Genomic DNA, 72,089 nt, shown 5'->3' with positions numbered 1-72,089 from the left:
TGTGTGGCTTCTCTAGTATCTTTAGAGAACTCTATGGTCGATCTTAATTTCGTTATTCACAATCTTATTTCTCTGGCTATTGAAGATGATTCTAGCTTGATAACATGTTGTGACTTTGTAGACTCAGATGAATGGTTCTCGCATATCATAAGATATTTGACCGATGGTACCTTTCCTGATTCCGCTAATAGGAACACTAGGGCTAGAATCCGCAAGCTGTCTGCTAGATATATCATCCTTTCTAATGTCCTTTATCGAAGGGGTTATGATGGTCTTCTCCTTTGTTGTCTTAACAAGTCGGAAATCCCTGTTGCTCTTGAAGAGGCACATTCAGGTGCCTGTGGGGGGCATTTTGGGGGCAAATCCCTGGTTCATAGGTTGCTTCGTATGGGATACTATTGGCAAACTATGCAGAAGGATTCCTTTTCATTTGTTAAGAAATGTCATCAGTGTCAACAACACAATAATCTGATTCATGCTCCTGCCCAAGAACTTCGTTCTCAAGTAGCTTCTTGGCCTTTCTCCGCATGGGGTTTGGATCTTATTGGAAAAATCTCTCCTCCTTCATCTCAAGGACACACCTTCATTATAACCGCAACAGATTACTTTACGAAGTGGGTAGAAGCTATTCCCCTTTGCTCTACCACTGCTGAAGTGATTTGTCAATTTCTTCTAGAAAACATCATTTCTCGATTCGGGATACCTTCTACTATTATTTCAGATAATGGGACATCGTTTAAGAACAAGGACGTGAAGAAATTCCTCGAGAAGTATCATATCAAACATCGATTTTCTACACCTTACTATCCTCAATCAAATGGCCAAGCCGAATCATCCAATAAGATAATTGAACAAATTCTTCGCAAAACCGTGAATAAGCATGGTAAGGATTGGAGTAACCAGCTAATCTATGCTCTTTGGGCCTACCGAACGAGTGTACGAATTGCTATGGGAACTACTCCTTCTAATCTTGTTTATGGTGCTGACCCTATTATGCCCTTAGAATTGGAGATTCCATCACTTAGGGTTTCTCTCAAAGGTATAGTAGATGATGACTCTTATAGGGAACAACGACTTCAATAGCTTGAGATGCTTGATGAACAGCACATAAATGCTCTTGAGCATATTCAAGTGTATCACAAAACTCTACAATGAAGCTATAATGATAAGGTTATTCAACGTTCCTTCTCAGTAGGCGACTTAGTCCTTTATGAGAATCAACGCAATGTGAATGCCTTACCTGCAGAAAAGGGAAAATTTAGTCCTAATTGGCTTGGACCATATATCGTTATTGAGGATTATGGATCAGGTGCTTACAAAATAGCGGATGTAGATGGTACACCTCTTAAAGAACCTATCAATGCTATGCACTTGCGTAGATATTATGCTTAATTCTTCATTCTTCATCTATCTTCCTTTTCAATTCTTCAACATTGGATAATATGTTAGTATCTCTTAATTAAAGCAAAATAGAATTAAATGTTATGTTGTTTAATCTATATTGCTTCGTTCCTGACAAGCGTGTCTTCTTACTTTATAGTTTGTCTTGAATTCATTAATGTAAATTGTAAAAGGTTTACATTTCTCATTATGCTAGCATATTATACAATGTCTTTATGTATTAAGTAGAATTGTATCATGTTGTGTTTAAGTTCAAAATTAAATCACATTAGTTATATGATTCTTAGACTTAATGCATCTTTCTTCCTTATCATCAATGTAGCACTTGATTAAATATTTTAATTAAGTCACACATGTATCAATTTAATCATGGAGCATTGAGAAATCAATCACATGGCAATTAAATTCTGAACATACATGTACATTTACCAAATGTATTAGATTTAATCAAAACAAAACATACATTGTTTTAAGCATTAAAGATAACACATTTGAGACAAAAGATAAGCATGTATATATACATATATATGTGTGGATCGTATACAAATCTAGGTCACTGTACATCATAAAATCATCTCCTATCCCTAGGGCTAGTGGCTGGAGAGTGTCGACTGGATGCTCCCTCCTGGTCTGGCCGTGAAGGTGGACCCATGGGTGTGTAGCACGATACAGATCGTGAGTGACTCCGAGAGGAACTCCTACGATCCCTATCCATAAGGATCGCACGATAGGTGGTAGCCTCGGTCTGAGCCGCTGCTAGATCTCACCGCGCCTGCTGGAGGTCCTCTGATAGGACTCTCTCTCTCTGCCACGCCTGCTGGAGGTCCTCTGATAGGACTCTCTCTCTCTCCCTCCATATATCTACCTGTACTCAGAATGGGAAAAACAAATCCTCATGCCAACCCGCGTTCCCCTGAGGCCTATAGGAAATCTGTGAGGAACTGGGGATCTGTGCTATCATGGAAATGTTTGTCATTGCCTGCTGAATCAAGGAACGCCATTCCTGCACATTAGCTGTGGCAGTAGAACATATTTTTGTTAGTACCATTCTATATCATCAAAACATTAATCAATCAATATAAACCTACTATACCTGGATCTCCCTCGCGCCAGTAGGGATCATGATATGGTAGTATCTGTGACTGAGAACCGCTAGGCTCCCCTCGCTCGTATACTCTATCCATGATGGGTGTAGGTTGGATGGTACTGGTGACAGGTCTCCGTATCGCCTCCTGTTCCCCCTGTTGGAGAATAGGAGGTGGATCCAGAGCTATGGTATCGTCTCCTGAATGGTGGGGAGCTGCATCCGACTCCTCCTCATCATCTCTATCCTCCTCCTCGTTGTCCTCCTCGTCATCATCATCCTCATCCTCATCCGCATCATCACCTGCATCCTCCTCGTCCTCCTCTCTATCTACATCCTCATCCTCCTCCTCCTCGTCACTGGGCTGATCGCCTGTAGGTGGATCAGGGTCTCCCACCTCCTCATGACCCTCTCCCTCCTCTGGCTCCTCTGACTTGGATCCCTCGTCCTCGTCTTGGTCTCCATGTCTCCATGGGCCTGGATAGCCTGTCGGATGATCTGGTGGAAAGATAGGACCTGGATATGATCTCATGAATCATGAAACATATCTACGCTGTGCTCCAGGCTCTGTAGAATAGTCAGTGACTACATCCTGATCAGATCCCTCTAAGTCTGTCATCTCAATATCATCTACCGTCGGTCTCGCTACTGCTCCAGGTCTGGGAAGGACCTGTGAGTGTCGAGTATAGATGGGCACATCGGCTGGAACACACTGCTCTAGTCTGAACTGCCTCCGTACTCGGTCAAAGTAGAAAGGGACTATGATGTGTGCATATCGTCCTCGCAGTAGGCGGTTCCTCTGTAGACATGCTAACTGTCTCTCCATACCATCCCATCTGTGCATCAATAGGTAAGGTCTCCACACTATCACCTCGGCTGTCAGTCTATCAATAATCACTCTCCAATATAATAAATCTCCAAATCTCCACTCGCTGGTAAGTGGATAAGCGAACACCCTAGGTCGCTCGCTCGCTGTACTCAGTGGGAAGCCGACGGGCCTAGTGCATGTGAAATGCTCTAAAATCCACACCTGTAGAAGTGTGCATGTCATCAAACTACAACCCTGTCCGAATACATACTCCTCAAGGTCGTGATAGAGATGTGCTAGCATACTCCGACCCCACGCATACACTCTCCTGTGTCTCTCCATCACTCTGATACACCATGTGAGGCCCCCATGCATGTGTGTCCCTCGCCCATTAGGGCAGACGGCTAGTGCTATGATGGCTATCATAAGGCGTCTCAGAATGGGTACCTCCCCTGTAGGATGTAAGAGCCAGCTGACCATGATGCGACCTCTCGTCTCACTCGGCATGACTCTCCCTATGCAATACACCTGCTCTCTCTGATGATCCTCCACTGATCGATCGGTCGCGTATGTAACTATTGCTCCTCTGATAGGAAGACGAAGTATATGGTATACATCCTCGAGTGTGACCGTCAGCTCTCCTACTGGAAGGTGAAAAGTGCATGTGTCAGGATCCCATCGCTCCATCAAGGCCATCAGCATCGCAGGATGAAATCGAATGGCCGGCATGAGAATCACGTACCACAATCCTACAATCGATAGTGTGTCTCTCTTTGACTGAGTCAACCGCAGAATCTGATCTCGCAAAGTGCGAAGAATATGTCCCGCTGTATGCTCTCTCATGTACGGGAGACCCTGCAACACGAAAACATGACCGTAATCAGTACTCGATCATCGAAATCGCAAATGCAAACCGTCGCACATTGTATGCCCTGATTGGGGACCATGGCACCCTGTCAAGGACCATGGCGCCCTGACAGGGACCATGGCGCCCTGAGGGGACCATGGCGCCCTGTCAGGGACCATGGCGCCCCTGTCAGGGACCATGGCACCCTGGGGGGACCAGGGCGCCCCTCAGGGACCATGGCGTCCTGGGTGGGCCCCGGTCAGCCTTCAAGGCCTGCATACGATCACGGAAAAGTCAAACATGTGACAAATCAAAAGTCAAACGTTCAGTCAACTCACCTCGTCCAGTGGCTCGTCGTCGATCACGGCCTGGCGCAGGCTCTCAATCCTCATGGGACGCTCCGGTTGTCGTGAAGGCATGATGATGGCTATGTGGGCTCCGCTGCACTGAATAGTTTTCTGAAATCAACAAAGTGACGAATACAAGTGTCACTTTCGAGGTATATACTCTCGTTTGCTTGTTCTTACTTTTTGAAACCCTAATTCTCCTCTGTCATTCATTTTATCATAACTTGAGTTTGGGAGATGCGATTTTTGAACCGTTTGTTGCGTTGGAATCGTATTTTCCTTCCCCTACGCTCGGGATGTTCCAAAAAGTGCTCTGATGAAGCCTATTTAGTGAACACCCCTCATCAATACTCTATTACACAATTTTTTTGCAAGTAAACATGCTACCCTGTTTCACCTCCCTAATAAGCAAGTCGAAACAGGGGGGGGCATATAGCTACTCATAGATTTCATCACTTTCCCTAGTAAGCATTAGGTGATTTTGTGATCTAACGTGTGTTTTGTAGGGTGCGGTTCCTAACTGTGTACTGCAGATACCGCTGGGGGCTTCGTCCGACAACTTATGGATATATCCTTTTTCAAATAATGTTTACTTTTCTGTACCTTAGCTTGCATATGCACGTAGTACTCATATGACCGCTAAAGTGGGGGCTAAATGTAGCATCATAAATTGTACACACTCGCTAGGGTGGTACAATTTCACACCTAGTTTAGCACCCGCCTTAGTGCATTTTACATTCTGCATTGCATTTCTCCTTAAGCACTTAATTAATCAAATTAATTAGGTCTAAGGTCCTATTTCATCATCATAAAATTGGGCCCTTTTCACTAAAGCGTGCCCTTCGCATTTTATTCCTCCAATACATCGCTCAATCAAAAACCCTAATTAAGTCCTATTTCGAACTTGGGGGCTTGGTTTCGGGGTCAAAACATCTCGAAATCACCTGTAACTTCGGGATTCTCTCTAAAATCATCATATCCGATGGCCCTGAAAATTTGGTGAAAAGTTGTCGGGACCATGGCGCTCGGAGTGCAACATGGTCCCGGACATTTTTCCTGAAATTTTAGGAGCGCAATCCAATCATAAAATAAAGCTTAACCCCAAGAAATTGGCGGGATATTCAATCTCTAGGTCGGCCAAAATACGAATTTACGACCTAGGGTTTCATACATAAAAGCTCTCTTTCCTCATTTGAAGGGATGGGATTTTTGTTTCCAGGAACTTCATATGCAACGAAAGAGCAGATCTTTGAGGACTTCAACAACATTCAACATCTTTCTATCAAGCATCTATCAAATTCATTCATCCACTTAGGGCTTGGAAGACATTGAAGAACAATAAGAGATTACCGACTGAAGATTGGCTTGTACTCTTCCCTTGAGGGTTGGGTATGATTTCGTATTGTTTTCATGTCTTTGCATAAGCTTTGATAAATCATTTATTCATGCTTTAGATCACATTGCATCTTGATTTAGAGCATTTACACTATCATTTGCAAGCAATTAGGGTTTACTTTCTAGGTTGCTCTAGTTTGCTTTCTTGCATTTTGGACCTTGCACACACACTAGGTCTGCACACACAATACATTTTACAAAACAACTTGGCTATTCGTGGAGGTGGAAATCACTGAAGTGGGGGTTTGACTAAGGCAAAACCCTATATAGCTGCCCCTCCCCCTTTTCAAATATTATTGCAGGTTTCGGGATTCGGACGACGCTGCGGGATACAGATCCGGAGAGAGAAGGTTGGAACCGCACTCTGTGTGAAATTGTAGAGCAGGAGGCTGGGACAGGGGCACTGGGTGCCTTGGTCCTACCAGGACAGGGGCGCTGGGCGTCCTGGTCCCTGGGACAGAGGCGCTGGGTGCCCTGGTCCTCCGGACAGACAGTTTGCAGACAGTTTCCAGACAGTGTTTCAGAGTGTAGAACAGTGGTTTCCGGTGCAGTTTTCAGGACAGTGGCGCCCGCGCTCCCGTCCCGAACATTTTCAGTCCGATTTTGACTCTGGGTACATATCTGCATTCTTATTTCACCCTTGTACTTACAGTTGTTCATTGTTTAATCTCAATTCTGCAATCTTGTTATTGGTTCATACTTGCATTTTGGGATTAGGGTTTGAACTTGCATTACTTGATCTTACAATTTCAACAAGGGAATAGAAATCCTAATAGATATCCCATGGCTCTCTCTTTCACCAAAAGAAGTAGCCAATTGTACGATATCTCTAGGATCTTTCGTATTCCGTAATGTGTGTCAAAAGGTAGGATTAGGGCATGATTAACCTAGTCTCGCTTTTTCCCCTACACACTTACAAGGACCAAACTTTCTCATATGTAACTTGTTGTAGGGTCCAACTGGAAATATTTCTTTCTCAATTACACAATCACTTCATCACCAATGTCAAATTCCTTATGTCTTCTCTTCTCTTCTACTGTCTCCTTATACTTGTTGTTCATGTCCTTTAATTGTTGTTTAACCTGAACATGTAAGGCTTTCATTTGGTCTGCAAATTCTTCTGCTTCTGCACTCCTCTTATCTTCATTACTGATATCTCTTTATTCTGAATAACCTCTAGGCTGTACTCTGGTAACAATCTCAAAAGGTGTCCTTTCGGTGCTCCATTTCATTGAATTATTGTAGGCAAACTTGGTTTGTGCAAGAATCAAATCCCAAATTCCGGTCTTCGCTCCAACTAAGCATCTCAACAAATTTCCCAAGCTCTAGTTTACTACCTCTATCTATCCATCAGTCTATGGGTGAAAAGTAGAACTCGATTTTAAATCAGTCTTCATCTTCTTCCAAAGTGTCCTCCAAAAATAACCAACAAACTTAGTGTCTCTATCTTAAACTATGCTCTGAGATAATCCATGTAATCTCACTACCTCCTTGAAAAATAAGTTAGGTATGTGCACTCCATTTGATGTCTTCTTACAAGGTATGAAATGAGCCATCTTCGAGAAGTTATCCACTACCACAAATATAGAATCATTCCCTCTTCGTGTCTTAGGCAACCCAAGTATGAAATCCATTCTTATGTCCTACCAAGGTCTCTCTGGAACTGTCAAAGGCTTATACAATCCCACATTCTGGCTACTACCTTTTGCAATCTAACAAAATCTATAGCTCTGCACAAATTTCCTGACATCCTTATGAATCTGAGGCCAAAAGTAATGTTCACTGACCAATGCCACTATTTTGTCAACACCAAAGTGTCCGACAAATCCTCCACTATGCTTCTCCTTTGTCAAATTATCCCTCATAGAACTCTTAGATACACATAACTAAACTCCTCTAAATAGAATCCCATCCTGAATGAAATAATCCAACCACTTACTTCTATCCACCATAACTAGTCTACATGCTTTCCAAGGTTCTGCAAAACCCAAGTCATCATCATACAAGGGCTTCAACTCCTCAAATCCTAACACTGTCACTCTCATGTTTGTTAGCAAATTCCTCCTTCTACTAAAGGCATCAACAACTTTAATTGACTTTCCACTTCTATGCTTCAACACAAAGGTGTAACTCTACAAGAACTCTACCCATATCATGTGTCTCTGATTCAACTTACTCTGACTATTCAAATACTACAAATATTGATGATCGGTATACAATGCAAACTCCTTAGGAAACAATCTCCACTTCTTTGAGGCTTGAATTATGGCAGAAAATTCCCGATCATACATTGAATATGTCCTTCTTGCATCATTCAACTTTTCACTAAAATAAGTTATTGCTCTTCCTTCTTGACTTAACACTACTCCAATTGCACTTCCACTTGCATCACAGTCCACTTGAAATACTTTTCTAAAATTTGGTACAGATTTCACAAGCTTCTCAGACACCTTCAGCTTCAACAATTTAAAACTCCTATTTTCTCTGGTTGTCCACTTGAATTTCTTACTATCTCCTCTCATTGTCGCAGTCATAGGGCTACAAACTGAACTGAAATTTCCAATAAACTTTTGGTAGAAACTAGCAAATCCATGAAATGATCTGACCTCTCCAATGCTTTTTGGTGTAGGCCATTCAACAATGGCTTTTACCTTCTTAGGATCCATCTTCAATCCATCCACAGATATCACAAATCCCAAGTAAACTAACTCTTCCTTCATGAAACTTCACTTCTTAATGTTTATCAACAATTTTTCTTCTCTCAATCTTTGCAAAAATTGTCTCAAATGCAACATATGTTCCTCCTTTGTCTTACTGAAAATCAAGATGTCATCCAAATACACAATGATGAACTTACCCAATAATTTCTTCAATACCTTGTTCATCAATCTCATGAAAGTACTTGGTGCATTAGTTAACCCAAAAGTCATAATCAACCATTCATACAATCCTTCATTTGTCTTGAGCATTGTCTTCCACTCATCTCCTCTGATTTTGATATGATGATATTCACTCTCCAAATCTATCTTTGTGTAGTATTTGGCACCACTCAAACAATCCATTATGTCATCCATCCTAGGAAAAGGAAACCGATACTTCATTGTGATCTTATTTATTGCTCTAGAATCAGTACACATCCTCCATTCTTCTTATGTGCTAACACAGTCAATACTGCACAAGGACTCAAACTTTCTCTTATTAAAACTTTCTTCAACAAGTCCTGCACTTGTCTATTCAACTCTTCATTTTTTGCTGATGTCATCCGATGTGCTACTTTTTTAGGCAAACTAGCTTCGGGAATTAGGTCCATGCAATGACAGATACTCCTCACAAGTGGTAAGCCAATAGGCACATTATCTAAAATGATGTCTTCATATTCTATCAACAATTCCTTTATCTCATCCAGTTGTTCTTCATGCTCTGAGTTCTCAATCTTCTTAGGAACTAAGGGAAAACACACATTCTCATGCCTCATTCCATCTAGGAATTTCCTTCCATCCACTAAGAAGATTCTAGCATTCATACAAACTTCACTTTTCAGGTGCTCCACCAAGGGTAACAAGGTTTGCTTCATCCCATTTGCAACAATAGTGTATGTTCTTTCTCCCATCATGCATCACTTGTCTGTCAAACTGCCAAGGTCTTACCAACAAAATGTGACAAATATCCATAGGCATAATATCACACACAACTTCATCATGATAATTCTCAATTTTCAATTTCACCAAGCATTTCTCACTTACTAATAGGTTATGATCATCCTGGATTCATGCTATCTGGTAAGGCTTAGGGTTTTTCAATCTTTCCAACTTCAACTTATTCACCATCTCTTTTGAAACAAGATTATTTGAACTACCACTATCAATAATGACTTTACAACACTTACTAGATACTTTACATTTGGTCTTGAATAAATTTATCCTCTGCAAGGGTTCTTCATCCTCTCTGATATGACACAAATCTCTCCTCATTATCAACATTTCTCCATCTTCCGGTTTGTTAGCCGATCTGATAGGGTCTTCTTCTATCAATTCCATTCTTCCAAATGTTCTTCACCTTCTGACATTCAAATGCATGATGTCCTTCTCCTCCACAATTAAAAAAATTTCCTTTAAATACTCTCTTATCTTGTCTTATGTCATCTTTTCCATAACCCTCATTCCGATAACCATCGGCTTCTCTTCTCCAATAGAATTTTTTTTCATCCTTTCGGTTTGAACTACCATCCTTTCTTATTTCCTTGTCCTTGTTCTGATCTACAAAAGTTCCTCTTCCCTTGGAATATCCTCTTCCTCCTTGAAATCTTCCTCCGGAAAACCTTTCGCCTCTACCTCTTTTTCTCTACTCATGTCTTTTGTTCAACTTCTCTTTTGCTTTGAGGGCATATTGGTAAACTTCTTCAACACTCTACAGCTTCATCAAACTGAGTTCATCTTGTATAGACATTTGTATCCCATTCAAATATCTCACAACTTGTTCAACCTCATCATTACTATGTTTGGATTTGATATTCAACTTGTAGAACACTTCGATATACTCCTTCACACTTGATTTCCTCTGCTTAAAGTTCTATAATTTTTGAAAAAAGATTCACTTGATAATCAACTGGCATAAACTTAGATTTCAATGTGGTAACCATCAACTCCCATGGTTAGATTTTCTCTTTACCTCTCCTATGTCTATCAACTTGCAAATGTTTGCATCAAAGAGATTGATGACCCTTCAACCTAGTACATGCATATTTCACTTTTCATTCTTCTGTGGTATTCTCAAAATATAAATGCTTCTCCTTCTCCAAGATCCAATCATCAATACATCCGAAAGCAATTTGCCATCATAATCTGATGGGGTAAAATTTGGTTTGGTGTTTGCCCTACTCAAAACCCTCAAGAACCTCTCTTCATTTGGATCAACCGCTGGTGGATTTTCTACTTGTTCTACTAGTGCTTCTTCTTCACCTTCACTCACATCTTCAATATGTCAACCTCTTCTCTGGTTCATTTCAATAACTTCTAATCGAGTTGCAATTCATCTCAACATTTCCATCTCATCAAGGTCTACATTCCCACGTGATCCACCATTCCTATTTCCTCTTCTCACCATCTTCACACCAATCCTCTATAGCTGCAGGTGGGATCCACAAGCTGCCACCCTACTGTTGGGAAAAATGGTGTCTCAACCTTGCATTTATGTGAGGTTACTATTTATAGTAAGTTTTCATTTGAGCACGAAATGGTACGAAACTCTCCCTGAAGCTTCTGGTTGGCTAGATAAGCATTCCAGTAAAGTTGCGTCCCAAGGTCACAGCTAGTTTTGAAGATATTAAAGTTTTTGTCTTGGAGAGGCGCAATAAAATGTTTAAAACTTAAATTTGGGGACTTTAGAGGCTCCGAAACGCCCTGAAAAGTGGCCGTAACTGGCGAAGCGGTTACAAGGTGATAGAGCGCTTCACGAGCTTTCCGGCGCTTCAAACGGTTCGTCAATCGGACACCCGGTTCTCAAGTTATGGCCTCCGGAAGTTTGTACTCCTGAAATAGGAAAAACAATTTGTATCAGATACATAAATGAGCTGTAAAAGGGAGCGACATGTGTTGATGTGTGCTTTAACATGTCATAGAAGGGAGATAAGGTCGGCTACACCTTATTGGGTGGTTTTAGCCCATGGTTTTGTAATACCGTTTGACGGTTTCTTGTATTGTATCTCCTATTTATGAGGTGTGTGAGATAGAGGTTGTGTGTAAGAGTCTCATGGCTATTGAGTTGCCTCTGAATCTCTGATTAGTGCTACTCCTGCGAAGAGCTTGCTCTGCAAGTATGTTGTAATCTATTTTTGATTGCTGAATAAAATATTGAGCTACTTTTGGAGGGTGGGGTTTTTCTCCCGAAAGGGTTTTCCCCACGTAAATCACTGTGTTGTGGTATGAATGCTATTATGTCTATTTCTATTTTCTGTAACTGTTGTAACAATCTGAAAAAGTTTTGCATTACCCTCCTCTCAAGGTTAGTGTAGGAAGTTGTTTCCGCTACTTTACTTCCTTACACCTACAACAAAATCTTTAGGACAATGTAATCTCTGGAATGAAATCTTGCTCTAATACCACTAGGTGCAGTCACAATTAGGAGGGACCTCAATGAGATCTATTTGGACCTTGCATTAGGAGTAAAAAAATAAAGGAAACAAGACAAGATGATGGAAGAAATGCATAATTGATTGAATTATATCAAGAAAGGCAATTATAATCTTCTAGCAGCATGTGGGCTACAAGATTCGGCTCACTAGTCAGAATACATACATGCTCAATTACAGTATCGGTCAAATTTGAACCTCTTATTCTAAAGATAGATCTTCTATGCTCTCAAAACTGATCACTACAAGCTAAATTATACTACATTATATAATCTAGAGGGATCCGTGTTGGCCCAAGAAGAATCAAATACTGATGAACAAAATGGATCGTGTAAACCACCAGGTCAGCCTCTACCAATGAGAATCCTCCAGAAAATCCAAAGGATGAAGTGTAGACCAAAGGGAAGGTCAACCACATGCCAAGGAACATTGGAACAATGAAGTGAAGCTCCACAAGCTACGAAAAGGATCTAAAAGATTTGCCAATAGCAGAATAGGTCCAAGCGATTCTGGTGTTCTAAGTCAAAAACTATTTCGGATTCTGGAATCGATAACTTGTTGGGAAAAGATCCAAACATCCTGTGGACCAAGAATAAGGTAGATGATTATGTCCTTGATAAAAATCCAACTTCACAAGTTTTAATGAAAAAATGTAAGAAAAAGTAGAAAGAAATGTTGAAACTATAAAACAGAAAAACAAATTGAAAAGAAATGTTTTTGGTTGACACATGATTGCCAAGAATCAGGGATGCTCCTACATCAGGATCAAAATTCATTCCACAAATAACTCGCACTATTGTAAGTTATGAAGTGTGTCAAGTAGAGACCCATTGGTAGCCATAGTGTCAGTTGCTAAATTCTATACTTTATAAATTTGCTCAAATATAATGGATGTGAAATATTATTTGAAAATTTTGACTATTCTCTTGTATGACATGAACTTTTCATCTTTTGTTATGTACTCATCATTGATTTGCCTAATGTTTACATTGGATTTAATCTCTCTATCTCTCTATCTTTCTTGTTGAATATTTTGTATTAGAAAATTCTCTCTCGCTCTCTCTCTCTATATTTCTTGTTGAATGTTTTGTATTAGAAAATTCTCTCTCTCTCTCTCTCTCTCCCAAAAAGGATAACACATGAAGCATAAGTCACATTTCAATATGTCTTTATCCTTTCTTATAGTTTGTTATATTTAATGCATATATTGGCAAAATATTTGAGAGTGGTTTCAGATCTCTGGGAATTATAATATCAATTCTAGGTTTTAAAGGATTATTCAAATTTTTAAACAAATAAAATTTTAGTAATCAGTATGCTCTTATTAGCATTCTTTCACTCTCTCTATCTCACTCTTTTTATCTACCCCAAAATCTATACCTATAGATCTCTCTCTATCACTCTTCCTTTTCTACCTCTCTCTATCTCACTGTCTCCTCTCTCCTTCGAGATCTAGCACTACCTCTTTACCTCTCTCTCTTATCTAGATCTTTATCCCTTCCTCCCTACCTATCTCTTCTTCTCTCTCCCTCTCTTATTTTTTATATCCCCCCTCTCTCCATTCTATCATTCACTACCTATGCCTACCACCCTCTCTCTCCACATCCCTAGGTCTCTTTTTCTCTCCATATTTACCTCTCTCTCCATGTCTCATTAGCCACCTTTCTCCCCCTCTATCTCTATCACCTCTATCTTTCTCCTAGGTACCTCACCACTCTCTCCCTAGGATCTAGGTCTCTCATGTCTATATCTCTTCCCTCTCTATTTCTTTACCTCCCTCTCCACCTCTCTCCTTATCTCCTTACCCCTCGTTCTCTCTTCATGAACTTCCCTCTCTCTTATCTTTCTACCTCTCCCCTATCTACATCTGTTAGCCACTCCCTATCTACCTCTCCCTCCCTTGTAGAAGGTTTAGGGAGTAGAGTGTAGGATATATAGTTTAGGGTATAGGGTCGAGGGCATAGTGTTTACAATTGAGGGTATTGGTATATGGATTAGTGTACAATATTTATGGAATATGGTTAAGGTAAAATAGGGTTGAGGGTATTTCCCATATTGATACTTCCCTCTATCTCTCCCTCTTCCTCTCACCTCTCTCTCACCTCTCTAGGTCTCTCCCTCCCTTTCTTCCTCTCTCCCTCTCTATCTCCCCTTCCATCCTTACCTCCCAATATATATCTCTCCCCCACTCTCTCTTATTATCTCTTCCTCTCTTATTTTATCTCTCTATAGTTTAGGTAATCGTCTCTCCCTCCCACCCTCTCTCTCCCCATTCTCTAGGTTTCTCCCTTCTTCCCTCTCTATCTCTCTACATCCATCAATGTCTCATTACCCACCTCTCTATATACCCCTATATCTATCTCATATCTCTCTCTCCCTATCTAGTTATCTCACCTCTCTCTCATCTTCTAGGTATCTCATCTCTCTATTTTCCCCTCTCTAGTTCTCTCCCTCTTTCTCCACCTCTCTCTCCATCACCCCTTACCCCTCTCCCTTTATGAACTTTATCCTTCTATTCTCTCTCTCCCCTCACCCATTGATGTACCCCAAACTATAGACCTATCTAGATCACATGTCTATCCCTTATCTAGGTCTCTCCCACCCGCAACAACAATGACTAGCAATATCCAACATCTTTCTCCCAGATCTTTTGGGAAACCTTAGACTACTTTGATAAAACAAGATAAAGGAAAAGAGATAGTCAAATACTCAGATTCATGCTCATTCATTATATGGGGAGACTTATAGGAAGAATCCTTAGATGAATATGTTAATCAATTATTATACAAAGAAGAAGATGACATGACAATACCCAGGTTACCCTTAGATCAGTATGGCAATGGTTTCAAAATGCTACAGAAACATGGATATAATGGTACCATAGGCTTGGGACTACAGAAAAAAGGAAGAAGAGAACCTGTTCTACCTTAGGAGAACCCAAAGAATCAAGGGTTAGGATATAAACACATCATAAAGGTAGCAGAGGCAAGACAACGAACACTTGACATATTGAATAAGCCTAAACTAACATTAGAGTATATACCTCAAAATCAGTTAGCAATGTGGGTATTTCCTCTGTCATCTCATAGAAGCAAGAAAGTAGCAACCTCTCTCAATTTCTTCTCTCTCTCCCTCACCTCTCTATCCCTTCCCTCTCTAGGTCTCCCAGTCATTCCATATCTACCTCTTTCTCCCTCCCTCCCTAGTCCTGTCTTTATCTTCGTTCATCTATCTCTCATTTTCTCCTCCCCCTCTCTACATCATCATCTCTCTCCTCTTCTATCCCCTTCTATCTATCTCACCCCTCTCTCTCCCCATTGAGGTCTCTCACATATCTCTCCCCCTCTAGGTATCTCATGTATCTATTTGTCCCCTATTTATTTTATCCCTACATACAAATATATAGATGAGAGACCTAGATGTGGACAAAGAGGTGATAGAAATAGAGGGGTGAGAGAGGTGATAGACCTATATTGGGAGAGATAGGTGATAGAACTAGATGGGGAGAGAGAGGGGTGAGATAGATATAGGGGGATAAAAGAGGATCTAGAGGTAGTGACCTAGAGAGAGGAGAGTAGAGGAGATAGAAGAACAAAGATAAATATAGGGCTAAGGAGGGAGGGAGGGAGAGGTGGATAGGGAGTAAGTGTGAGACATAAACACAAAAGAGGTAGAGAGGTGAGAGAAAAAGAGAAGAAAATAAGAAAGATAAATTCATAAAGAGAGACGGGGGTAAGGAGATAGGGAGAGAGGTGCAGAGGGAGGAAAAGAACTATAGAGGTGAGATATATATACCTTGGGTAGAGAGGGGGGAGGAGTAAGAGATACATCTCCCTTTATGAACTCTTTCCTCTTCTCTCTCTCTCACCCTAGGTCTCTCACCTCTATATCTCTCCCTCTCTTATTGTCTTTCTCCATTCTCCAAGCCATCACCCCTCCCTCCCACTTGCTCTCTCCCATCTCTAGGTTTCTACTTTCCTTTCCTCCTCTCTACCTCTCCATTCACCTCTCTTATCAAAACTATCTATCTCACCCCTCTCTCTATGTCAAACTAAATCTCTCACCTCTCTCCCACCTTATAGGTATATCAATCATCCCTCCTTACTCCTCTCCCTTTATGAACTCTCTCCTCTTATTTCTCTCCCCTCACTTATCTATCTTCTCCTTCCCTAGGTCCCTCCCTCACTCCATGTATACCTCTCCCTTCATACCTTCTTACTCCTCTCTCTCCTCTTCTTCCTCCTCTTCTAGGTCATTACCTCTCCCTCTAATTTATATGATATAGGGTTTAGGGTATATAAACTATTTAGGCTATAGGTTTTAGGGAATATCATGGAAGGACCAAAAAACCTATGGAAGGAGGATATGGAGAGGTGAGGGGAGAAATAAGATAATGAGATACTTCATAAAGGGAGACTAGTAAGTGGGAGGGAGATAACTAGAGAGGGGATAATGAGAGAGGTAAGAGACACATAGGGGCTAGAGAGTAAGAGACCTAGATGGGGATAGAGGAGTGAGATAGATTTATGGGGATAGAAGAGGAGAGAGGTGATGACCTAAAGAGAGGAGGGAGAGAGAAGAGGGGAGAGAGAATAACAAAGAGAAAGAGAGGGCTAAGGAGGGAGTGAGGGAAATGTATAAAAGGAGTGAGTGAGAGAGAGAGAGAGAGAGAGAGAGAGAGAGAGAGAGAGAGAGAGAGAGAGAGAGAGAGAGAGAGAGAGAGAGAGAGAGAGAGAGAGAGAGAGAGAGAGAGAGAGAGAGAGAGAGAGGAGATACATAAAGGTGAGAGACCCAAAGCCTTCAAATTGAGCAATGAAGAACAATGGAGATCAAAGATCAAAGATTGAGATGAACTTGAAATGAATTTTTATGAATTGATATGATACAATGTACAAATGAGTTCTCTTGTGTAGGAAAAAGGATAGAAAATTGAGAGCACTTGTAATGCCATGTGGCTCAATGAGATGAGAGAGTAGGTAAGAGTAGGTACAACTACCCTATAACAAAATTAAAAAGCATAAAACTAACTCATCTCTATCTAGAATGACACCAAAGATAACTAACATGAATGCTATTAAATGATGGTGTCACATGACAACTAACTATCCTAAGTAAAATTGATTAGATTAAATAAAATAAATCTAATTTACTCTAACATATTCCATGAGATAATACTCCCTTGAGGTATTTTATCAAAAAAATTGTATCCCTTTCTTAAGAATATAGATTTTTCTTATTTGTATTGTGACATAGATATGAGTATATCAACAAAGGTTGGAGAGCCAATTTTTACACCTACCACTTGTATTTATTTGAAAATTTTATAATCCTTTCTATAAAACCCAATCATGTCTACAATTTTTCATAGTTGCATGTCATAAGAGCATTTTTATTTTCAAAAGGTTCCTATTCCTTTTTCATGCTTGTCCATAAGTTAATGCCTAGTAACTTGTACATCTTAAAAATTCATTAGAAATATATATATTTGTATATATTTAAAGTATATTATCTTAATATTATGTATTTTACTATGTTAATATATATTGTTTAAGTATGGTAATTTTGGACTTAGTATTAGAGTCAACTTGATTATTTTATTGGTTACGTGGTATTCTTAGATTCCTCAAGATTTGGTTGATCTTGTTGTGTAACTATATTATGACTAAACATCATTAATGTGTATAAGCTCAATATATTGAAACTTTTATTGTGTAGGATGTTTGATTTCAAATTATTTCAAATTATTTCAAATTACAAAGACTACTTGATTTCCATGTGTTTCATAAAGATTATAAAGTTATATTGAAATAAATCTTATTAATGTCAAAAATTGTTCAAACTTTATATGCTCTTTAAGTGGGTGGAACTAGTATTTTTCCTTACATATCCCAAGAATACAATATGTTATGGTATAGTTAGTGACTAAATGGCAAGGGTAGACCTACACTAATATCACCTTTCTTTCCATTTTAATATCATTAAAGATACTATGACATAATTATAGAAATAAATATAGAACCCTTAATGTTAAATTATTTTATTTTGGTTTTAAAACTATAGAGGTTTGGTGGAAAGATGATAAAGGAACTAAAGATTCTTTAAAGAGCTTTGGTTATTGGTAAGGTCAATGAGGTTTTGGAGGGATATTAGATGTAGCTGCACATGGAAGACCAATCAAAAACATATGAGGGAAAATATACCATTGACATGAAAATGGTGTAAAATTTCTCCAAAGCACAAAGACACAAAACCCTACACCACTATGACAAATCATAAGCTCTATTTGGTGTTAATCTTAGAGGATCGGGTTAATACTGAGAGGGGGGGTGAATCAATATTAACAATAATTTAAAACCAGAAACTTAGACTCATAAAACTTTGACCAAATCAAATATAGATCAAAACTAGAGTCATTTACCAGTACCGGTATCTGCTGATAAACATCTAGTAAATTGATATATCAATGTTGCATTTAAATTTCATTAACCATGCATAAAATGAAAGTAAATCATACCATCATATAAAAAAAATTCACAATATGAACACCATGATTTTCACATGGAAACCCAAATAGGAAAAAAAAACGGTGGGAATTAGCACCCACAAATATTTTGCACTCTTTCAGAATGTGCCCTGTTAGGAGTAGACCCTATTAGGAGTCACTTGGTTAAGGGATTTACCTCAGCCCTATTAGGAGCTTTGATCTATTAGGATCAACCTCAGAAGAGGATTTAGAACTCATATATTGAGTCACCTTGTTAGGGGATTTTGCAATGTGAGGCCTGTTAGGACCTACCTAGTTAAGTGATTTTAGCTGTTGTAATTGTTAGATAACAACAATGAACGATCTATGTATAGCACTTAACTACTTTCTTGATCAGATCCAATTAAGTTCTAATTCTGCACCACTCTGGCAGATCTCTCACACCTTGGTTTCACTTCACACGCTTCTCAAAATCACCGACACTTCAAAACATCAACCTTATCGACATAAATAACCTTTACAACTAGGTCAGCATCAAAATCTTAATACTTACTACATAGATCATCACAAATATTTACAACTCATTACAGATCATCATATAGATCATTAAAATCAATTACAAATCAATATCAGTCATTGAATGATCATAAGTCGTCACAATAAGTTGATTTGGTACAAAGTCAAACCCTCAGCTCATTCTGCTAAGCACTTTGCACATTCCCAAGAAATTCATTCTTCAAACATGCCAAATCATTTTTTAAACACATCACGCAGTTTGTGTCGCATTATCATTAACATGTGAACTTGATGTAGATCACCACCAAACCAAAAATCATTATCGGTCAAGAGAATTCTTTACCAGTCCTTAAACCCTTCTTAAACCCTGGCAAAAACTCAACATAAATTATAAACATAACTTTTGATTGTCACAACATGATGCAGTTGTGGTCAGATACATTTTATAATGATAAAAACTTATATTCAAAACCACAAATCCTCAATCATCACCACTTGCCAGATACAATCAAAACATTTCCTCATTTATCGATTAAGGTCCTATAACTCAGTTTCTTGATTCTTTACCAGTAAGCTCTCTCTGGTAACAGTAAGCTCTCTCTGGTAAACCAGAATATTTAGATTACACAATAAAACATAAGTAAACATCAATAGACATGAATAAATATTAGTTTCCAGCAATGACAACACAAATAATTGATCAGAGTCATCCATCATGCAATCTCACTCTCTTGATCATAATTTTATCTCAAACAGTCTTGTACTGGTTCAGTGATCATTCTCTATCTGTATCAGTAATGCCAAACATGCCAACATTTGGGTCGTCCATTTGAGCCCAAAGTTAAATCAAAATAATAATTCATATATTAAATCAAAATTTATTATAACAATGATTGATTCTAAAAAAAAAAATTAACTATGAAATTTTGAGTTGTTCATGTATTAAAAGTTATGAATATTAAAACAATTAAAAAAAATTAGAACAATAGAGAGCAAATAAAAAACTTACAAATTATTATTTATCAAGATTAAAAAATTAACTTGAATACTTTTCTTACAAACTAACACTTATCATCAAAACTAAAATTTAAATCTAATTAACAATAAATGTAAAAAATTCAAAAGAGGAGGAATAAGACAAAGGGAAAAACAAAACAAAAACCCAAACTTGAGTTCTCTCCTACCTACACACCATTGAGAAAATAGATGAGCTCAACAGTGACCAATCTTCACTGGACTTGTTGCTATAATGTCAATATGAGATGGTGAGATATCCATTATGAAAAATGTATAGATGATATCAATTTTCAATACAAATGTGTTAAAAAGTCAACTATATAAAATGCTCCACCATCAACTAAGCATTAGTGGTATAAACATGTAGTCATGGATTCATCAAAATCTATTAAAGTATATGTATAATTTTAAACCCAAAAATTTCAAATTTGGATCTTAGAAAACAAACCTTCCCTCCAAGTGTAGTGCTCTCCTTGATTCATCTTGTCTTTTGTGCATCAATAGCCCATATTGATATAGCTTCATCTACTTTATGATGATTTGTTGGTATCTTGCTATGTACTAACCCTAAATTATAATTATATTAGATATGATGGTTATTGTGATAGAGATTGGTTGTCATGATTGTCTTCTACTACGTTTGTCTTTGGGATGATGTCATACCATTCATTCATGAACACGATATGACATTTAGATTCCCCTTCACTTGTTTGTTTATTTCATGATATATGTTATGGTATATGTTGTTGTACATGTATTAGTGGTGACACGTTTGCAAGTACTAGACATCACATCCACTTAGCTTCAGAGGTTTGAGCGTGTCTTCATCCCAACGGCAAGTTGATCAGAGATTACATGAAATCCCATTCTACACTCTAGGTTTAAGTTGGTACCCTATCAGTCTTAGTTTTGTGGGTAGAGTTGCCTTGTGGTATTTTATGTTAGCCTATGATGGGTTGTCTTGAGGAGTTGTGATTATTGGTTAATTAAATTATTAATTAAGTAATTAGCTTATATAGTTTATTAGAAACAAATTTATTTATAATTATGTATGAAAGATTATTTATTTATTTATTATATTTTATATGTATGTGGGAAATAGTAATGGTATTGAGTTTAAATTGTATTGGTTGGAGTATTTTTATATCTATCCATATATTTAATTATTTATTTATTGTGTATATATTTATTTATTATTGGCTTATCTATTTATTGGTTATTTATTTGTTGTTGATTAAAAGAGCAGTGATAACCAAGGCACTGACCCTTTACATAGTAAGAACTATTAACAACACCTTAACAACACTATAACAACACAAAAATGGTTAACAACCAAGTCTTTCAGAACCAAAAAATACCAAAAGTTCAAACCAACAAAACATGGGACATTAGCCCTAACCAAAACCAGCAGAGAAAAAAACCTAAGGGGTCGACTTGCGAACCCCAGTCATCTCCACAACCCTATTCCATTAATTAAATAGGAACTTATACAGCTCCCTGGCCTCCTCCTTATCAACATCACTATCAACAGTACACTCTCTTAGGAGGGAGAGAGTCAGAGTCGAGCTATGTAGAACCTGTAGGTAGAATTTGTTAACACTTATGATTTGGGTATCGCAAACATCCATCGTTCTTTTCAGCTCTTTGACCTCATTGATAATGGCCTTCATATCAAGGAACTACACTAGGCTTTCAATCTGGTTCAAGATCATATTAACCTCAGTGTTGATACTCTGAATATGTTCCATAGTGGAGCTCCCTTGAGGGAATTTAGTATCAGCCGCACTGCCCCCTATTTTGCTCAGGATCACGTCCCATCTCCACATCCAGATCTGTCCCATCCTCCTTAGTAGTTATAGTAATCTTCAACACATCCTCGACAGGGCCAATGAACATCTGGGTTCCCATATCCTCCAGGCCCACCAAATTCATGACCACTTTCAGGTCCACCATGTTGATAGGGTCCACAGGTTCCCCTTCTAGCTTATCATTTCCAGCATCCAAAGGGGCCCCAGAAGTGTCAACTTCCTTAAGATCTTCCCCCTCCTTGTCATCCATATAATCCTCTTCAACCTCATAGACCTGTTTGGTTTTCACCTTTTTAGCTGAGGATCCTCTAGATGCAAATCTATGGTATCTCCTCCTACCATCCATGTCTAGAGAGGGTTTTTCCTCCTCCACATCCTCTGACGAAGAGTCATCATCTATGACAATTCTCCTATGCTTCGCCGAAGATTTTCCTTTGCCCTTGGTAGGGGAAAGAAACTATTCCTTTCCAGTGGAGGGAGGGGCAAAAATTGGGTAATTTCAGTGATAGAAACAAAGGGAGGGAATTGGGCGACCGCAAGGGCATTTTGTGCAAATTGGAGAAACCTAGGCAAATCTAGGCCAGGTGGAAAGGCCGTGAAAGGGTTTGAAGCTGGAGTAGAGGGGTGAGCCAAAATTAAATTCCTAGGAGGGCAGAGGGACCTATGGTAATCATAGAGCCTATAAATAAGGCCTTGGTGAAGCGAAATTAGCAGCTTATCCCCATTCTTGGGGTCTAGGGATTCTTTAATAGACACTTCTAGAGAATGCAATAAGAAAAAAGGAAAACAAAGAAAATCAATATTGCAGAAGTGATTGAGAAAAGGGATGTGGTAGTAGTAAAATACCTTGAACCGACCCTCCAAAGTAAAGTATTTCATGATAAGCAGGCAGATTTGGTTCCATGGGTGCTTCAGTTCTTCATGAGCAAAACCAACCTGCAATTTCACAGGCTTCTCCCTATTTTTGAAGAAGCATTTCATGCCTTCACTATTAGACACATGGCTGGTCCTTTTTCATTTTCTCCCTTCCAGCGAGAGACTTGTCGCTTGAGCAATAGAATCCTTTGAAACCTTAAAGGAGACACCTCCAATCGAGACCTTTCTGCCTGACCAAGAGGTCACAAACTTGACCGAGAGCTTCTCATCATGGTTAGTAAGGCGCTATATGAATTCTGCAATCTGGGGCCTTCCACACAGTAATTCCAGAATAGTGCATCCTTCTTAAAATCATTAGGATTATTAGGTTCATACTATACTTTGTCTCCCCCCATGGCCAAGTCCAAGAGCTCTTCCTTAGTAGAGGACATAAGTAAACCAACACAGAGAATGTTAAGGATATAGGTTTTATGGTTAACAACTCCATAGCGGTCCGATAAATTGAGCCTGAGGCTAATAACAAGGTACCAAAAAGCGTAATTATTGCCATTAATGCCCTTGGGAATAGGTTTTATTTGTTATTATTTGTTTATTATTTATTTATTTATTTACTTACCCCTTGTTATGATTGAACTTTTTGAGAGTTGTGCTTGTGAGATAATATTATTTATTATTTATTTATTAATTTATATTATTTTTGTGGTTTAACATTTATTGGGCTTTTGATTTATTTATTTTATATATCAGCCATTTCTATTTTATTTATTGGTTAATGGGTTTATTTATTATTTATTATTGTTTATTCTTCCTACCCATTATTTATTTATTATTTATCTTACCTACCCTCTCTCATTATTAGCTGTGAGCTTGGAGATTGTAATAATATTATTTTATATTATTGTTGTTTTTAATTTTCGAGATGGTTGGTAAGAAATACATTATTTTGGATTATTTTGATTGGGCCTTTGATTTATTGGGTTTATTTTACTAAGCCTATATATTTAATTTATTGGTTATTATTATTTAATTTCCATTTTCCCATTTGGTTTAATTATTTATCTATTATTTAATTATTTATCCTACCTACCCTATTCTATTATTGGTTGAGATATTTGGGTAAGTTAAGTAATATTATTTTTTATTTTTCTTACCTCGAATTTGGGTAGGGGTTGGTATGAAATATTATATTTTTAATTAGCCGACATGTTCCATGGATTTCGAATGGAATTTTTATTTGGTTTTTTGAGATTGTCATGGTGTGGTCTTGGATGGATAAATTTTTCATTGTTTGAAGATTTTGGGATTTTTGGTTTTGGAGCTTGGAGTTGGGATTGCGCTTCATCATATTGTTGTCTTTCCATAACTTGTAATACTAGTTTGGAGATCTACTTCTTTTGTTATTGAAATGGACTATTTGTAAAAGATTGTCTATGGGGATAAGAAATTGATGTTGGTGCTAAATTAATTATATGGTTTAATAATATATTATGGGGACTATTGTATTTTGTTATTATCTTTTCTATAAATACTTGTCGTGAATTTTGGATGGATGGATTGTTGGTGTTCTTTCAGTTATTTCAATTTATTTCATGTTGTGACTTATTTACGCAACTCATTTTTGTTAAGTGTGACTTTGGTTTAAGTGTTTAATTTATTTGTTGGACTTGGTCGAATGTTTATGGGTCATTTTGTTACCTTTTTGTGCTCTATCTTATTTGCGCTATTGTATTACATGTATGAGCTAAAGCTTTTCGTATATGCACTACTCTATCTATTGTATGCGCTAGTATGTTTTGTATATGCACTACCTTGTTTGGTATTTGTGTTGTTTAAATTAGTATATGCAATGCAGAGTCTTGTGTATGTGTTGCATAGGTTTGTGAATGTGTTGTAATTTTGTGAGTATGCGCTAAATTGTTAAACAAAAGCACTATTTTTTATATGCGTTGAGACAGTTTGCGTAGGCACTAGACCGTTGTGTTTTATGTTTTGAGTAATCTTGGCTTTCTCTTCTTTTGGTTTTACCAGTCTAGAAGCTGTCCTTTTGGATTTTCTGAGTTTCCTGATGTTGTTCTAAGAATGATTTATTGATTTGAGATGACTAATTACACTAATGGATTGAGCAAGATGGGAAATGTCATACTGTTATTCTTTGGGCTCATATTAAATTGCTTTTGATAATGATATTCTTGATGTTTGATGATTCTTGGTTGTCTATGTAAGGTTATGATTTTGGCATATGTTGTTTATGTTCTTAGAGATTATTATTTTATCTATAACCTTGGTTATCTAGTTATGATATATTGAGAGCCCATGTTTATGTGATGTACTTTGTTGTCACCCTAAGGTCTAGGTGCATGCTAGGGGGAGTGGGCTTCCAAGTGAGTGACTGGGGTCATGGGGAGTAGACATCTAGTTTACCCAGGGTCTAGAACTCTAGAATATCTCATTGGGAGCTTACCTTGTATTCAAGTGATAATTCAATTAATTGATTCTAGGAGGGTTGGGTAATAGTAATTCACCATAATAAGATTAGAAATGGTTATGGTGGCCCCAATGCCTTTCCCAAGGGTGGTATCTTAGATAGGATTGGAAATACCTTGGTGATTGAAGTAATCTTATCTCCCTTACTCCTTCAAGGTTGAGATGGCTCTGCATGGGAATTATGGATGTCGACATGGGTTCCTAGGTTACCATTATGATTGCATGTGATGACACTCTTTTCCTACATGTAGGTCCTAGCACCTTGAGTCTTGATTTGTTGAGTAGCCTCTAGAGGTCTTATGTTTATATTGAGCTTTAATTTATCCGCGTGATGTGTGAAGTGTTATTATTTGGTTGTTAGGTGTCATCTTAGATCAAGAGTGTGTGTGGGATCTTGTGTTATCTCCTATCATGGGGTGTGGTTCCTTTGGTTCCACATGGTCGAGTGGTTTCATGCTTTCTTCCATTGGGATGTTCTTCATTGGATGCTCTTGGATCTCTTATCTCTTCAGCTATGGATGGACATTTGTAGAAGATTGATGTATATGATTCATATGACATATGTACTTGTAGAATTTAGGAGATAATTTTACTTGTTGACAACAACAATGAAGGAAAATTAAGAGGGGGGCAAACCGATTTTCAATGGATTAATAAACTCAACTAAAAATACAATTCAGATAAACTGTAGCAACAAAAAAGATAATAAAATTGATAGCACAATACACAACACCAATATTTTGACATGGAAAATCCAATTAAGGGAAAAACCACAGTGGGAACCTACCCATAATAAGATGATATTCTATAGTCATATGTGAAAATATTACAATGGGGAATGCACCAGCATTTAGGCACACTGCCTAGAGATTACAACTCAAGATATAATAACCTAGAAGGCTACAACCCTCAGGGAAGTCTTAGTAACTTACAACAAGATTCAGACTACAATCCGAAAGAAATAAACTGCAATAATAGCATCTGCAAATACCTGATGACAGTTTTGATTAAGCACATTTTTCTACTCTAAACTATACTCTTCTCAATCACAATTCCAAAGGATGAGTCCCTTGTTTGCACATACACCACTCTCTGATGATGCAAACACAAGCTCGATACCTAAATTACATGACTATATCACCTCTTTATACAATTCATCAACCTTGACAACAAGGTCGTCTAAACCCTCAACACCTAATTACAAAATTACATTACATGATACAAAGATCAACCACTAGACCAATATAATGATATAGATGATATAACATGGACCTAAACCAAATTCTCAAACATGCAACACCATCAAAAATAATGCCAAGAATACTGCATAACATGAAGAACATCATCGGTTCAACAAAATCACCAAGAACTTGCACAACAATTAATGCGGATCATCAAAATAAATAGAACATAATTAGGAAACACCATCAAGCACATTAGAATCATTAGTAACAACTGTACCAACACCACTTATCAAATCTTCATAGATCAACATCTGAAACTCAAGAGTACACAAACAACAACTGCCATGAGGAAAGATAACTCGTGGAACACCAAATTACGAATCATATAAAATGAAGATACACAAGAACATCCCAAACAATCTCCCAAAATCATATCTCAAGATCCGATCACACCAGAATATACTAGAGGAAATACCAAACTCTACAAAGCACTAATAAGAAGAATCAAACTGTAAACCAGATCATATGATATGATCAATTAAACCCCCAGATCACTGAAATCAATACAGAAAGATAAAATGATACTAGAAATACTCGGTATATCAAGCCATTATCCCAATAAACCAATCTATAACCACTAGAGAAAATACCAAACTACTCTGAACAACACTGGAATATGTTGACATCAATGACAATAACATACCCAGCAGTAGCAATGTCCAACAATCTCCCCCTTTGGAATTGTTGGCAACATATGAATGTGAAAAAAAATCAATGCAAAGAAAGATAACATCTCCAACAGACTCCCTATAAGATCAAGCAGATAAAACAGTGTTTTACATGCTTCTCTCCCCCTTTGACATCAATGACAAAGGTCTTCAAAATAGAAAACCAAACTTACTCTCTCCCTTTGATAAACAAATCATGATTCTCTCCCCCTTAAACAAATAACCAATCCAACAGACCACTCCACTAGAGGAGCAACACCAACTCATCAATCTGGATAAGAGGATAAGGTTGTGAAGTCCACCAATTGATGCAACTCAATGCATCTAGTTCTCATTAGGAGGAGTAGATACCCCTAACTTGTCTCTCAAATAGACAAATGTATCTATAAGAAAAGGCTTAGTGAAAATATCAGCAATTTGTTCCTTTGTAGACACATACTCCAACTTTACTTCCTCTTCACTGACTTTTTCTCTCAAGAAATGATATTTGATTGATACATGTTTAATCTTTGAGTGTTGCACCAGATTCTTTGACATATTAATAGCACTAGAATTATCACAATATATGATAGTAGACTCATCATAGATAACTCTGATATTCTTCAATGTTTGCTTCATCCAAACTACATGAGTGCAATTACTAGCAACAACAATGTACTCAACTTCAGCAGTAGATAAGGACACTAAATCATGTTTCTTACTTGCCCATGAAACCAATTTCTTACCCAAAAAGAATGCACCACTAGAGGTACTCTCCTAGTCATCAACATCACCAACCCAATCAACATCAGTGTAAGCACATAACATGAAATCATAATTCCTCTGATACCACAAACCATAATCCACAGTTCCTTTCAAGTATCTGAATATCATCTTAACAACAGTGACATGACTCTCTTTTAGATCAACTTGATATCTAGCAGCCATGCACATAGCATGCATAATGTTTGTGTTAGGATTAATGACAGTCCCAAAGATACTGAGAGGGGGGGGGGGGCGTGAATCGGTATCTAACCAGTTAACATAATATTTCATCTTATTAAGTATTTTGCATTCCAAAATAGTGTACTGGTAATAAGAGTTAATGCAGTAAATAGGAACAATAAAGACAGTATAGAAAACACACCATAACACAAGATGTTTAATGAGCAAACCCAGTGTGGGAAACAGCTTGGTGGGATTTGTGACCCACAATATTCACTCACTGGAAAATGAATGGATATTACTTACAATGTGGTGCCTGCACATGCAGGAAGGCCAACTGCCTAGAGCTCACTGCTCAACTTACAAATTGGAAGTCTCACTGACTTACAAAATGGATTATGAAAATCCAATACAATGTACTGCTACAATTCAACATATGTTATACCAGGTTCATTATCGGTTTAAGCTCATACTATAATCATAAACCTTATACAAAATATGCCTTATGCATTCGCATATATCTTCCTTAATATTCGCTCATCCCATCTATCTATCTCCTCTATCAAAATGATTTACAAGATCTCATACATATATGAGTCTATTACAATATGCCATGTCGGCTTTACAAAAGATATTTACAATTAAATACAATAAACAAAAGTTTGTTCCTATCAGCTGGGGTGCTGGTATGCATAGTTGTTGCTGTCGGTGAAGTGCCTGCCGGTGGTTTACCAGATGAATGCCACAAGGTTTCCTAAGGATTTCCACAAGGTTTCCATCAATGACAACTTAAATTCTCATTAGAGTGTATAATGCCAACAATCTCCCCCTTTGGCATTGATGGCAACACTCATGAGAAAAATCCAAAAACTGTTCCAAAAAGTGAAGTCCAAAAATTTACCAAAAATGTGTGCTCCCCTTGAGCAGATGATCTCCTCTGATTAGCCATTTTTCTCTGTCCACTACTCCCCCTTTGACATCAATGACAAAGGTTGTCAAAAATTGTCAAACGAATGCAGAATTTCACCTTGAAGTTTGTAACCGATTGGTTACAATCTGAAATATATCAGCCAAAACCAAGTTTAAACTCTATATGAATCTATTGCTGTCATTTATGGTTGCCTCATTTATTTGGATTGTGTTGGTGAGATGATGCATATGCTCTTCTGGTGACCTTTCCCCTTGAGTTAATGCCTTACAGATCTCGTTCCTTAGAGAGATAAGGTTGTCCAATTTAGGATTGAGTTTATACTTAAGCTCTCTGGCATTTGCCTTGATCCTTGCTTTTTCTTTCTCTAATTTCTCCAATTTTTCCTCAAATCCTGCTATTTCTTGCTCAATAACTGATATAGGTTCAGATGAACCAATAATATTATCATCTATATCATCTATCTCCTTTTGTACTCTGCTTATTTCCTTTTCAATGTCCTGTGTCAATAGATGTAGCTTGCATGTATCCCTATATAGTTCCCTGTATTCCAAAATAATTGTATTCAGTGCCGATAAAAGTGTGTCAATGTGTTTTGTGCACTTCTTTATTGTGTCCTCAAAGAATTTTTATTTTTATTTTTCCATTTTCTCTTTGAATGTATCCTCATTTATTTTGTCAACTGTTATTACATTTCCAGCAATGAATCTAGACAACGTGTCTAACCGACTTAAAGAATCCTTTACATGATCTATATTGCATTTTGGTGCAATCATCTTAAGAATAGGTATAGTATCATCAATTTCCTTGTAGGCCAATGCATTACAATCAGTTATCTTCTTAATTGAGTCCAGAAATACCTTTGTCACATTTGCAGGCCTGAATTCACTTAGTGAAGTAACTGATGTCTGACAAACTGCCTTTATTATCTCAGTACTTGCAGTATTAGTAACCAATTTGTTTTTATCAACCTCCGGTGGATCAGTCTAAGTTTGCATTCCAACTAACAATGGTTTGGGTTTCTCAGTGATTATCGGTTGCACTATCTCAATATGTACATGTGCCTCTGCCGGTTTCTCTGTTAGTTTCTCTATGTTATTTGTTGTCAGTATCTCTGTCTCTGTCTCTGTAGGTTTTTCAATGCTAGCATCAATACTACCAGTATTCATTCCACTATCCAAAGGTTGCTCTGAATTCTTTGTTTGCTTTGTTTGTATTCCAACCTCAACGTTTTCTACCAGATGCTCAACAATGTTTCCAGTAATATGATTCTTCACCTCTGTGTTGTCCTTATCCACAACTATGTTTACCTCCTGAGTATCAATATTCATAGTGAATAAAATTTCTGATTCAGGGTTAGTGTTATCTTGTGTTGTGTCTACATTTTCAGTAGCTGGCATGTCATCAGTATGTACTGATGTAGTAACCAAGGGTGGTGGTAATTTGTTAGTTATTTTTATGTTTGGTATTCCACCAAATTTACCTTTCCCTTTGTCTTTGTCCTTCTGATATACTTTGAAGGTTTTCTTAGGTCTGTTTAATTCTTCCTATTTTTCCTTTTCTACAAAAAAGATATCCCATTTGTTAGTTGTTTCCTCTATAATTTCATTAACCCTTCCTTCCATTAAGCTCACTTGTTGGTGACTGCTAGCAAAAACTGATCTTTTAGCCTCACAAATTAGTTCATCAATCTCTTCTTTAGAGCCAACTGGATGTACAACTAGAAGTTTTTCAATCTTAAGTTTCTTATCTAACTCCATAACTGAAATCCTCTTTGCATCTAACCTTCTATACAATTCATTTGGTAAGTCATCTATAACTTCAATTAACACTTTCTTGTAAATGTCCAGATGTAGAATTATGTTGTTTTCAACAGTTTCCTTCTTAGAATAAGTGAATGTATTATACAGTTTTCTCACATCTGCTAAGTTGTCATCATCACTGATTTCATTTAGTAAATTATCCAAAGGTGGTATAACCTATTTTGGTTTCTTCTTTGGTGTTAACTTCTTTCTCGGTTGTCTTACCACTTGTTGCTTCTTTCTTGTTTTCCTGGGTGAAGGAGAGGGTACCAGTGAGGGTTTTCTCTTCCTATCAACTCTCTTAAACTCAATAGGTATCTCACTGTCAGATGATGTACCAACTAGTGAAATGTGTGCTTCCAGTTGTAATCCTTCCAGTTCACTTGCCTTAATTCCAGTGATGTTCATGATGTTTTCTTTGATTTCCTTTACTTGTTTTGATGCACTCCTTATATATTTTTCTCTTTTCTTTCTCTATTTCATTGTCTGTACACTGCTCTCAATTGTTTTTGCATTACCAAAGACCTTTTTTGTGGGCTTTAGCATAAGTTTTAATAATATTCACATCAGCCTCATACCCCATTTCAGTTACCCATACAGTTCTAGGAAGAACTGCTTCCATCCATATTTCATCCTTTTTAATCACAAAACATATTTATTTGTTATATTTGTCTACTATACTCTGTGGTAGTCTCTTTGGTTTTCATTTTGGCTTGGAAAGCTTTGAAATATTCAGTTATATTATTTTCTTTAGTAGTATCGATGCTGGTGAAAGCTTCTTGCAATTGTTTGCCTACCGGTATCTCAAGTCCAAAATATTTCCTTCTAATACCGAGAACTTCTTTTGAGAAATACAACATAAGGCATACCAAAAGATTACCAAAATGAAATGTTTCTTTCTTATCACCTTTTATCTTTTTCAGGTTATCTATTAGTTCATCCTTTAGCCATTCACACACATATATTTTTGCATCATTATTTACCATATCATAAGCACTTTTAATGCAAAGACTAGAAATTGAATTAAGTCTATTTGCATGTGTGGTCTTGTAACCTAAAATCATACTTATGAATTTCACATTTATATCCTTGATGCCATTTACTCTCAGAGATCTACTATCAGATGTTTCTCCGGTTAAGGTCATAACTATGTTGTTAGGTACCTTCTTTGTCTTGTCTGGCCTACTACCAGTTGAGGGTAAACCTGTCACTGCCCTAATTGCTTCCTTGGTGAGTTTGCAAACTGAATCTAGCCAAAGAAATTCTCCATGTACCCTGCTAAGGACAATTCTCACTACCTCCTTCGGAAATTCAGGGATGTCCAAGATTTTCATAAAACCTAAAGTCTCAATAATTTTGTGCTCGGGTTTGACATTGCCATTTTCGTCACAAATAACAGTTCCAAACATCTTTAACACTTCCTCAGAACCTAATTCTTCAATATTGCAGTGAATGTAAATTTTAGGGTCTTCATCATAAGCTACACCTTTAGGAATTTTTGAAAATGTGCCTATGGAATCATCTTGCTTAGCTATTTCGGGAATAATTTTGAAAACAGACCTAGGGCATTTTACAACTTCCACAACAGTAGGGTTTGTAATAAATTCGGGAGTAGAAGAGGAAGCCATTTGAAAAATACCTTAAGTTGTCTGATAATGGTTTGAGTGCTTGAAAGAAATCGCTTCACTTCTTCGCCTTGAATGCCTTCACTCAGATTTCGTGCTCTCTGCAAGTTTGAATGCTCGGTGAATCGAGAAAGAGGGAAAACCGATGATTTATAATGACTTTTTCTTTCAACAACCGCATTAAATGCTCACCGATTAAGTGAAACTTAACACATCTGTCTGTAGAGAAGAAGTCCATCTTCTCACCATCAACCAAGGGTAAACTGCATGATATTCAACTTGCTGCAATACCCTTAAAAGGTTACTTTTCAGTTGGATGAAGAATCTCCTGCTGGTGGAGTAATACTCTATTCTATCAATGAAAGAATAGTCTCATCAACATTCTGATCTTTGTTTCTAATCCATTGTTTTAAAAATTCTTAGTTTACCTCATCTACCTTCTCTTTGCCTTTCAAACTAGGTCCTTTATTGTTTGTTGGTGAAGTCTTACCTCTACAAAATTTTGCAATATGTCCAATCTTGTTACAAGCATAACAAGTCACATTATTCTTCTGAATAGCCTTTCCATATCCTATGCCAGTTTGTGTTCTGCATTGATTAGATAAGTGCCTAAATCTTCCACAAACATAGCATCTCACATTCATTCTGCAGTTTTATGAATTATGACCAATTTTGTTGCATTTGGAACATTGACCAGTGGGTGCATTAGTGTTTTGATTGTTTCTAGATCTACACTGATTTGCTCTATGACCATACTTGTTACAGTTAAAGCATTTCCCATTAAATTTGTAAGCATTAGGTTGTCTTACCGGTTTACTAGTGATCATGATTGTTTGCAATACTAGAACTTTCTCCAACTTCAAATCCAAGTCCATTAGTATCTCCATTAGGTTTCTAACTTTTCAGCATATCATCAAGTTCTTCTGAACTTTTCTTGAATTTCTCTTTATGTTGATTTGCAGTAGCCAACTCATTTTCCAGAATTCCCATTTGTCTCATAAGTTCAGTTTTATCATGTTGCATGTGAATCAAATCTGTCTTCAACATATCATTTTCATGACTGAGTCTTAGATTTTCATTTCTAGCATCATTGAGTCTCCTAGTCAAGTCATCTTTATTCTTCTTCCTGTCTTCAATGTCTTTACAAAATCTCATAGTCATGTCTTGCATTTCATTTCTCATAGTATTGTTTTCTTGTCTCAATTTGTTCATAAGATCATTAAGAGTTTCCTTTTCATCATCATCACTCTGCATCTTCTCATGAAGTTATTTTCTTTTATTTCTAGCAATAGTAAGATTCTCCTGAAGTCCTTGAATGAATTCCTGTGCAGTCCTCAGATCATCTTCAAGTTTGATATTCTTCAACTTCTCTGCATCATAGTCCACAAGAGCTCCCTCTAATTGTTTTCTTAAGTTCTCCATTTGTACCGGTGTCAGAATCTTCCTTAGGCTGTTAGAATTTTGAAAATAGAGGACCAGGCTCTAATACCAATTGTTAGGATTAATGACAGTCCCAAAGATACTGAGAGGGGGGATGAATCGGTATCTAACTAGTTAACAAAATATTTCACCTTATTAAGTATTTTGCATTCCAAAACAATGTACCGGTAAATAAGAGTTAATGCAGTAAATAGGAACAATAGAGACATCATAGAAAACACACCATAACACAAGATGTTTAACGAGGAAACCCGGTGTGGGAAAAACCTTGATGGGATTTGTGACCCACAATATTCACTCACTAGCTAATGAATGTATATTACTTACAATGTGGTGCCTGCACATGCAGGAAGGCCAGCTGCCTAGAGCTCACTGCTCAACTTATAAAATGGAAGTCTCACTGACTTATAAATGGATTATGGAAATCCAATACAATGTACTACTACAATTAAGAATCTACTATGCCAGGTTCAGTACCGGTTTAAGCTCATACTATAACCATAAACCTTATACAAAATCTGCCTTATGCATTCACATATATCTTCTTTAATATTTGCTCATCCCATCTATCTATCTCCTCTATCAAAATGATTTATAAAATCTCATACATATGTGAGTCTATTACAATATGCCATGTCATCTTTACAAAAGATATTTACAATTAAATACAATAAACAAAAGTTTGTTACTGTCGACTGGGGTGTCAATATGCATAGTTGTTGTTGTCGATGAGGTGCCTACCGATGTCGGTGCTTATCGGTGGTTTACTAGATGAATGCCACAAGGTTTCCTAAAGGTTGCCACAAGGTTTCCATCAATGATAAGACCTTCAATTCTCATTAGAGTGTATAATGCCAACAGTCTGATCTAGTATAAGTCAAATATAACAGTCCACCAACTATAGATCTGTATAGAGATTGATTAACTTTCAGAGATTCGTCATTTTTAGATAATTTGTAGCCAGTCACCATAGGATTTCCAACTAGTTTGGAGTCATCTAACCCAAACTTCTTCAACAATTCCTTCACATATTTAGTTTGAGATATAAAAATACCTTTTTCCAGTTTGTGAAATTTGCAAACCTAAGAAAAATTTCATCTCTCCTATCATAGACATCTCAAATTCTTTTTGCATATCACTAGTAAACTTCATGCTCAAGTTATCATCTCCTCCAAAGATAATATCATCAACAAAGACTTCAACAATCAATATTCTATCATTCTCAATCTTGAAGTACAGATTACTATCAACAGTACCTTTATTAAATCCTAATTTCAACCAATACTTATCCAGTCTAGCATACCAGGCTCTAGGGGCTTGCTTCAATCCATAAAGAGCTTTCTTCATTTTGCATACCATGTCTCCATCATTTGATAATGAAAATCCATTAGGTTTCTCAATGTAGACTTCTTCCTCAAGATCACCATTCAAAAAAGTTGACTTGACATCCATCTGATATACCTTGAAATCCTTATAGACAACATATTCAAACAATATTCTAACAACTTCAAGTCTAGCTACTAGAACAAAAGTCTCCTCATAATCAATCCGTTCTTTCTATGAATATCCTTTGCACACCAATCTTGCTCTATTTCTGAAAATTTCATCAGCTTCATTCAATTTGTTCCTGAATACCCATTTAGTACCAATCACATTCTTATCTTTAGGTCTAGGCACAAGCTACCATGTGTTATTCATTTTAATCTGATTCAATTCTTCTTCCATAGCCCTTGTCCAATTGTCATCTTTGCAAGCTTCAAAAAAATCTTTAGGTTCAATTTTGGAAATCAAACATACCTCTTCAATAGCTAGCCTTCTTTTAGTCATCACACCTTTATTATTATCACCAATAATCTGATTTTAAAAATAATTCAATCTTACATACCTCAAAGTCTTTTGATTATTCTGACTTTCAGATTCTTGTACCTCTCCACTGACAACAACAATATCTGGATTAACTGTCTCTACTAGATCATTCTACTTTAATTCCTTAGTCTGAATAGGTGTTAGAATAATATGTTGACCATCATCATATCCACCTTCTCTAATCTCTTTTCCATAGTCCTCATCAACCTTCACATTTGAACTTTCCACTATCTTTCTTAGTCTCTTATTGTAGCACTGATAGGATTTTCTCTTTGTTGAATATCCCAAGAAAATTTCTTCGTCACTTCTTGCATCAAAATTTCCTATGTCTTCATCTCTCTTGATATAACACTTGCTACCAAAAATTCTAAAATATCTCATAGTAGGAACATGACCAAACCATAGCTCATAAGGAGTCTTACTGATATCACCTTTCTATGCACTCGGTAGAATGTGTAAACAACAATGCTAACAAATTCTCTCCAATAGATCTTCAAAACATTCCCTTTAATCAACATAGTCCTTGCAACATCTAAGATAGTTCTATTCTTCCTTTCAACAACTCCAAATTATGTTGTGGGGTTCTAGGAGCAAGTAATTGTCTTCTAATCTCATGCTTCACACAGAATGAGTCAAACTCATCAAAACATAATTCTCCTCCTCTCTCAGATCTTAGACATTTCACCTTCAGTCCTATCTCAGTGTCAACCTTTACTTTGAATATCTTGAATGTGTCTAATGCTTCTAATTTCTCCTTAAAAAAGACAACCCACATCATCCTATAATAATAATCAATCACTAACATAAAGTATCTATCACCCTACACACTTCTAATATTTGTAGGTCCACATAGATTAGTATGCACAAGATCCAGCAATCCGTCAGATGTATACTACTCACTCTTAAAAGAAATTCTTGTTTGGTTACCTATTTGACATTCCTTAAATACTGGATTAGCAAGCTTAACAATTATAGGAAAATATCTAACATCTTGTGTAGAATTGATCTTAATCATTGAATCAAAATTAACATGACACATTCTCCTATGCCACAACCAACTTTCATCAATCTGAGCAATCAATAAAATTTTCTCACCAACATTCAAATGAAAGATATTGCCTTCAGTCTTAGTTCCAAATGCAATTTCTATACCAGAGGCATTTAGGATCTTGCATTTTCCATTCTTGAATTGTAAATCATAACCTTTGCCAAGCATTTGTCCAACACTTGAAAGATTATGCTTCAAACCTTCAACATACAAGACATTAACAGTGGTATGCTTACCATCAAAGGAAATAGAACCTCTACCACGGATCACATAGGCTTTGTCATCTCCAAATCTTACTATTCCACCATCATAGCTTTCCATAATCACAAATTTTCTTTTATCACCAGTCATATGATGTGAACAATTGCTATCAATCACCCATTCATCTTTCTCTTCTACTTTAATAGCTAAAGATTTCTCCTCAATAGTGCAGCTTGTGGAATCAACAGGTACCAGTCCATCCTCTTTAATAGCAATAAACACAACTTAATCTCTTTTTGATTCTTCATCTGTAACACCTTCAACAACAACATAATAGTAGTTCTTCTGATGCTTATACTTCCAGTTAGGATTCTAAGGCTTATCATACTTCTCATATCTATCATTCCTATCATGCTTGTCAAATTTATCATACCTATCATATTTAGACATTCTCTTTGGGCATCTAGAAGCAAAATGTCCTATTTTAATGCAACAGAAACATTTTAGAGGCAATTTTCCATCATACTTACCAACTCCCTTAGGCAATCTCTAGGCAATCAATGCTTCAAGCTCTTGCAATTCTCTTTCTTTCTCTTCCAACTCTCTTCTCTCTCTTTCATATTTGGATATTACACACTCTTTAGGATCATACTTCTTCTTTTCGAATACTAATGCTCTAAATGTTGTCTCAAACTTTCCATGTGATTCACCAAACTTGCTCAGCTCAAATGCAACAATTGTTCCAACCAACATATCTCTTATCATAGTAGTCACACTCTAGATCTCATCAATAGAAGCTACCTTATTTTTGTAAGCAAGAGGCAATGATCTCAACACCTTAGTAACAATTTTATCTTCTTCAAGGTTTCCATCAACACATCTAATACTTAGGACAAGTTCATTCACCTTAGTCATAAATGAATTTATGTTCTCATCATCTCCCATCCTCAACATCTCATACTTCCCTTTCAAACTCTGCAACTTTTCAACTTTTACTTGTTTATCTCATTCATACAAGGTTTCAAGCTTCTCCCAAATCTCATGTCAAGTCTGAAGTCCCATTACATTAGTCATCTCTGAATCAGTTAGGGCACTCAACAATGCTTCCTTATCTCCAATGTTATTTTCAGCTTCCTTGATCTCATCAGCAGTAACTGGTCCATTCGGAGGAACACAATAGGAATTCTTAGTAATCTTCCAGTAATCCTCTCCAAGACATCTCAAGTGCACCTCCACCTAGTTCTTCCATATAGCGTAGTTATTTCCATCAAATCTCAAACTCTCCTTCTTAAAGATAACACTTCCACTTCCAGATGCCATCCTGGATATCCTCAAGCAATTAAGCTTATTCTAGAGGATCTAGCTCTGATATTATAGTTTATATAAACTGCAACAACACAAAAGATAAGAAAATTGATAGCACACCACACAAAACAAAGTTTTTGATGTGGAAAACCTGGTTAAAAGAAAAACCACGGTGGGAACCTACCCACAATAAGATGATACTTTATAGTAGTATGTGAAAATATTACAATGGGGAATGCACCAGCATTACGACACACTGCCTAGAGCTTACAACTCAAGATACAATAACTTGGAACGCTCACTAACTTACAAAAAGATTCAGACTACAATCCAAAAGAAATGAACTGAAATAATAGTATCTGCAAATGCCTGATGATAGTTCTGGTTAAGCACATTTATCTGCTCTATACTAGTCTCTTCTTAATCACAATGCTGAAGGTGAGTCCCTTTTTCATACATACACCACTCTTTGATAATGTAAATAGAACCTCAATACCTAATTTACATGACTATATCACCTATTTATACAATTCATCAACCTTGACAACAAGATCGACTAAACCCTCAACATCTAATTACAAAATTACATTACATGATACAAAGATCGACCATCGGACCAATATAATGATATACATGATATAACATGGACCTAAACCAAATTCTCAAACATGCAACACCATCGGAAATCACACCAAGATCAACCGCAATACACTACACCACCAAGAATACCGCATAACATGAAGAACATTATCGGTTCAACAAAATCACCAAGAACTTGCACAATGATCAATATGGATCATCAAAACAAATAGGACATAATTAGGAAACACCAGCAAGCACGTTAGAATCATCAATAACAATTGTACCAACACCACTTATCGAATCTTCATCTATCAACATCTTAAACTCAAGAGTACTCAAACAACAACAACTGCCATGAGGAAAGATAACTTATAGAGCACCAAATCTTGAACCATCTAAAATGAAGATACGCAAGACCATACCAAAAAATCTCCCAAAATATTAGCTCAAGATCTGATCACACCAGAATATACCAGAGGAAATACCGAACTCTACAAAGCATTGATCAGAATCAAACTGTAAACCAAATCCTATGATATGATCAATTAAGCTCCCAAATCATTGAAACCAATACAACAAGATATAATGATACTAGAAATACTCCATATACCGAACCATGATCCCAATAAACCAATTTGCAACCACCAGAGAAAATACCAAACTACTCTCAACAACACCAAAATATGTTGACATCAATGACAACATATCCTAGCAGCAACAATGTTCAACAACACTATGGTTGAGAGCTATGCTCCTTGATTTAAATGGATATAGTATTCATATATAATTGCAGATGATATATTAGGTGAAAATATTGATGCATCTTGCTTGTATCTTGGATAATGCTCACTAATAGAATTGGTTCTATAGATTTGCATTTAGTGTTATGTGAATCTCTATGATGATTTAGGACATGGATTAGTAATTTGGTAATTAGAATTGGAAATGGAATAATGATACTAGGACATTGAATAAGTGATTGGGATTAGGAACATTTGGAATTGGATCTTTATAATGTGTTGGCCATTTGGAGGAATTGATTATGTGTTACATTGATGTTTTGTCATTGATGTCAACACTAGCTACTTTGGCTGCTTGACCGGTATCCATTTGGTCCTAGTAGGTTGTTTGGTTTTTGGTTGGTTAGATCATGATGATCCGGTATAATCCGATATGTTTTGGTTTATGGAATTGGCTTAGATATGCTATTCATGCTATTCAGATTCATGTTCAGTCAATTGGTATTGATCTAATGATTAGATGCTATCTTATGTGCTGGTAAGCCTGGTTTGTTGATCTGGTGAGGGTTTCACCGACAAAGCTTTGTTGATGATCTTTTGATGTTATGCATAATTTGTGTTGGTGTGGCTTCTAGTATGGTTTCAAGATGCTGATGGTTATCATGTTCATGTTCCAACTGATCGATGGTGTTGCATTTAGTACTAGACCTATTCAGCATTATCTAGGTTATGGATCGACTCATTGTAACATGTTGTTTGGTCTTCTCGATGTGATTCCGGGGATGATTTATGGGTTGGATATTATTTGTTTGGTCTCAAGCCAACATGTTTTATAATTATGTAATTGGTTTATTGTTTGGGTGGTCGACCTTGTTGTTTGAGGTTTAGGGTTTGTATATATGTGTGTATGATCTCATTGTAGATCATATGGATGGATAATGGTATGGGTATGCAAGTGAATAATGTAATAATCATTCATGTAGAGGATTTGGTCGATCATTAGTGATTGAGTTGGGTTTACGTAAGAGGATTGAGTCCTCTAGTATTGAGCTTAACTGGAACTGTACTTAGGCATTGGAGATGCTATTATTGCAGTTAATTCTTCCTTCCAGATTGTAGCCTAGATTTTTATGTAGTCAGTGAGACTCCTTTTGTAATGAGTAGTGTGCTTTAGGCTATTGGCCTTCTTGCAAGTGAAGGCCTCTCAATTTTTAATCACATACTTACTACAAAAGTATTATCTGATTGTGGGTAGGCTTCCCACTGTGGTTTTTCCCTTTATTAGGTTTTCAACATACAAAGCTTGGTGTCATGTGGATGGTATTTATTCTCTAATTATTGCTTGTGCTTAATTAGTATATCTACTATTTCGATAATTGGTTTATGCATTCTGGTATTGATCTTATGTGTTTCGATATTAAAGTTTTAATTTCTTAAGTTTCTGATAATCTGGTGACAAATGATTCACCCCCCCCCCCACTCTTAGTTGTCTTCTGGTTATCTAAACTATCTAACAATTAGTATCAGAGCGATTGGAGGTCTTCTTTATTTGAGTAAGACTAGATCAGATATAATGAATGTAGTTTGCATTGCATCAAGATATCAAAGTGATCCCAGAGAAAATCATGAGAGTGCAATGAAAAGGATTTTTAGATACTTACAAGGAACATATAAATATGGTTTGTGGTACCCTAAGGATGATGAATTTACTTTATGTGCATATATAGATGCAGATTGGGTAGGTGATGTTGATGACCGGAAGAGTACTTCTGATGGAGATTTCTTTCTTGGGAAGAAACTTTTTTCATGGATCAGCAAGAAACAATCATGTACTTCTTTATCTACTGTTGAAGTTGAGTATGTTGGTGTTGCTACTAACTAGACATAAGTTCTATGGATGAAGCAAATTTTGAAGGACATAAAAGTGCATTGCAACGGACCGGTAGTTATTCATTGTGATAACTCTGCTACTATAGACATATCAAAGAATCTAGTATTTCACTCTAAGACAAATAACATATCTATCAAGTATAACTTTTTGAAGGAGAAGGTGGAAGAAAATGAAGTAAGATTGGTTTATGTGAACAATAAAGAGCAGATTGCAAACATCTTCACTAAACCTTTTCCTAAAGAATCATTTGAGTACCTCAAAGATAGATTAGGGGTTTCTGTCCCTCTAGCAGAAAACTGATTGATGCTTTTTGGCATCAGTCTGGTATGCATTATCAGAGCTATCACTCATTTCAGATTGATGTGGTGATGCTACTACTTAGGGGGAGTAGTTAGTCTTGTGATTCAGTGGTTTATGAATCAAATTTATGGTATTGATGTCAAAGGGGGATAGATATTCATGTGAAAAACTTAAGGAGATATATACATTAGGGGGAGAAATTTGTAGAACTTAATTGTGATATCATCTACAGGGAGAGTATGGATTAGAACTTCATTGCTATATTCTTGTGTGGAAGATTTGTTTGGAATTTCTTGGCACTTGGATGTTTTTCACATCTAGTGTTGCCATCAATACCAAAGGGGGATATTGTTGACCATTTGGAGGAATTGATGTTTTCTCATTGATGTCAACACTAGCTTCTTTGGCTGCTTTACCGGTATCCTTTTGGTCTCAGTAGGTTGTTTGGTTTCTGGTTGGTTAGATCATGATGATCCAATATGTTTTGGTTTATGGAATTGGCTTAGATATGCTATTCATGCTACTCAGATTCATGTTCAGTCAATTGGTATTGATCTTGTGATCGGATGCTATCTTATGTGCTGGTAAGCTTGGTTTGTTGATCTGGTGAGGGTTTCACTGTCAAAGCTTTGTTGAAGATATTTTGATGTTATGCATAACTTGTATTGGTGTATCTTCTAGTATGGTTTCAGGATATTTATGGTTATCATGTTCATGTTCCAATTGATCAATGGTGTTGATTTTAGTACCAGACCTATTCAGTATTATCTAGGTTATGGACTGGCTTATTATAACATGTTGTTTGGTCTTCTCTATGTGCTTCCAAGATGATTTATGGGTTGAATATTATTTGTTTGGTCTCAGGCTGACATGTTTTATAATTATGTAATTGGTTTATTGTTTGGGTGGCTGACCTTATTGTTTGAGGTTTAGGGTTTCTATATATGTGTATGATCTCATTGTAGATCATATGGATGGATAATGGTATGGGTATGTAAGAGAATAATGTAATAATCATTCATGTAGAGGATTTTATTGATCATTGGTGATCGATTTGGGTTTATGTAAGAGGATTAAGTCCTCTAGTATTGAGCTTAACCATAACTATACTCAAGCATTAGAGATTCTATTATTGCAGTTCATTCTTCCTTCCAGATTGTAGTCTGGATTGTTATGTAGTCAGTGAGACTCCTTTTGTAATGAGCAGTGTGCTCTAGGCTATTGGCATTCCTGCAAGTGCATGCCCCTCAATTTGTAATCGCATACTTACTGCAAAAGTATTATCTGACTATAGGTAGGCTTCCCACCGTGGTTTTTCCCTTTACCGAGTTTTCCACATATAAATCTTGGTGTCATATGGATGGTATTTATTCTCTAATTGTTGCTTGTGCTTAATTGGTATGTCTACTATTTTGGTAATTGGTTTATGCATTCTAGTATTGATCTTATGTGTTCTAGTGTTAAAGTTTTAATTGCTTAAGGTTCCGGTAATCTAGTGACAACTGATTCACCCCCCCTCTCAGTTGTCTTCCAGTTATTTGAATTGTCTAACAAAATGAATCTAAGGTGGTTATTGGCATTTGAATTATTAGGAATGGAATCATGATAGATAGTCTACCAAATAATCTTATGTAAGCATGAAAAGAGATAATGATAGTTGAATTGAAATGCATTGGATTATGAAATTAATGATGATATTATGCTTATGAAGAAATGTTCTTTATGAAGCTATGTTTTTTGGTTATATTAGGTAATGGCATTGAAATACCCTGGGGAAGATTAATTATAGAGTTGTATTTATTTTTTCTTGTGTATAATACTTTGGTGAATGTGTTCAAGATGGTTAATTGTTTACCTTGTTAATCAATGGTTAATGCATATGAGAAGTTAGTTGAATATGTTGCATTAAGTGATGTTTTAAAAAAATATTCTCTATTTGTATATTAGATGGTTAGTTTCTCTAGGTTATTTTGGTGGGAATTACACCAAGTTATGGAAAATGATTAAAAAAAAAATTGAAATGAAAGTTCATAGATTGTTCCTTTACATTATGCACTTTTTCTTCCTTTTTTGAAAATAACTTCCCTAGTTTTCAAAACAATTTTGAACAAATATATATATGGAATAAATTACATTTTTGAATTGTTCATCTACCTTTGTATACAATCCATCCAAAATTGCTATTAACCGTATTCTTCATCTGACACCTAGACTTAGGCTATCCAAGATCCTTCCTTCAAGAAAGTTGCTATCATAATTTTATTCTTCACCAAACTATAACATACTGCATTGATATGAAAATGTTTATAGAATATGGATCATGATTTTCAATTTTATAATTCTATACTTCTAATCAAATTAACCTAGTGTTGTAGGTTTTTCTACTTAAAATGCTTTCATGAACTAGGAATAAAATTGTGTCAAATTAAATCGTTTTGCATTTAAATGTTGCTCATCGATAGGATTATATTTGTAGTTACTTTTTATTTTTATTACCTCTAAAATGCAAGGAGTTATCAACAACATATCCTTCACTATATAGTATCATACCGTGAAATTCAATGAGGATTTCAATAATCTTTGGGGTTTCAAGCTTTAAATAGTGTCACAAGGTTTAAAAAATCTTGAAGATTCTGAGCATGAAATAGTGTCACAAGACCAATCTAAATAACTATCTAGCTTGACAGATAAAATGTCAATTATTTAATTCTTTTAAAATCCGTATGCTTTCCTTCAACCCTTCCACATTTTAAAACTATTGATTGATATTGCTAAAATATTTATTCTTTTAATGAATGCACGAAGTGGGTTCAAGTCTTTAAAGACATACAAGTAAGGCTACTTTGGTACAACCATTAAACTACAACTTGGCTACACTACAAAAGTTAACATTGCATTTTGTATAATCCTTTTTGTGTTAAATTATTTTTCCACTTGTTTTCTTTTGTTGTTTAGAGTTGGGAAATGGGAATAATTCTGTCAAATTTTGACGTAGCCATGTTCTGGAGGGCCCTCAAAGAGAATAGTCTCAATCATGCAGCAAGAGTAACACAATGTAAGAAACAATAACTCATGGAGAAAATACAAAATCAAACATCTGTAATATCATCTATTTATCATAAATCAACTGACAACATCTGGAATCCAAAACATTCTTGCATGACAAGTTACATCATATATTCTAGAATACAATCATCTGGAACCCCAAATGAGTTCAAATTACAAATCATCAATCTAATACCTCATCTATATTCACTTATCCCCAAAGGATTGAATACAACAACATATATAGCATTTAGAACAAATTCGGGTCGGCCACAAAAGATTACATTCCCTAATGCAAGGAAAATGAAACATTTAAAATAGGTTGGACCCAAAGTGTGAAGATCTCCTCTGCCAAGAACGCAAATGAAGTGCAGACCACCAAGGAAGGCTAGCCAAGGGCCAAGGAAAATTGAACATGGTACTAGAAAAATCCATAAGCCAAGAAATTGCTTTGCACCAAAAGAAATCTCCAACTAGCTGTTAAGCTCAAAAATTGCTTTGGGAACCAAGAAACAGACAATCCAGAAGTGATAACTTGCCAGAAAAGAATCCAAATGAACTAGAAATCCTGAATAAAGAACAAGAACCAATCTAGAAGCCAAAAATCTGATTCGCAATGAAAAAAAGGAAAAACTACCAGAAAATTCCAGAAGAATCATAGAAACTACAACACATAGCTGAAAACAAATATATTTTTGGTTGATGCAAGATTGCTCATCGACTTGGGATGCTCCTTCATTAGACCAGAGGGCCCTCAAAGAGAACATTTTGGATCATGCAACAAAAGTAACACAATGTGGTGTAGTCATGGTTAGGAGGGACCTCAATGAGATCTATTTGGACCGTGCAGTAGGAGTAAAACAAAATGAAAGCAAGACATGATGATGGAGGCAATGTAGAACTGATTGATTATATCATGAAAACTATTTACAATTTGTTGGCAACATCCAGGCTACAAGATTTAGCTAATTAGCCCCATACAAACATGCTCAATTATAGTTTCGGTCTATACCAGACCTCTTAACCTCAAGATAAATCTTCCCGGTTATGAAAACTTGTCACTACAAGCTAAAGTACATTTATTTATATGGTCTAGAGAAATCTGGTTGGTCCAAGAAGAATCAAACAATGATAAACATGATGAAATGTGTAAAACCACTAGGTTAGCCTCTACCAATGAAAATCCTCCATAAAATCCAAAGGAAGAAGTGAAAATCATAGGTAATATTGGCCACATTCCAAGAAAAGCTGGAAACAATGAACTAGAGCTCTGTAAGCTATGGAAAGGATCTAGAAGATTTGCCAATAGAAAATAGGTCCAAGCGGTTCTGGGGTTCTAAGCTAGAAAACTATCTAGGAACCTAGAAGCAATAACTTGCTGAAAAATGATCCAAATGTCCCATGGCTCAGAGCTAAGGAAGATAATCATGACTATAATTAAAATAAATCTATGCAAGTTCTAGTGAGCAAAGGCAAGAAAATGCAAAAACTGCAAGATAGAAAACAAACTGAAAAGAAATGGTTTTGGTTGATGCAAGATTGCCAGGAACTAGGGATATTTCTGCATCAGATATCTGGGATTGTTGAAAAGTTAGTCCCTCACTTTAATGGGATCAGAGGAAAACCAAGGCAACCCACCTCTACCTAAGAAATGCAAGATGAATCTTCAACTGGTTTGTCCTTCCATTTCACAAGATACTCCTTGTACTGACTACTCCGGGAGTTATGTCCAATCCTACTATCCAAAATATCTTCAATCTAATCTGCTTCCTTCTAGGGAAATTGCTTCTCCAAGTTTGCAATACTGTCTTCACTGAATTCTAATTCATGATACAAATGTAGATCTGCAATGTTGAATATCGGTGAAATACTGAAACTATCTGATAGCTCCACTTCATATGCATTTCCAGACCTAAATTTCCTCAAGATCTTGCAAGGTCAAAACTTCCTCATCTGCAACTTGTTATAGGTTCTAACTGGAAATATTTTTTTTCTCACATACACCATCACTTCATCACCAACTTCAAATTCCTTGTGTCTTCTCTTTCCATTTGTTTTTTCCTTATATTTTCTATTCATATCCTCTAATTGTTGTTTAACCTGAATATGAAAGGCCTTCATATGATCTACAAATTCTTCTTTTGCACTCCACTTGTCTTCATTATTGATATCCCTCAATTCGGACATACCTCTAAGGTGTGCTCTGGTAACAATGTCAAACGGTGTTCTTCTGGTACTCCTATTTACTGAATTATTGTAGGCAAACTCTGCTTGTGCAAGAATCAAATCCCAACTTTTGATTTTCTCTCCAGCTAAGCATCTCAACAAATTTGCCAAACTCTTGTTTACTACATCTGTCTATCCACCAGTCTGTGGGTGAAAAGTAGAACTAAATTTCAAATCTGTCTTCATCTTCTTCCAAACCGTTCTCCAAAAATAACCAACAAACTTAGTGTCTTTGTTTGAAACTATGCTCTTAGGTAATCCACATAATCTCACCATTTTCTTGAAAAATAAGTCAGCTATATGAATTGCATCTGATGTCTTCTTACAAGGTATGAAATGAGCCATCTTAGAGAATCTATTTGACACCACAAATATAGAATCATTCCCTCTCTGTTTCTTAGGTAATCCAAGTATGAAATCCATGATTATGTCCTCCCAAGGTCTCCTTGGTACTGTCAAAGGTTAATACAATCCCCTATTTTGACTACTACCTTTTGCAACCTAACAAACTCTACAGATTTGCACAAATTTCCTAACATCCTTATGAATCTAAGGCCAAAAGTAATGTTCACTCACAAGTGCTACTATTTTGTCAATACCAAAGTGTCTGGCTAATTCTCCACTATGCTTCTCCTTTATCAAATTCTCCCTCATAGAACTCTTAGGTGTACACAACTGAACTCCTCTTAATAACATCCCATCCTGAATGAAATAATCCAACCACTTACTTCTATCTACCATAACTAGTGCTCTACATTCTCTCCAAGGTTCTGCAAAATCTGGGTCATTGTCATACAAGCTCTTCAAATCCTAATATTGTCACTCTTATCTCGGTCAACAAACTTCTTCTTCTACTCAAGGAATCATCAACTTTGTTTGATTTTACACTTCTATGCTTAAACACAAAGGTGTAACTCTGCAAAAATTCTACCCATCGTACATGTCTCTGATTCAACTTACTTTGACTAATCAAATCTTGCAAGGCTTGATGATCAATATACAACACAAACTTCATAGGCAATAGGCAATGTCTCCACTTCTTCAAGGCTTGGATTATGGCATAAAATTCTTGATCATACACTAAATATCTCATTTTTGCATCATTCAACTTTTCACTGAAATAAGCTATTACTCTCCCTTCCTAACTTAACACTACTCCAACTACATTCCCACTTGCTTCACAGTCTACATGAAATACTTTGTTGAAATCTGGTAAAGCTAACACAGGTTGTTCAGTCACCTTCTACTTGAATAATTCAAAACTCTTATTTTCTTTGGTTATCCATTTGAATTTTTTCCTATCTCCTCTCATTGTCTTAGTCAAAGGGCCACAAACTGAATTCAAATTCTTGCTAAAGTTCTGGTAGAAACTAGCCAATCCATGAAATGATCTAGCCTCCCCAATGCTTTCTAGTGTAGGTCATTTAACAATTTCTCTTACCTTCTTAGGGTCCATCTTCAATCCATCCGTAGATATCACAAATCCCAAATAGACTAATTCTTCCTTCATGAAACTATACTTCTTAAGATTTATCAATAACTTCTCTTCTCTCAACCTCTACAAAACTTGTCTTAAATACAAAAAATGCTCCTCTTTTGTCTTACTGAAAATCAGAATGTCATCTAAATATACAATAACAAACTTACCCAAGGATTTCTTCAATGCATCATTCATCAATGTCATGAAAGTACTTGGTGCATTAGTCAACCCAAAAGGCATCACCAACCAATCATACAATCCTTCATTTGTCTTGAATGTTGTCTTCCACTCATTTCCTTCTCTGATTTTGATCCGATGATATCCACTCTTCAAGTCTATCTTTGTGTAGTATTTGGCTCCACTTAAGCAATCTATTATGTCATCCATCCTAGGCAAAAGAAACTGGTACTTCACTATGATCTTGTTTATTGCCTTGGAATCGGTACACATCCTCCATTCTCCATTCTTCTTAGGTTCTAACACGACTAGTACTGCACAAGGACTCAAACTTTATCTTATCAAACCTTTCTTCAATAATTCATGCACTTTCCTGTTCAACTCTTCATTTTATGTTGGTGTCATCCGGTGTGTTGCTTTGTTAGGCAAACTAGCTCCAGGATTCAAGTCCATGCAATGACTGATACTTCTCATAGGTGGTAATCCATCAAGAAAATTATCTAAAATGATGTCTTAATACTTTGTCAATAAATCCTTTATCTCCTTTGGTTGTTCTTCATGTTACAGGTTCCCAATTTTCTTAGGGATTAAGGCAAAACACATGTTCTCATGTCTCATTCCATCCAAGAATTTCCTTCCATCCACCAAACAAATTCTAGCATTCATATAGACTTCACTCTTCAAGGGATCCTCCAAGGGTAACAAGGCTTGTTTCATTCCATTTGCTATAATAGTGTATATATTCTTCCTTCCATCATGTATTTTTTGTCTATCAAACTACCAAAGTCTACCCAACAAAATGTGACAAATATCCATAGGCATAATATCACACAAAACTTCATCATGATAATTTCCAATTTTCAATTTTACCAAGAATTTCTCACTCACTAAAAACTTATGATCATCTTGAATCCATTCTATTTGGTAAGGCTTAGGGTGTTTCAATCTTTCCAACTTCAATTTATTCACCATTTCTTCTAAAACAAGATTATTTGAACTACCACTATCAATAACTACTTTGCAACACTTACTGAATACTTTACATCTGGTCTTGAACAAATTTCTCCTCTGCAAGGGCATTTCATCCTCTCCGATATGACACAAGGCTCTCCTCATCATCAATAGTTCTCCATCTTCTGGTTTGTTAGCTGATCTGGCAGGGCTTTCTTCTACCAATTTTGTTCTCCTAGTGTTCTCTGTCTTCTTACATTCAAAAGAATGATGCTCTTCTCCTCCACAATTAAATCAAGTTCCCCTAAACACTCTCTTATCTTGTCTTTTGTCATCTTTTCCATAGCCCTCATTCTGGTAACTATTAGATTATCTTCTCCGACAGAAATTTATGTCATCCTTTCGGTATGAACTACCATCTTTTCTTACTTCCATGTCTCTGTTTTGATCTGTACAGGTTCCTCTTCCTCTAGAATATCCTCTTCCTCCTTGAAATATTCCTCTAGAAAACCTTTCACCTCTACCTCTCTGTCTTTGCTCATGAATTTTGTTCAACTTCTCTTCTGCTTTCAAGGCATATTGGTAAGCTTCTTCAACACTTTGCAAATTGATCAAACTGAGTTCATCTTGTATAGACATCCACAATCCATTCAAATATCTCACAACTTGTTCAATCTCATCATCGACATATTCAGATCTAATATTCAACTTGTAGAATGCTTGGGTATACTCTTTCACACTTGATTCTTTCTGCTTCATATTTTGCAACTTCTAGAATAGATTTACTTGGTAATCAACTAGCATAAACTTTGATTTCAACTTGGCAACCATCCTCTCCCAATATTTGATATTATCTTTGCCTCTTCTTTATCTATCAACCTACAAATGTTCCCACAAAAGAGATGCATGACCTTTCAACTGGGTACAAGCATATTTCACCTTTCTTTCCTCTGTGGTGTTCTCAAAATCAAAGTACTTCTCCATCTCTAAGATCTAATCCATTAATTCATCTGAATCCAACTTACCATCATACTCTGGTGGGGTAAAATGTGGTTTGGTGTTCACCCTACTCAAAACCCCCAAGAACCTCTCTTCATCTTAATCGATCGGCGGTGGGTTTGCTACTTGTTCTGACGATGCTTTTTCTTCTTCATCTTCTCACACATCTTCAATATGTCAGCCTCTTACCTAGGGTATCTCAAAAGATTCCAACTGGGATGCAATTCCTCTCAACATTTCTATCATAGAAGGGCCTGCATTCCCACACACTCTATCATTCCTACTTCCTCTTCATTCCTTCACACCAATCCTCTGTAGTTGCAGATCGGATCCATAATCTACCACCCCACAACAAAATATCCAGGACAACACAATCTCCAGAATGGAATCTCACTCTGATACAACTTGGTGCAATCATTATTAAGAGGGACCTCGATGAGATCTATCTGAACCATGCAGCAAGAGTAAAACACAAAGAAAGCAAGACATAATGATGGAGGCAATGCAGAACTAGTTGATTATATCATGAAAAATATTTACAATTTTTTGAAAACATGTGGGCTACAAGATTCCGTTGATTTGCCTCATACAAACATGCTCAATTATAGTCTTAGTCTATATTGGACCTCTTAACCTCAAGATAGATCTTCTTGGTTATGTAAGCTTGCCACTATAGGCTAAATTACATTGATTTATATGGTCTAGAGGGATCCGATCAGCCCAAGAAGAATAAAACATTGATGAACATGATGAAACATGTAAAACTATCAGGTCGGCCTCTACCAATGAAAATCCTTTGAAAAATCAAAAGAAAGAAGTGTGGATCACAAGGAAGGTCAACCACATTGCCAAGGAATGTTGGAAACAATGAACTAGATCTCTACAAGATATGGAAAGGATCCGCAAGATTCACCAATAGCAAATAGGTCCAAGTAGTTTCGGGGTTCTAAGCCAGAAAATTGTCTCAGAATCCGAAAAGGATAAATTGCCAAAAAATGATCCAAAAGTCCCATGGCTCGGGACTAAGGAAGATAATCATGATTACAAGAAAAGTCTAGCTCCACAAGATCTAGTGAGAAAATACAGAAACTATAAAACAAAAAACAAACTAAAAATAAATGTTTTTCGTTGATGCAAGATTTCCAAGAATGCTCCTGCATCACAACAGAAGAAAAAACAACTCATAGAAAAAATGCAAAATCAAATATCCGTAATATCATACATTTATCATGTATTAACTGGAAACATCAAGAATCCAAAATGTTCTTGCAGTACTAGTTACATCATATATTCCAGATTACAATCATCCAAAACCCCAAATAAGTTCAAATTATAAATTATCATCAATCTAATACCTCATCTATCTTTACTTCTCCCCAAAGGATCAAATACAACAACATATATGCTGGGATTAACTTGTCTCAACCTTTACAAATCCTAAGATTGGCTAATGCATTTATTTATTAATTTATTAAATTATTTATTGCTTACAAATGTCTAGTCATCTAGTGGGATCCAGAGGCTTGGTGGTATCCTACTTGGTGATGACTGTATTGTTAGGTCTCTTAGACAATTGAGAGGCGGGGGGGGGGGTGTGAATCAATTGTCTAATAAATTCAAACCAAAAACTAATTAACCAACTTAATGATTAATACTGGTAAACTAGTTAAGTATGTCAGTAGATAGTGTTTAACAGTAAATTGCTATATCGGTAAAGATTAATGCATGAAACACAAACATAAAGTCATCCACAACACATAACACCAATATTTGTATGTGGAAACCCTATAAGGGGAAAAACCACGGTGGGAAACCTTACCCACAATCAGATGATACTACTGCAAATAGTAAGTGTACATAAATGGGGTCTGCACATGCAGAAAGGCCAACAGCCTAGAGCTCATTGCTCAATCACAAAATGGGAGTCACACTGACTACAGTTGGATGGTTAAATCCAATAAGAATGTATTGCACAAAATAGCATCTTCATATGCTGGATTCAGTATCGGTGTAATGTTGATATGCTTATACAAAAACCTAGCTTCACCTTCAAATGATGTCTTCATGTATATCCCTGCTTGATCTCGCATATACCTTCACTCAATTCTTTTTCGCATTCCACACTTGATCTTACAAATAAGATCTTACATTTATACCATACCCTAAGACCAATTTTAGTAGGTCGGCTCTACAAGATATTACAATAAAAACATTTTACATACAATATAATATCTGATGCAATAACTGATTAAACATGTCCTCTTAATGCATTTACAACACTAATAAATCATTTCCATAGCGTGCCATGCTGATCTGGAAAAGATAAACCTGCCGGTGTAACCCTAGATAACTTGGACCTATTTGCCGGTAAAAGCAAATATGCAAATATGAATATACCAATGATTAATTCTTCAAAATAAAGTGTCCACATGATGTCTTTGATGTTACCAAGTGTCTTCCATATCATTCCAGGTATCGGTGAACAATATATCCTACCGGTGAACCATATACCAGTAATTGTTGCACAGTTTACTTGCTTGCCAGTGAATGTTGTTGGATCTTCAAAGTGCTTGTATTCAGTAGGTGTTGACATCAATGATAAAACCATACCAAAATACCAACAATCTCCCCCTTTGGCATTGATGGCAACACAAGATGGAAAAACCATCAAAGTTCCAAAACAGAAATGCCAAATACAAAAACAACAATCTCCATTTCTCCCCCTGGGAGCAACATGTGTTTTTCCATAGATATCTCTCCCCCTTTGACATCAAATGCCAAAGTCAAGTTCATACAAAATACCAACTACTCCCCCCTGAGAAGTAGCTTCCTCATCAAATACTGGAATAAAGATTTGTCTTTTTAATTCTACTGGTTGATGACAATCATCAACTATCTAAGTCTCTACCAGTGGTGGTATGACTCCAAGCTGATCTCTAAGATACTCAAAGGTCTCCTTAGGCAAAGGTTTTGTGAAAATATCTGCAAGCTGGTCTTTAGTATTCACATAAACCAATTTTATCTCCTTTTCTTCAACTTATTTCCTTAGAAATTTTAGTTTAATAGAAACATGCTTTGTTTTAGAATGTTATACTGGATTCTTAGATATATCAATTGTTGCAGTGTTATCACAGTATATAGTAATGGGTTCCTTGCATTTTACCTTTATGTCTTTTAACATTTGCCTAAGCCATAATACCTGTGTATAGTTGGTTGCTACTGCAACATATTCTGATTCTGTTGTTGATAAAGATGTACAACTCTGTTTCTTACTCAACCAAGAAACTAATCTCTTTCCAAGAAAGAATGCTCCTCCAGTGGTGCTCTTTCTATCATCTACATCTCCTGCCTAATTTGCATCTGTGTATGCACATAGATCAAAATTTTCATCTTTAGGATACCATAATCCAAGATTTGGTGTGCCTTGTAGGTACCAAAAAATCCTTTTTATTGCTGATTCATGATTTTCCCTAGGATTACTCTAAAATCTAGAAACAATACATACTACATTCATAATATCAGGCCTGGTTTGTGTCAAATATAGTAAACCTCCTATCATAGATTTGTATCTAGTTGGATTAATAGGTGTAGATTCATCCCTTTGAGATAATTTGTCATTTGTAGTCATAGATGTGCTTACCAGTTTAGAGTTCTACATCCCAAATTTCTTTATTAATTCTTTCAAGTACTTGGATTGACTCAAAAATATACCTTTATCAGTCTGAGAAATCTGCAAACCTAAAAAGAATTTTATTTCTCCAATCATAAACATTTCAAATTCTTGCTACATTTCAATAGAAAATTCCTTACATAATCCATCTTCTCCTCCAAAGATTATATCATCAACAAATACTTCAATAATTAAGATGTCATCATTAGTTATTTTGTAATATAAATTGCTATCTTCATTTCCTTTAGTAAAACAAATCTTTAAAAGATACTTATCCAACCTTGCATACCAAGCTCTTGGGGTTTGTTTCAATCCATACAGAGCTTTTCTTAACCTGCAAACCATATCATTGTCATCTGTCAAAGAAAATCCATCAGGTTGTTCAATATATACTTGTTCTTCAAGATCTCCATTCAAAAATGCAGATTTAATATCCATTTGATAAACTTTGTAGTCCTTGTGAGCTGCAAAAGCCAAAAATAATCTAACTGCCTCAATTTTGGCTACCAGTGCAAAGGTTTTATTGTAATCAACTCCTTCTTTATGAGAATATCCCTTACACACTAGTCTTGCTTTATTTCTGACAACCTTACCATCTTCATTAAGTTTGTTTCTAAATACCCATTTAGTTCCAATTACATTTTTATCTTTAGGCTGGGGAACTAATGTCCAAGTATTATTTTTCTCAATTTGTCCTAATTCTTCTTCCATAGCTTTAATCCAAAATTTATCTTCACATGCCTCATTGATAGATGATGGTTCAATTTGAGAAATAAGACATACCTCTTCATTTGCCAATCTTCCTCTTGTCATAACTCCCTTAAATTTGTTTCCAATTATTTGATCTTCAGAATGATTCAATCTTACATACCAAGGTGTCTTAGTTTGTTGTTGTTCTTCAATTATTGTGGAATCTTCTGATGATACCAAAGCAACTGGATCTTCATTCTATACCAGTGGATTCAATATAGGTTCATTTGTCACAATTTCTGTTGCCGGTTTAGAGTCTATATACCTTGAAGTTCCTGTAAATTGTTCATCAATCTTTACATTTGTACTCTCAACAATTTTTTGCAATCGCTTGTTAAAACATCTATATGCCTTGCTCTTAGATGAATAACCAAGAAATATTCCTTCATCACTTCTAGGATCAAATTTGCCAATATACTCATCTCTTCTAATATAACATTTACTTCCAAAAATTCTGAAATACTTAAGAGTAGGAGTGTTACCAAACCATAGTTCATGAGGGGTCTTACCGGTTTCACCTTTGATGTGAACTTTGTTGAATGCATAGACAACAGTGCTAATTGCCTCTCTCCAATACACATGTGGTAGATTTGCTTTTGATAACATACTTCTAGCTACATCCAAGATAGTTCAATTTTTCATTTCAACAACTGCATTTTGCTATGGTGTTCGAGGTGCTGATAACTATCTTCTGATTCCATTCACTTCATAGAATGTATTAAAGTCCTTAGATGTGAAGTCTCCTCCTTGGTCTGATATTAAACATTTGATTTTCTTACCGGTTTCATTTTCAACCATTGCTTTGAATAGTTTGAACTTTCCAATTGCTTTTGATTTCTCTCTGAGAAAAGTAACCCAACACATTCTAGAGTAATCATCAATAATTAGCATGAAATATTTATCACCTTGTAAGCTTTTAGTTCTAGCTAGACCACATAAATCAGTGTGAATTAAATCAAGAGCATTATTGGATTTTTCTGGAATACTTTTGAAACTAGCTCTAACTTGTTTTCCAAATTGACATTCCTTACAAATTCTATTATGAGGTTTCACAATTTTAGGTAGATCTCTAATTGCCTTAGAAGTACTGATTTTTACCATGCAATCAAAATTTACATGACATAGTCTCTTATGCCATAACCAACTTTCATCTATATATGCAATTAAGCATTCCTTTTCACTATTATTCAAATGAAAGATATTACCTCTAGTCTAATTACCGATTGCAATTTCCAAACCAGTTCTATTCATGATTTTGCATTTTTCATTTTTAAATTGTAACTAAAATCCCTTCTCAACTAATTGACCAACACTTAAAAGATTATGCTTTAATCCTTCAACATAGTAGACATTGTTAGTGTTATGCTTACCATCAAGAGATATTGAACCCTTACCTTTAATTGAACAGGCTTTGTCATCTCCAAATCTTACTAAACCTCCATTGTATTCTTGAAAGTTCAAGAATTTACCTTTGTCTCCAATCATGTGATGTGAGCATCCTGAGTCAATGATCCATTCATCCTTTGTTTCAACTTTAGCTGCTAGGGCTTGTTCTACCAGTGGAGCAGTAGGTGTTGGTTGATCTTCTATTATAGCAACAAAAACCCATCCATTGTCTATTGGATCCTCATTAGAATCATCAGTCACACCTTCATCAGCAATGTAACAAGATTTATCTTTGTTCTTTTTAAATCTGTATCTCTGATATTTAGGATTAGGCTTGTATGTTCTTCTAGCTTCTTCTCTTAGTCTAGCATGTCTATCAGGGCATCTTGAAGCCATATGACCAATCTTATTGTAGTTAAAACATTTAAAGGGTGCTTTACCTTCATACTTACTTCCAGTTGGACCTTTTCGCATTTTCCTTGCAAATAGTGCTTCAAGTTCTTCAAGCTCTTCATTCTCCTTTCTGGATTCTTCAAGTTCTCTTGCATAAAAGGCTCTCCAGTCTGATTTGTCAAATGATGGAGCAGATGATGTTGATTCTTTAAAGGCTAAATCAGTTTTTATACTAGCAACAAGACCAAATTCCTCAATTTCAAAGGCTGAAAGTTTTCCAATCGATGTATCCCTAGTTGCTGATGTATTAGGCATTTTTCTTCACTCATTTATTGAAGTAACCTTCATTTTATAGCTGCTGGCAAACCTCTTAAGATTTTTGAAACAATTTCATCCTCACTCAAGGTTCCTCCACAACATTTAATACCCAAAACAATTTCATTTACTCTTTCCATAACAGCAGAAATCCTTTCGTCTTCTTCCATTTTCAGATGTTCATACCTGACTTGAAAGCTTTCAAGTTTTGCAATCTTGACTATGGAAGCTCTTTCATTTAGTGTTTCCAAGTGATCCCAAATAGCTTTAGCAGTAGACCTATCTGATAATCCCATGATTTGTTGATCTGATAATGCGCTCAAAAGTGCTTCTCTTGCTTTGCAGTTATTTTCTTCATCTTTAGCTAAGGTAGTTGGAGTAGTCTGACCAGCTACAGTAGTAGTATAACCATTCTTAGTAACTTCCCAAGTGTCTTTACCAATGCAATTCAGATGTGTCTCCATTTTGATCTTCCATATCCCATAGTTGGTTCCATCAAGTTTAGGAATGTCCTTCCTGAAATAATTAGTAGACATTGGATCTCCTCAAGTTGTTAAACTTCTGCAAAAGAGGACTAGGCTCTAATACCAATTGTTAGGTCCCAGAGACAACTGAGAGGGGGGGGGGGGGGGTGAATCAGTTGTCTAATAAATTCAAACCAAAAAATAATTAACCAACTTAATGCTTAATATTGGTAAACTAGTTAAGTATGTCAGTAGACAGTGTTTAACAGTAAATTGCTATACTGGTAAAGATTAATGCATGAAACACAAACATAAAGTCATCCACAACACATAACACCAATATTTGTACGTGGAAACCCTGTAAGGAAAAAAACCACAGTGGGAAACCTTACCCACAATTAGATGATACTACTACAGATAGTAAGTGTACATAAATGGGGTCTACACATGCAGAAAGGCCAACAACCTAGAGCTCACTGCTCAATCACAAAATGGGAGTCACACTGACTATAGTTGGATGGTTAAATCCAATAAGAATGTACTGCACAAAATAGCATCTTCATATGCTAGATTCAGTACCGGTGTAATGCTAATATGCTTATACAAAAACCTAGCTTCACCTTCAAATGATGACTTCATGTATATCCCTACTTGATCTCGCATATACCTTCACTCAATTCTTTTTCACATTCCACACTTGATCTTACAAATAAGATCTTACATTTATACCATACCCTAAGACCAATTTTAGTAGGTCGGCTCTACAAGATATTACAATAAAATTTTTTTACATACAATATAATATCCGATGCAATAACTGATTAAACATGTCGGCTTAATGCATTTACAACACTAATAAATCATTTCCATAGCGTGGCATGCTGATCTAGAAAAGATAAACTTGTTGGTGTAACCCTAGATAACCTGGACCTATTTGCTAGTAAAAGCAAATATGCAGATATGAATATACAAATGATTAATTATTCAAAACAAAGTGTCCACATGATGTCTTCGACATTACCAAGTGTCTTCCATATCATTCCAGGTACCGGTGAACTATATATCCTGTCGGTGAACCATATACTAGTAATTGTTGCACAGTTTACTTGGATCTTCAAAGTGCTTGTATTCAGTAGGTGTTGACATCAATGACAAACCATACCAAAATACCAACATGTATGACACATATGTTGCACGTGTGGAGGTAGGCATCCCACATGAGGATCTTGACAAGTGTCAGCCTATGACAAATTCTATGAAAAAATGGACAAGTGGCAGGAGATACCTTTTGCATGGAGAGGGCTATGATGAGTTGTAAGAGAATAAGCCAAAATTAGTCATTTATGGTGGATTCTCTTACAACTATAAACTTTGTAAGTTATGACAATTGTATGATTCACAAGAGCATTAGTCATACCTCTAAATAGTAAATTTTGAGTGCCCAACCTAGGAGGTTTGAATGGAGAGTCATTTGGAGATGTACATGTGTCATTTGCATTCTCTTTGGTGGCCAAAAAGTAGGGCCAAATGTTATGCACGACCCCATCTTGATGCTTCATCTAGAAGCTTCCTCTTGAGTTGTATTTCTCTATAAAAGGTAGTCATGAGGAGTGTTAGATATGCAATGTTTTCAGGTGAAGTGTTATGCTGAATTAATCCAGGTTGTGGGTTGTAGTTGTAGGACTCATATTGAAGAAGCTAAGTGTTGGAATTGAATTGTAAGATTTTGATTACTAGAATACAAAGTATTGTGCCTTTGGAGTGGGGTTTTTTACCCGAAAGGGTTTTCACCATGATATATCTTGTGTTCATTGTTTATCTTTATGCATGTTTATTATCTCTCTATGAATGTGTTTCTATTTCTATAATAGAATATTTGTAAGAAAATTTGCACTCTCTCCTCCACTTGATTAGTGTTAGCAAGCATTTTCCACACCTTAGCTTCCTTTTAGTTGGTATCAGAGTCTAGCTAGTTTTGGTTCCGCTATTGGGTAGCAGATTTTTTGTACTAATCTTAGTTTGAGTGGGATCTTTTGTACAGTATTTTCAAAATATTGTTGTAGGAAGAAGATGGCAAGCACATCTGCAAAAGTTGATATGGAAAATTTTAATGGCAGCAACTTCAAACTATGGAAGTGTAATGCCCACAAAAATAACCTAGAGAAATATACTAACTAACAAGAAATAGAGATATTTTTTTTAATTACATCCACTGATGCAACCATTACAACCAACTACTCCATGTACATTATAAATCCATCAAAAACATAACTACAAAACACATAACACAATTGAAAATAAACACAAACATCAATATCATTCCCTAGGGAATCTCAACATCATTACCTAATCCTAACCATAAGCAATAATATAACAACATAAGCATGATAACACATTTACCATAAATGATCTAATGCATACTAATGTCTAACATCATTTATCCTTCCCATGCATATATGATCATTTACTATCCTTAATATGAATACATCCATCTACTATGCATGTATTAACCAATCCCTTTCAAGTTCATTTTTAAACATTAACACTAAATATTCCTAGTCCCATACAAGAAACCAAATGCATACAAATATATCCAAAACCATATTTCCATTAATGAGTCAATATCCAAGATACATATGATACACCATTGTGTCCATTACTAAACCATCTACTACACAATATTCGATTTCATCAAGGACCATTCCTCTCAATTAAAAATATATTACATCAAGAGTCCATTTCAAGCATATGTCATATAGTTCATGTACATCAATATGCTACAAGAATCCATGAGATCCACAACCATGCAAAAAAATCCCAATGAAAGAAGGCATCAAACCACCCAACCATGTGTAACTAAAGGAACCACCCCCCATGCTAGGAGATGACACAAAATCCCATTTTCAATCTAGATCTAGGGTGACACCTATCATCCAAAGGATAAAAAAATACTAACACAAGGATGCATGGCATAAAATCCCAAATCATAAATCCTTTAGAGGCAACACATCAAAACATGACTAAAGGCACTAGGACCTACATGTAGGGAAAAGAGTGCCATCACATGCGATAAATGGGAACCTGGGCACATGTCCCAAATATCCTAGATGCACATGCAGAGCCATATAAAACTTAATGGGGTAAGGGAGATTATCTTACCTAGTTTACCAAAGCCTTCCCAATCCTATCTGAGTTTACCACCACTAGGCAAGGCAGAGGGGCCACCATCCATTTCTTATCTTATTAAAATTAACTATGCTACCCAACCCAAAAATTATTATGTTAAGTTATCACTTGATTACAATCAAACTTCCAATGAGATATCTGACGATCTAGACCCCAAGTATCCTGGTTGTCTACCCCATTGCAATCCTAGTCAGTCACTTTGAAGCACTCTCCCCCCTAGTAGTCACCTAGACCTTAGGGTTACAACCCAAGAAATTCATAACATAAAATATCAAAACATGACCATGGGCTCACAACAACAATAATACACGACCTGGCAATCCAAGGTATCAAATCAGCCAATAACATACCATGCAACATGGAAACTATCAAATAATAATACAACCAAGGTGCTCGGATATAACGTAAACTCATATATAAGCCAAATAATCTCAAATAGCCAATAATCAATCAATAATACAGACCTGGGTCATCTCAGGTATCCAAAACAGCCTCTGGCTATCCGGAAAACCAAGCCAAAATCTCATAAATCACCTAAAATATAATGAACGGATAGAATAGCGCATATACATAATCCTGCAGTGCATACACAGAACCCTGTAACACATTTATTAAGTTCTACATCACATATGCCTTAAGTTACAATGCATATACCAAACTTGGCAATGCATTTGCAACTCAAAATCACACATATGATAAAAGTAACTGCAGACACCTAAAATTGTCCAGTCTAATTAAATAAATATTTTATTTATTTAATTATCTAAGCTTAATTCTTCTATTAATTAAATAAATCCTTATTTATTTAATTAATTCATTTATCCTCTTCTAGCCTTATTTCTCATTTAAATAAATACATTTATTTATTTAAATTATCCTTTTTCTAAATTAAATAAATATTCTTATTTATTTAATTATCCTACTTCTTCTATTAATTAAATAAATCCTTATTTATTTAATTAATTCATTAGCTTTTTCTACACATGACACATGTCATTCATCTCTTAATTCCTACACTACCTACCTCTTTCATTATTTTGGTATTTCTTTTACCTACCCTCTAATCCTAGCCGACCTCTCTTTTTACACCTCTCAATCTTAACCCTCCATTTCATATTGTGTCTTCTATTTAAGAATATGCTTTCTTCATTGTCAAACCCTAATCACTCATGCTAACTACTTGATCAATTGACTACACTACGATCCTACTTGCAACCACATTCCGTTCTTTGTTGAGCTCTTGTGCAAATAAAATCTGAGAGCAAATATATCAAGCAAGATCAATGGAGATAGGAAGAATGGAGATCAAAACCCTATTGGACATGTGATGGTATAATCTTTGTGATTTCTTGTGATTTGCATTGTCTTAGGTAATCTTCATATGTTATGGTGGATCTTTGTTGATTGTTAGGCTAGGGTTTTGTGGTTGAATTCATTTAGCCTTTCAATATTGTTATTATTGTTATCTATTTTCACCATATACATTTTGGCACACCCGGTGGGACCCTTGTCCCTTTGCATTTAACCTTTTTGTTGCAGATTTTGCATTTTTGAAGTTGCAGATCGGACATTTTTCGACGGCATTTTAGGTATTTTCGCGTCTGCGAGCATTCGGATCGCGTCTCTGAGTTTCAGAAGCGTCTGCGGGATCGGGAATCGCGCCTGTGTTTTTGCCAAATTTTATTTTGCAGGTTTCTGAAAGGGGCGTCTGCGTTTTTGAAACACGTCTGTGTTACATCTGATCGCGTCTGTGTCCTGGAAGGGCGTCTGTGTGTTCTGAGCGCGTCTGTGCATCACAGAACCGCGTCTGTGTCATACAGACGCGTCTGTGTCTGGTATAGCAGCGTCTGTGTTTTACTATTTTGAAATTTTCAATTTTTTTTTCTTTGATTCAATTTTTCGGATTTCGTACTTAGGGTTTCAGATCTGGTTTATTTTTGGGACTAACCCTTTTAGATCTAGCTAACTCAAGTTGGTGCAGCTCGCCTTGGAAGCTAAAACGTTGTGGTTGAAGGCCCCTCTTTCACAAAGTCTTTTGGGTTTCTAAAATTTACCTAACTTGTGCGCTTGCAGGAAGGGGTGATCATTTGAAACAACCCAAACTACTAACAAATTTTGTTGCAGGTCCTTGGCTAGGGTTTTGAAATTTTGTTGTGTGCCTTGTTTTCATAGATTAGCAAACACTTCTATTGGTGCACTAAAATTGAATCATTGTCTTTTGTGTCTTGAGCAATAGGCTCTTTTTGTTTAATCTTTAGAGGGCCTGTCTTCCCGTGTGGTCATTAGGACTACTAGTGAGAAGAGGACGACCCAAGTGGTAGCGAGGAAAACCCACCTCATCCAAACCACTATAATCAAATGTATTCATGGTGAAAACTATGGATAACGTGTGCTGATTAGTTCATACCGACACTATGTCTCCCCATAAACCCGTTTGATCAAATTTATTTGATCATTTGTAGGGCGTAACCCCTACCGGCTGGGAGCCTTCTGTATTTACAGAGCTGAAAGTGCCGCATGTATGGCCACACGAGCGGATGCCCTTACTAGCACCATTTTGTTTTAGAGGCCCAAATCCTTCTAGTTGTTGGGGCAGGAGGTCGGACCTCTGGTAGTGGCCCACACACATAGAGTTCTTAGTAGAGATACAAAGTTCGCCATGGGGAGTTTTCATGGGGACTGATGCTTGGCTGACCCGAGAAGTGAGTGCCGAGGGTGGAGCCAGTGAGGTCAAGCATCTAAGTATCCTCTTTGAATAGCATAGCCTCGGGGGTAAAACCCTATGTGGGATCAACAACTATTGTCTTGGCCAGCCATAAGAATTGTGCTTGACTTATGTTAAACATTCAAAACAATCAAGACCAAACAACAAAACATTGTGTCTTTTGTGTCTTCAAGTGTATGCAAAACAATTTTACATCAAACAACACACTTTTCTTGGAGTCATTTTGGAGTCTAAACACTAGCAAACATTGAGTCCTCATCAACATTGTGTCCTCTTGTCACGAAAAACAGTCAAACAGTCAGATTTGGTCACAACAAAACAACTTCACAGATTGGAAAAATTGCACGAAGTTTACAGAAACGCGTCTATGTCTATTTTAACCGCGTCTGTGTTGTCTAAGCGCGTTTGTGAAGGGTAGAATAGCGTCTATGTGTCTAGCAGCGTCTGTGTCGAACAGAAACACGTCTGTGTCTGGGAATCGCGTCTGTGAAGTATAAAGTCGCGTCTGTGTCCAGAATTGCAAAAAACTTTACAGTCCAGCAAACATAAACAAGAAAATTGCAGAAGCGCGTCTGGGTTAAATAGAGTAGCGTCTGTGTCCAGAAATCGTGTCTGTGAAGTATACAGTCACGTCTGTGTTCAAAATTGCAAGAAAATTTCAGAGTCCAACAAACAAGAGAAATCAGTTTCGGAATACTTGAGCTTCCTAGGTTGTTTCTTCAGGTTTCATTTAGCATTCAACCTGTCTCTGGGTCTCATACAGTCCATCATTGCTTCACATCTCATTTTACATTCATACTTGTCTAAACTTGAGTCAAAAGGTCACTTGCTTGTCCTCATCATACTTTGTCAACATACTACATACAACTACACTTTGCTAAGTGGTCCCTCATCAAGGTTTCTTACCTTTGGGTCTCATTTGGTCTTACTTAGGGTCAAGGTCAGCTTACCTCATCAAGAGAAACTATCCTCTCTTTGGAAGTCACACCTACTCTACTACTTACATACTTGGTCTTACACCTTGGACATTGCAAGCAAACTTCAGATTCATTTACACTCCATACAACTCTTGGTCTTCCATGCTCTTTCCATTTTTCATATAGTCTCTCACATCTTGGTCAAACACCTAGTTCATGGTTGAAACCTGTCTTCAAAAATCTAGGAGAAAAGCTAAAGAAGCTCAAGAGTCCGCAAACATGAGTTCTTATGAGTATGACAATGACTTATTTTTCAATACTGAACACTACACTGCCTGACATGGATGTTTATAGAAACAATCCAAACGTGGAAAACACAGACATTACAAACAACAATGCTACACACAATGACAATGTGGACAACCTTTCAATACAATCAGCAGACATAGAAGAATCCATAATGAATCCTCAATTCAATAGATTGGTTGAAGAGATAATGAAGAGGGATAGACAATACTTCTTACACATGATGGCACAAAGTGGAGCTAAAATACCTCATGACTTTGACATGTCTCAACTTATGGAAAACCGACCCTCGCAACAAACTCACTCCAACATGGATCAAAGGAGACCCAATAGTGGAGGAAATAGAGGACCGCATATGGTACCTAAATCACCATCAGCTTTACTTCAAAAACCAGAAGTCCCACATACACATGGTCAAACATATGATACATACCTTCGAAGACCATTATGGAAGCCTTATGCAGATAGATATGCTCAATCACATGCTCTAGCTATGGATCAATCAAAACAAGTGGATACTCAAAGGCATCCCCAAAATTTGGACATAAGGAAACCTCATGTCAAATTTGGGGGCAACACAATGGAAAATGAAACGCCTATTGAATATGGTATATATGCACAAAATAGATATGGGGTTCCTCAACATGAAGCTATACCAAGTGCTCCCTATATGCCGCATCAATATAGACCTCCTCCATATGAACATGTCTATGATCAATATCATCCATACATGCAACAAGCTCCTCCTCAAATGGGTGTCCCAAACATGGGGTATGCTACAAGAAATCGATCGCCACCTAAGAATAATTTGGAACAACAAATCAGAGATTTACAAAAGAAAATGGAGGACATGAGTACACCAAAACCAACATACACTATGAGAGACATATGTCCTTATCCATTTGATAAGAGCATTCCGATGCCTCCATTTCCAGCACATTTTGTGATGCCAAAATTTGACAAGTATAGAGGAAAAGGAGACCCCAAGGCACACATAAGACAATTTTTCACAGCTTGCATTGAGGTAGCGGCAGAAGAAACATATTTGATGAGATTATTCCCACAAAGCTTAGGCGATCAAGCTATGGAATGGTTCTCTCAATTACCTCCTGGTATTAAGTCATGGGGTGACTTAGCAGAGGCATTTGTTCAACATTTCTCCTACAATATAGAGACAGACATATCAGTCACTACTTTGTGTAATACTAAGCAAAAGGAGGGAGAATCTTTTGCGTCATTTTTACAAAGATGGAGAAATCTAGCTAGTAGATGCTCTTGCGAAATCCCACAGAAACAAATGGTAGAAATGTTCACTCAAAATGTTAACAAGGATATTGGCTATGATCTAAGGAAAGCTTGTTTGTCCACCTTCAAGGATGTTATTGAAAAGGGCTTAGCAACATAAAAGGTCTTAATTGAACAAGGAGTCATTAAGCTATTCAAGGAAAACAAAGATGACTTTAAAGGAAAAGACAAGCCAAGATTTTGGAATAAAAATAAGAACATAGTCAACGATGGTGTTTTTGATGCCAATACAGTGAGACCCAAGTTCATCTTTTCAGGATCAAGTTCTACAAACAATAAAGTGAATACTCAAACAACTTCTAGATCACGAAGGAAGTACACTCCATTGGGAGAACCACTTGAATCAGTCTTCAAAAAGCTAGTGGCAAACAAAGTGATCACAATTCCAGATTTTCCTCCATATGAACCAAAGGTCAAACTAAATTGGTGGAATGATGATGAGTATTGTGAGTTTCATAAGAGCAAGGGTCATAAGACAGGAAATTGCCATCGACTGAAGAACATTGTGCAAGATCTCATTGATAGAGGTGACATTGAGATTGAGGGATATTCATCTAATCAAGAACATGAGATGTTTAAGGAACCATTCCCGAAGCATGACAAGGGAAAAGGTAAAGCCATAGATGATCAAGCCAACTATACTAGAGCACCTTACAACTATGACTCAACTATCAATCACATCTCAATGAACAATCATATCTCTACTATTACTATCAAGAACAAAAATCTTGAGAATCCTCCTCAGAGACCCAAGATTGTTCTAAGAGGTGTGGGATCTTCGTCCGAGTCTACCTCTGAATGTCATGTTACAACTCGTTGAGGTAAAATTACTTTGCCAGGTGCTTCAACTAAAAATATGGCTTCTTCATCAACCAAACCTGAGTATGACCTTGTAGAACAGTTAGGGAAGACACCCGCGCTCATCTCCATCCTTGAGCTCTTACACATATCCCCCGCTCATAAAGCTATTCTTGACAAAATCTTGAGAGACACCGCCGTTCCTACTAATCTGAACGTGGACCAGTTTCAAGCCATGGTGGGATACCTATCCATTCCACATTCCCTTACATTCACAGAAGCTGATGATGCCTCCATTAGTCAGCCACATAATGCACCATTACATATTGAAGCCTTCATACACAAGCATCGAATAAAGCGAGTCCTGATAGATGGAGGACCTGGTCTAAACATTTGTACATTGAGCACCATTAAACAATTGGGATATTCCGATAAAGCTGTGAATTCAAAGAATCAAATTACCATCAAGGCATATGATGATGAAGAACTCTCATCCAAGGGCACGGTCACCTTACCTCTAAGAATTGGGCCAGTTACAAAAGATGTGGTTTGTCAGGTCCTGGATTTAGATCTCACTTATAATATATTGCTAGGACGTCCTTGGATTCATGAAATGAGGGCAGTCCCATTGACATATCACCAATGCATTAAGTTTCCTCATAATGGAGTCGAGGTAACAGTTAACGGTGATCCTAATCCGTTCATATATTGCAATAACCTGAGATCACATACGGAGACCATCATTCCCAGTAATCGTGAAGCTGTTCCTTCTTTGGCATACATTGACCCTGAGTCATTAAAACCGTCAACATCAAAACAAGGTGAACTTAAAGGCAGATTTCAGGACAAAGGCATGGGAGAATACACTTTAAATCAGACCATGTATTTACGACAAGTCATGAGCTCTCCAAAAGAATTTGGAAGGCCACATCCTAACAAGAAAACATTCATCATGACGCTCAAATGGGATCCTACTACCTTTCAAAGATGGGGCGAACTGGAAGAGGAAGATTTATACAAAATTCTCTATAAAGACATTGAAGATGACACACATGATCAGATCAATATACCTTGTGAGAAATATGGCAAAGGCTTCAAGATTCTACAAAAATTCGGGTATGATGGAAAAAGCCCTCTTGGGCTACGCAAAGAAGGCGTCATGGAACCCCTACAACCTGAATTGACTATAAGAAGAGAATGCTCAAAGGGACTTGGTTTTCTGACTTCCAAGATCCACACAAAAAGGACAGAAGAGGCATCACAAATCAAAGTTGCCAAAGTTCAACAAGAAGATTGCTATTCCACAGACTCCAATGAATGGGAATGGGGTTCAGACAAATCCTCCAGTGACTACGAGCTCACTGAGACATTCAGAGAGCCAAATGAACCCACAGAAGAAGAGGAGTTTTATAACAAATTCAGAGTTGGTCAAGAAACAACCCATGAGGAGTCTACACAGTCCTTGTCTCGAGGTTCTAGGTCAAAATCACATAGGATGAGGACACCTGTCCTCAAAGGCGCTGCTAGTGACGACAATTTGGATCCGCTTGCGATCGAAACTGATGAGGAGAGTGCCATCGATGACCTCGATAATTGCCTCGATATACCCGAATATAACCATATCTTCACTCTTAGCCCTGCAAACTCCGAAAACATTAAAGGCCTTTCCCTTGTTCACCACCAACTCATTGACTGGGATTATGAAGGACCAGGACAATTTGACACATTTCAGAATGACGAAGCTATCATTGACTATCTTGGCATATGAGATGATCTTCCCCCTAGGGACCACAAAGCAGGATACATCATAGAACTCAACAACATGGCATATTTCGGTGAGGGTGTCGGACCTTCCAGTCACAAAAATGTGAAAATAAGAACAAATCAAGGGTTTTATGGCGAAAACCACACTGTGGCGCTATCTGACTCCAAAAAAGTAAAAAGAAAGGATGTATCTGAGGGCGAAAACCTCTCTGAGGCACCCGAAGATGGAAGGCTCGACATTCTCCCATCATCATATGAGGAAAAGTCATCCATGTTGGTAGAGGAGACTATCAAAACAAACATTGGTACAGAAGAGGTTCCACACAACATATTCCTGGCTCAATCATTAACAGAGTCCGAAAGATCAAAATTCATAAGCTTCTTCAAAGAACGACAAATCAACTTTGCATGGTCATACGCTGATATGCCTGGACTAGATCCGGATTTGGTAATGCATCATTTGACAGTCAAACCGGGGGCAAAGCCAGTGAAACAAAAATTAAGGAAAATGCATCCACAAGTGGCATTACTAGTCAAAGCAGAGCTGGAGAAATTATTGGATGTCGCATTCATATGCCCAATTGATTACCCCGAATGGATCTCCAATTTAGTACCTATCAGTAAACTTGATCACAGCATCAGAATATGTACAAATTTCAGAGACATCAACAAAGCTTGTCCAAAAGATGACTTCCCATTACCAAATATCGACTTGATCATTGATCTCACAGCAGGTCATGAAATGTTATCTTTAATGGATGGGTTTTCTGGTTATAATCAAATCAGGATTGCACCCGAAGATCAACACAAAACATCATTCACTTGTCCATGGGGAACTTTCTATTGGAATGTCATGCCCTTTGGGCTGAAAAATGCAGGTGCTACATATCAAAGAGCTATGACTACTATTTTTCATGATCTCATGCATGTAACTGTGGAAGATTATGTTGACGATTTCTTGGTCAAATCAATAGACAGAAATACACATTTGGACATACTTTCAGTTGCTTTTGATCGATTGGAAAAGTACAAGGTAAGATTAAACCCCAAGAAATGTGTCTTTGGAGTAACCTCCGGGAAACTCCTAGGATTCATCGTGTCCAAAAGAGGAATTGAAGCGGATCCAGCAAAAGTCAAAGCTATCTTGAAAATGCAACCACCAAGAAATATTAGTCAACTTTGATCCTTACAAGGCAGACTCCAGTCTATACGAAGATTCATAGCACAACTTGCAGATAAGTGTAATCCTTTCCAGCACCTGCTACATAAAAACATCAAGTTCAAATGGGATGAGAACTGTCAACAGGCTTGCCAGACGCTCAAAGATTATCTTTTAAATCCACCAGTTCTGATGCCACCAGTTCCAGATCAACCACTGTTACTATACGTATCAGCTACTCCAATAGCACTGGGGGCACTCTTAGCACAACAAATTGCTGACGGCAAGGAAAAAGCAGTATACTATATCAGTCGCACATTGGTGGGATATGAGCTAAACTACACACCAATCGAGTGTGCATGTCTCGCTGTGGTCTTTGCTTCACAGAAATTATGACATTATATGCTCACTCACAAGACTAAGTTGATTGCAAGAATTGATCCATTAAAGTACCTTCTCAACAAAGCTACACTTACTGGGCGGCTGGCCAAATGGGTAATGATATTGAGTGAATTCGACATCGAGTATGTGGATAGAAAAGCAATAAAAGGACAAGCCATCACAGATCAATTAGTAGATGCTCCCATGATTGATGATGTTCCTCTAAATTCAGAATTTCCAGATGAATCCATTTTAACAATATCACGGGCAAAGCCATGGCAACTGTACTTTGACGGCTCATACACACAACATGGGGCAGGAGCTGGTATTCTCTTTATAACTCCTCAAGGCGATTCTATACCAAAATCATACCGCTTATCATTTTCTTGCACTAACAATATAGCGGAATATGAGGCATTAACAACAGGATTACGAATTGCAGTTCAATGGAAGATCCAAGAACTTCGTGTTTTTGGGGATTCTCAACTTGTTATCCGTCAAGCAACTGATGATTACCAAACAAAAGATGAAAAATTACTGCCTTATAAACAAATGGTGGATAATCTGAAACAACACTTTACAAAGATAGACATTGAGCAGATACCAAGAGAGCAGAATCGCGCCGCAAATGCCATGGCTACAATTGCTTCATTGATTGATTTACCTCCAAACGAGACCCGCTATGAGTTCTTGGTGGATAACCTTTTAGTCCCTTCATATGAGATAATGCCTACTGAGATGATATGTGTTGTCGGTCCCGAATCCTAGTTATATGGTTCCATATTCACATATCTTCGTGACAATATCTTACCTCCTGATCTATCAAACAACCAACACCGCACTTTCATTCGCCAATCCTCTCGATATGCCATTCTAGCTGATATCCTATACCGACGAGGTCTAGATGGCACTCTTCTTAGATGTTTGGAAAGCGACGAAGCTCAGATTGCGTTACGTGAAGTGCATGAAGGGATATGTGGTCCACATGCTAGTGGTCCTACCTTGGCCAAGAAACTCATCAGGACTGGATATTACTGGCCCAATTTGGAAAAAGACTCATATCAATTTGTCAAGAAATGTAAGCAATGTCAAATTCATGGAGATCTCATACATGCACCAGCACAAGAACTACAACCACTTGCGTCTCCTTGGCCCTTTTGTCAGTGGGGACTCGATCTCATAGGCAAGATTCACCCTCCTTCTTCCAATGGTCATAAATTCATTATCACAGCCACAAAGTATTTCACAAAATGGATTGAAGTCGTGCCTCTCACACAAGTCACTGGGAAACAAATTGCTACCTTCATCCTGAACTACATCATTTGCCGATATGGTATTCCTAAGTCCATTATTACTGATAACGGGCGTCCCTTCAAAAATCAGGATGTTCGTGAACTCTGTGAGCGCTTCAATATCTCCCATCATTTCTCCACACCATATTACCCCCAAGGTAATGGCCAAGCTGAGGCATCTAATAAAACAATTCTTAAAATCCTCAAAAAGACAGTCGACGACGCTGGCCGTAACTGGCATATCCAACTCAATCTAGCACTTTGGGCCTATCGCACAAGTGTCCGCACACCTACAGGAGCTACACCCTACTCACTTGTCTACAGCGCTGAAGCCATCTTGCCTATTGAGGTCGAGTTACCTTCTTTACGGGTCTCTTTGCGAAACATCATCAACGATGAAGATTACAGGGTCTCTCGCTTACAAGAACTAGAACTGCTGGATGAATGGAGACAAACTGCTTTTAATCATCTTAAGGCTTACCAACAGTGAATGAGTCGCAGCTACAATCACAAAGTCAAGCCTCACACATTTGAGGTAGGTGACTTAGTCCTCAGAGAAAACCCCAAGAATCAGCAAGACAGAGATAAGAAGGGCAAGTTCGAACCAAATTGGCTTGGTCCTTACATCATCACAGTGGTATA

The sequence above is a fragment of the Cryptomeria japonica genome, chromosome 5 (genome assembly GCF_030272615.1).
Source record: "Cryptomeria japonica chromosome 5, Sugi_1.0, whole genome shotgun sequence".
Lineage (NCBI taxonomy): Eukaryota > Viridiplantae > Streptophyta > Pinopsida > Cupressales > Cupressaceae > Cryptomeria > Cryptomeria japonica.
This window is presented reverse-complemented; position numbering follows the sequence as displayed.